Consider the following 72,089-nt stretch of genomic DNA (forward strand, 5'->3'; position numbering starts at 1 on the left):
ATTGTGATCTCATCACCATTTATGTAGATGATCTTATTATTGGGGGTGACAACTTGGAAGAGATTGAGCATGTGAAAAGTCTTCTCAAACGAAAGTTTGAGAGATGAAGGATTGGGAGATCTGCGCTATTTTTTGGGAGATCTGCGCTATTTTTTGGGAATTGAGATCATTCGCACACATGAGGGTATTTGGCTCACAGAGATAGTATGCATTGAACATGTTGTCCAAGTATGGGATGGGTGATTGTAAGCCAATCTTAGTGCCATTAGATCAAAATGGCAATCTTAGTGCGGATGCAGGTTATGTATTGGAGGATCCCACTATGTACAAGAAGATTGTGGGGAGTTTGATCTATGTACAAGAAGATTGTGGGGAGTTTGATCTATGTCACGATCAGCAGGCTAGATTTGAGCTACACTGTTGGCTTAGAGAGAAAGTTTATGAAGGTTCCGCGAAAACCACATCTTGACAGTGTGTGATGCACACTTCGGTATTTGAGGGCCACTATTGATTATTCATTGTTTTATGTAGACGGTGTACCATTTGGAGCTATATGGGTACATAGATGTAGATTGGGCAGGTAGCAACTCAGATAGGAGATCTACTAGTGGATTTATGTTTTCATTAGGGAGTGTTGCTATGGAGTAGCAAGAAGCAGCCCATAGTTGCTTTGTCGAGTACAGAGACATAGTACAGAGGAGCTACGGTGGCAGCATGTGCAATAGTTTGGTTACGCAAGTTAATTGCTGATTTGGGGTTGCATGTGGAGAGAAAGGTTGTCATATATTGTGATAATCTTAGAATTATACAGTTGGCCAGGAACCTTGTTTTCCATGCGCGGACAAAACACATTGAGGTGCTGCATTACCACTTCGTCAGGGAGAGAATCTTGGTAGGCGACATCGACTTGGCCTACGTCAACACATAGGATCAGGTTGCTAACATTTTCACGAAGGCCTTGGGAGCTCAGATGCTCCGTAGGTTTCGAGATATGCTTGGAGTTCATGAGCTAGAGTTGAGCTTGAGGGGGAGTGTTGAGATGTCAAGCTCAACATGAGCTGACACTCACGAGGCACCTACATGACCATTCGATATTTATATCACTGTCGGGTTTGGTAGTTGGCATTGACATATCTTTGCCAGAGATTCGATAGCTAGACTACATTAACTAGTCCACATCTATCCACTCCTCTTAGCGTGTTCACATTATGGACCACTTGTATATACTCTATTATGTGTGTTAGTCACTTTATCTTCTTTGTAGGCCTCTTTCGTTGTGTGAAGAAGAAGAATTTTCAGCCTCTCATCTTGTGTGCTATTTTCTTGGGTTTGTGTGAGTGTCTATGTGAATGAAAGAGCTCAACCTCTCTTCTCCCTTGCATCTTTTCACACAAGAGAATCACTGGAAGTGGTACAAGCATAAGAGCTTCATCTACTCTCCCCCTTTGTGTTGGCCACTACACCCTTGTCAGGAGCTCTTCAAGAGGCACTGGCACGAACTTTGATTGAGGAGATTTCTTTGTGGAGGAGAGCTACAAGGCAACTGTATTGTCCATTGGACTATATTTTTTGGGCAAAAAACGCGTTTCGGGTGCATCTAGACCTCCAATTTTCAGTTCACAGGCATTCACGGACATTACGGGTAAGTTTTGATTCTCTGCAGAACTTTGTTTTTGGAACTGTAGGAAGGGCAATTGGTTGTGCAAACACTGTGTGTGCTGCAAAGAGGTCTCAAAGTTGCCATTATGTATGCAAAGTAAGGTCATTAGTTGTGACTATCTGGATGCAGTATAGTCCCACTACAGAGAATACAACAGTTTGTGCAGGTCAAACAAGAGTGCTGTTTTTGGTAAATCTGTGTTGCAAAAAGATGTCAAATGATGGAATAAACCAAATTATTACAGAGAAGCTTGACAAGAACAACTTCCATGCTTGGAGGTTTAGATTGATAAATTTTTTGATGGGAAAAGGTTACTAGGACTAAATGGAAGGTGAACATAAGGAGATACCAGAGATACCGAAGATTAATCCAACTGCTGCAGATATAAAAGAGTTCAAGGATTGGAATCAAGGAGCAAGAAAAGTCATGTATTGGCTTTTTATCAGCATGCAGGACACTATGATTGAGCATATACATGATGCCAAGTCACCTAAGGAGGCATGGGACACCTTGGTGAGACTGTATGAAACCAACAACAAGACCCAAAAGATTCACTTGAAGAATGAGCTTCATACTGTGGAGAAGAAGAATATGTCTGTGAATGATTATGCTTTGAAGATCAAGGGCATTGTGGAGTCCCTTGCATCAATTGGTGTTTCTGTTGATGATGATAAGGTGGAATTGTGTCTACGTGGTCTCGGGCCACAATACAATTTGTTCAAGACGTCTATTCAGACTCGGGAGAACATTCCCAACTTCATAGATTTGGTGTCAATGCTGATCATTGAAGAGAAGAATTTGGGTGAACATCAACAGTCTTCACAAAACAAAAACAGAGCAACACGCCTTCTACATAAGTTCAGGTAGAGGTTGTGGATGTAGCCAAGGTGGTGGTTGAGCAGGTAATCAGAATTATGGTCAGTAGCAGAAATAGTTCCAAGATTCACAACAACAACACACAGGTGGAAGAGGCCAGTTTAGAGGTAGGGGAGTCAAAGAAGTGGTAATTGGCGAAAGCAGCATAATGATACACGAGGTTGTTTTTACTGTGGTAAGTCTGGACATGTGTAGGTAGATTGTTATAAGAAGCAGAGTGACATGCAAAATGGACAAGTGTAGCAAAACAACTATGCGTCCTCTAGTAGAAATAATGAGGATAATGAGAGGTTGTTTATTATGCAACATGTGGTTAATGATGTGTCTCGAAATGATGTAGCAGCATGTAAAGATGATGTATTGTATATTGATTCATGTGCTTTGAACCACATGAGAAGTCATGGTGAGTGGTTCAAGGAAATGAAGAGTCTTGAAAGATCAAGTTTTGTTGAAATAGGGGATGACACTGCTCATCTGATCGCCCATGTTGGAGATGTGCCATTGTCTATGCAGGATGGTAAGGTGAAGTACCTTGTAGATGTACTTCATGTTTCAAACATTACAAAGAATTCGGTTTCTGTTGGCCAGATGATTGAGCAGGGCTTGCAAGACTGGTTTAACCTTGATGGATGTTATGTAGAAAACTTTAAAGATAAGTGCAGGTTGGTTGCAAAAGGCAACAGAGTGGGCAGAATGTTTACATTGAATATAAATATGCCTGAAGTGAGAGTTGCAATGTTTGCAAATGGTTCAGGAGTTGTTGCAAATACATACATTTGGCATAAGAGATATGGGCATATAAATGTGTAAAGAATGAAGTCCATGCAGACTAAAGAAATTGTGACAGGGCTACCTAAGTTTAAAGTGAAAGGTATGTAGAAAGTATGTGAAGCATGTCAATTTGGAAAGCAAACAAAGCATGTATTTCCACATGACAGAAATGTGAGCAGGAATGTACTAGAACTTGCAAGAAGAAGTGTATATGGATCAACTACCTAGTTTTAAGGATACAGGTCACCCAGTGTATGTATGTAAGCTCTGTAAGGCTTTGTATGGGCTGAAGCAAGCTCCACAAGCATGGCATGACAAGATTGTTGAGTATCTTGTCACTATTGGTTTTCATATGACAGATGAAGATCACTCTTTGTATCTGTGCAAGAGTGATAAGGGTATTCTGATCATCACCATATATGTAGATGATCTTATTGTTGGGGGTGACAATTTGGATGAGATTGAGCATGTGAAAAGTCTTCTCAAAAGGAAGTTTGAGATGAAGGATTTGGGAGATCTGCGCTACTTTTTGGAAATTGAGGTCATTCACATGCCTGATGGTATTTGGATGTCACAGAGACAGTATGTATTGGACATGTTGTGCAAGTATGGGATGGCTGATTGTAAGTCAATCTCGGTGCTATTAGATCAAAATGGCAAGCTTAATGCGGATGCATGTTATGTGTTGGAAGAAGATTGTGGGGAGTTTGATCTATGTCACGATCAACAGGCCAGATTTGAGTTACACTAGTGTTGGCTTAGAGAGCCAGTTTATGCAGATTCCGTGCAAACCACATCTTGACAATGTGCAATGCACACTTCGGGGCCACTATTGATTATACATTGTTTTATGTAGCAGGTGTACCATTGGAGCTATATGGATACATAGATGCAGATTGGGCAAGTAGCATCTCAGACAGGAGATCTACTAGTGGATTTATGTGTTCATTGGGTAGTGCTGCTGACATGGAGCAGCAACAAGAAGCAGCCCATAGTTGCCTTGTCAAGTACAGAGGTAGAGTATAGAGGAGTTGCGGTGGTAGCATGTGAGGTAGCTTGGTTACACAAGCTACTCATGCTGATTTGGGGTTGCATGTGAAGAGAAAGGTTGTCATATATTGTGACAATCTTAGCAGTATACAGTTGCCCAGGTACCTAGTTTTCCATGCACGGACGAAGCACATTGAGGTACATTACCACTTCATTAGGGAGAGAGTCTTGGTAGGCGACATTTGACTTGGCCTACGTCAGCACACAACATTAGGTCGCTAACATCTTCATGAAGGCCTTGGGAGCTGAGAAGCTATGCAGATTTTGAGATATGCTTGGAGTTCATGAGCTGGAGTGAAGCTTGAGGAGAGTGTTGAGATGTCAAGCTCAACATAGGCCCCGAGTTGAGATCCAAACATTGTCTTTGAAAAACAAGAAATCCAGAGATATTTTGTTACAATATATCTTGAGCATCCCTCTTTTGATGCACTTTTCAATGGATCTTGGATTCTTCCATGCATCAGCACCCCCTCCTTGGCCTCAAGTTGTTCAACCATTGAACCAACAATTTCTTTAGTAGAGGAATGGCTCATGTTGATTCGTCTCACTTGAAAGTTTTTGGATGTATTGCATATGTGCATTTGTCAGATGAGTTGCGTAGTAAGCTGGATCCAAAAGCAAAAAAATATGTTTTTATTGGGTCTTCCATTGAGCAAAAGGAATATAGATGTTATAATCCTGCTACACGTGAATTGAGGGTAAGTAGGGATGTTTTATTTGATGAGATAAGTAGCTGGTATGCTATTGAAAAAGATGTTGTTGGGACTGATGTAAGTGGAAATGTGGTTGCACAAAATGTAAGTCAGCAATCACAGTCATTGAGTGGACCAATAGAGTCCTCATCCACAGCGGTTCTGTTGATATACCATGGAGTGGCAGGCTGCATCATAATTCTAGTCCTGAATATGTAGTTGGTACACCACATAAAGGCAAAGAGAAAGCGGTTGAACCCCTTGGTATGCCTAATATTTTTGTAGGATATTCTCTTGTTGATGGAGATTCTAGTGGCTCGGAGATGAGCCTTGATGATGAGGAGCTTGAGATTCTAGCAATGAGGACACTTGGTGTGAAGAAGGCTATGGAATCCATGTATACAAAGTTACGAAGAGCTGGAAGAGTCAAAAACCCTGTGCAGAGGTTAACTTATGATGGTTATGTGGCACATGTGACTATGCTTATATGGCAAAAGTTGTGCAGGTTGTAGAATCCACATGTTTTGATGAGGGTATTGGAAATGTGTGTTTGTTGGGAGAAAGCTATGAAGAATAAGGAGATGGATGCATTGTATGGAAATGAGACTTGGGATTAGGTGCCATTTCCTGAAGGCAAGAAAGCTATTAGCTGTAACTGGGTGTATAAGGTGAAACATAACAATGATGGTAGCATAAGCAGGTACAAGGCTAGATTGGTAGCCAAAGGATATGCGCAGACACATGGGATTGATTATGAGGAGACATTTTTCCCAGTTGCAAAGATGGCAACTGTGAGAGTTGTGATTGCGGTGGTTGCAGCTAAAGGTTGGCTTTTATATCAGATGGATGTAAAAAATGCGTTCTTGCATCGTGACTTGCAAGAAGAAGTGCATATGGATCAACTACCTAGTTTTAAGGATACAGGTCACCCACCAGTGTATGTATGTAAGCTCTGTAAGGCTTTGTATGGGCTAAAGCAAGCTCCACAAGCATGGCATGACAAGATTGTTGAGTATCTTGTCACTATTGGTTTTCATATGACAGATGAAGATCACTCTTTGTATCTGTGCAAGAGTGATAAGGGTATTCTGATCATCACCATATATGTAGATGATCTTATTGTTGGGGGTGACAATTTGGATGAGATTGAGCATGTGAAAAGTCTTCTCAAAAGGAAGTTTGAGATGAAGGATTTGGGAGATCTGCGCTACTTTTTGGGAATTGAGGTCATTCGCATGCCTGATGGTATTTGGATGTCACAGAGACAGTATGTATTGGACATGTTGTGCAAGTATGGGATGTCTGATTGTAAGTCAATCTCGGTGCTATTAGATCAAAATGGCAAGCTTAATGCGGATGCATGTTATGTGTTGGAAGAAGATTGTGGGGAGTTTGATCTATGTCACGATCAACAGGCCAGATTTGAGTTACACTAGTGTTGGCTTAGAGAGCCAGTTTATGCAGATTCCGTGCAAACCACATCTTGACAATGTGCAATGCACACTTCGGGGCCACTATTGATTATACATTGTTTTATGTAGCAGGTGTACCATTGGAGCTATATGGATACATAGATGCAGATTGGGCAAGTAGCATCTCAGACAGGAGATCTACTAGTGGATTTATGTGTTCATTGGGCAGTGCTGCTGACATGGAGCAGCAACAAGAAGCAGCCCATAGTTGCCTTGTCAAGTACAGAGGTAGAGTATAGAGGAGTTGCGGTGGTAGCATGTGAGGTAGCTTGGTTACACAAGCTACTCATGCTGATTTGGGGTTGCATGTGAAGAGAAAGGTTGTCATATATTGTGACAATCTTAGCAGTATACAGTTGCCCAGGTACCTAGTTTTCCATGCACGGACGAAGCACATTGAGGTACATTACCACTTCATTAGGGAGAGAGTCTTGGTAGGCGACATTCGACTTGGCCTACGTCAGCACACAACATTAGGTCGCTAACATCTTCATGAAGGCCTTGGGAGCTGAGAAGCTATGCAGATTTTGAGATATGCTTGGAGTTCATGAGCTGGAGTGAAGCTTGAGGAGAGTGTTGAGATGTCAAGCTCAACATAGGCCCCGAGTTGAGATCCAAACATTGTCTTTGAAAAACAAGAAATCCAGAGATATTTTGTTACAATATATCTTGAGCATCCCTCTTTTGATGCACTTTTCAATGGATCTTGGATTCTTCCATGCATCAGCACCCCCTCCTTGGCCTCAAGTTGTTCAACCATTGAACCAACAATTTCTTTAGTAGAGGAATGGCTCATGTGGGTTGAGATTTATCTGTTCCAATCATAAAACCCCTAGCTAAGAATATTGAGCTTATGCAACCCCCTAGGTTTTCCAACCATCTTGGTGGGTGTTTAAATGGTCATCAACACTGTGTATACTGAGAACTCAAATTAGGTACATGGTTTGCCAAGTCACTACAACACAATAGGGGTCATCATGTCCAATTTTTGGATCCTTATCGCGTTGTAGTGATTTGCCAAACTTTTGCCAAATCACCACAACACCAAACTTTGCCAAATCACCATAACGTCGACGACAGGGGTCGTCATGTCCAATTGTTGGACCTTTATCGTGTTATAGTGATTTTGAAACTTTGTCAAATCACTACAACATGATAGGGGTTGTCATGTTCGACCCTTATTGCATTGTAGTGATTTGTTTTCCTAGGGCTCTCTTTTTATCGGTCCAAACTCTTTCTCTCTCTAGAGAAAAAAAGGCCCAAAATTGTTGGATCCTTATCGTATTGTAGTGATTTTGTTTTCCTAGTCTTTTGGCAACATTATGCACCTAATGCTTTTGCCAGTGTTGTAGTGATTTGGAAACTTTGGAGTCTAATTGTCCCCTAATGCTTTTGTCAGTGTTGTAGTGATTTGGAAACTTTGCCAAATCACGACAATGTCATAGGGGTCATCATGTCCAATTGTTGGACCCTTATCGCTTTGCTCGAGGGGTTCACTATATGTAAACCCTATGTATCACATCCATTCAAGGCCTACTTTAAAAACCCCTTATCTGTGAATTTTTCATGAATAAAACACACCCTTTTTTTTATTAACATGTGAATACTCCCTTTAAATGGTACCCTTCTGTATATAAAAAATGTGTTAAAAAAAGATTTTAAAAATTCCTCTTGTTGAACCCATGTGGTACGCTTACATATTTATGAGTGACCCCCTGAGTCGCTTTGTAGTGATTTGGTAAACTTTTCCAAATCACTACAATACGATAGGGGTCGTCATGTCCAATTGTTGGACCCTTATCGCATTGTAGTGATTTTATTTTCCTAGTCTTTTGGTAACATTGTACACCAATGCTTATAGTTACTTTATTTTAAATGGATCTGATTGAAATAATTGGTGAAAATAACTCTTGAAATTTTATTATAGATGGAAAGGTTATTCCACAACCTCTAGGATATGTGGTTCAATTCAAACAAAGTAGATTTTGGAAGCTTCACTCCTACTTCCAATTTTCCTATCATCTAACTTAAAATAGAAATCCCTTGGTGCATCACTACACATCAATTGGATATCTTGTCTAAGAAAGGCCAATGGCTAATGGCTTTCTAGATTGACCACTAACGGGTCTCAAACTTATTATTGGATTAAAACATCTATGATGGGGAAGATCCAAGCTTTTCCAGTGCCTCTCCATAGTATTCACCATCTTCTATACCAAAATCACATGCATGATGTTTTCCTCCTAATGAAATACCTAGTCATAGAAATAACTAATGCTAAAAGTTAATGGCAGTCACCTTAAAAGACCATATTAGGAAGTTTGGAAAAATCCCATTACTTTGGGAATTTGCTTCTCAATCTATTTTTTGGTATACCTTAAGCATACCAATTCCAAAGTTGTCAAAGAAAGTGGATTTAGAACCTTCTCTTCTTTCTAACGATATGTCACATGAGGGGGTTTTGACAAAATTTTAAAAGGGTTTACCATGCCCCCTATTTTGGATCTTTTAAAATGGAAATTGGGATTTTTTCCAAACTCCCTAATATTGTCTTTTAATAGAATTTGCTACTAACATAAACAAACATTATATTCTGATTTCACCTGAATGTAACATTTGGCATTGCTATTTTGCATTCAATGGCATCTTCAATAGAGGTTCTCTTTGTATCCCATTCCTCTCCCAAAAATTGGTTCATCCAATCATTATCAAGTGACCTCACTTGATATATTATCTTTGTTTTCTTGACACCCTTACATGATGCAAATATATATGTAAAGGTGCTAAATGGTATAAACCAACTGAGATGGATGTTGTCCTTAGAACCTATTGTTGATGGTTTCATTATTGCATGTATATCTGTTCTTATCTTATTCTTACATGCTACAATGATGTGTGTGCAAGAACAAACACATTCTTGGCTAGACAATGATAGACTCTAGTCTACCAACATTATTGTTTACATTAGCCAAAACAATATACATGAAATGTTCCTAAATGGATGGGTGGGTTGTCATATAGCAATGTGTCTATCTCTATGTGGAAGACATTGATTCTTTCCAGTGATGTACTCTGCCACTCTTGCATATTCAATGGATATAAAGCTGTAAGAAAATTTTAATGCTTAGCTATAGAGCACAAAGCAATTAGCTATTGAACACAAAAAACAAAGATTACTTTTACTGAGTCTTATTGTTTGTCTTAGATATTATACTTTGATCATTGGTGATGTAGCATTATGTCCTTGTGCATATAAAGATGCTACACAAGGACCTCTATTGCACCATTTGGCCACCTTGTAGAACCCCAGGATCCTACCTTTTCAATGCTTGTTAGGATCACCAATGTCTTTTCGTTTTGCCTTGAATGCTTCTCGAGTGCTAGGTCTCTCCTGATCCAGTATAACTTCTTGAACCACCGAGGGATCTAGCTACCATTAGCATCATTCCTATTGAAAAGCTTCACACTTTCAATGTTGTAGATGTGTTTTCTCCTAGAGCTCATCTACAAGGGGAGAACATAAAATTACTACCATTTCGATGGGCTTACAATCTTAATAAACTAAAATAAAACTTTAAAAAATTGTTGTGAATCATACCTTGCACTCAGTTTTCTTTGTAGTCGAGTTGACAAATAACCCTATAAGTTTTCCACAAATGACATCATGGTCAGTAAGTTTCCATAGCAAACAAACATAACAAACCAAATAAAATCACCAAGAAATCTTGATTAGCAAACTTAGATCAAAGAAGTTTACTAGAATATTAAGATGGAAGAAAAAGAGGTTGAGAGAAAGAAACATACTGTAAATTTATGCAAGAGAAGAAGAAGAGATGAAGTAGCTATGATAAAAATGAGTGACGTGCAGGAGAGGTAGGAAAACGAAAAGAACAAAGTTCAAATTGTGGAGAAAGTGAAAATTTTTTAAATTTTTCTCAAACACAACTAAAACTCAAGTTCTTCTAGTATCTAGACTAGTTTTCAATCAGTCTGGCCTCTTTTCTTGAGATTCCTACTGACATATGTTGTTTTTAAAGTTTGGTCACCATAACATCAGTATCCTCACCATCGATAACATTAGTATACCATATAAGTAAGTAGGTGCTTGCACCATTCAAGCACATGCATTAAGCATCCTCACCATCGACAACATTAGTATACCATATAAGTAAGTAGGTGCTTGCACCATTCAAGCACATGCATTAAGCATCCTTACTTGTTTCCACCTAGGCATATGCATTTGCACAAACATCAGTACCCTCGCCTTTGACAACCTCCAACAAAAATCCCTCTAATATTCTTTAATCTCGCCTTATTGACACGTCCATTGCCTACACCTGAGGACGGACCTAGAATTGAGAGGGGGAAATATTAACTCAAGGTTAACTGCTTAACTGTTGGGTGTGCCCAACATTACTTCCACACACTTGGACCATATCAACGTTAAGTGAAGGGAGTAAAAAGAGCCATCATCAAGCAACAACGAAGCCAAACAAGCCTAAGCAATCAAGGTCATGCAGGCTTTGGAGTAGCTATGAACTTAATGCGACATACCCCATGTGTGCATGCTTGGCTAAGCAAGATAGGATTAACTCTATTGTGTTGTAATCTTGCATAAAACACACTTCAAGTTATAATATGAGGGATGGCCATGCCTTACATGAAGCTGGCATCCCATGCACCCAGAGTAAAGTCTATTTGGGCACCCCAAAGTCAATGAAGTCTAATGAGTATAAGTGAACTTTTCTAATGAGAACGGGAAATTCCCTTGGGTTGGATTGAGAACTAAGCTCTTACCTCTTATGCTCTTGCTCTCTAGCTCTATCATGTTTGTATCTCTTCTTCTCTCCCATATGCCTTGCCATTGATTCTAGTGAGAGTGTGAGGGTGTGTGCGAGGAGAGGGCTATCGTCTTGAAGTTATCTTGGAGCTCTTCAAGCTATAGGAGTTAGACAAGTCACGTGGTGACAATGAGAGACAGTTTTCTCAGGTGCTAGCTTGCTACAACACGGTTGCCTCTGCTCCACCAAGATGGTAGGTAAGTATCCAAGTTTCCAATGATATGAGAAAGGTGAGTCCAATCCACTTGGTTAGTCTTATGCTAGTGAATTGGACTTTCCAAATGTATGTATGTAGCTTAAAGTAGTGGACCGACCCTGATGCAGGATGAACACGTGTTTGCATTACAACAAGGTTTGGAAGCTCTCTTTGAAAGGGTGCATAAAGAAGGGTAGATTATTATTTATGGAGACCCTGCTTGGAAAGCATGGCAAGTAAGTCCTAAATCTATATCCTCTTTGTTTTTATATTAACAATGTTTCACTTGTGTTACTTTTTTTGTTTTAGGATCATGTTACGATGAACTGTGGCCATGTCTCGAGGGGTGCACTACTTAGAAACCCTATATATCACGTGTGTTTAAGAGGAATTTAAAAAACCCATTACCTATGAATTTTTTATGAATAAAAGGATCCCTTTTTCTTTATGGACTTATGTTTTTTTTAAAAATTGATTAAAAATCCCCTTCTGTAAATGTATTTCTATAAATTTACCTTAAAATTTTGAATTAAAAAATCCCTTCATTTGAACTCACGTGGTATACCTACATATTTTTAGGTGAATCCCCCGAGGACCATGTGTAACTAGAAAGTAATGGAAATGACTAGTCTCAAAACAATAGAAATGTGAGGGTTGAGGATGAAACTATAAGGAGCAACAATAGTGTGAGAGGAGAGAAAATTAGAAGATAATGATTAGTAGTGTTAATATTATTCTCTCTCACTTTGTAACAACTTGTCATTTGCTAACCCCATAAATCACAATCACGGTTAGGTAAGTAGAACTCATGGTTAGGTAAGTAGAACTCATGGTTGAGGATATGATTCCCTTTTTTCCATATGTTATATATCATTAATTAAATTTAATTAAAAAACTTTTATACCTTGAATTTTTAATATATGTCATATCTTTCTATGCTCTTAAATGTTATGAGATCTTCATCTTCTTAATGTGCTCTTAATAAATTAAATTTAATTAAAAAAAATTTGTACCTTGAATTTTTAATATTTTTTTTTTTGGTTTTGCGGCTTTAAACGTTGTTACAAACATTACTAAAATGTGATTAAAACATGGTTAAAACGTGGTTGGAACGTAGCCCGCGAACACGGTAGTCATGTTGCCAACCATGTTTCTAACCATGAAGGGTGATTTTTCAATCTCTTGATTTCTACGCAGGGACTATAAGGCCCTATTATTGTAGTGGCAATAAAGCAAAACAAACACCAACTTTAAAGCTACTTATGTTGTAAACACAAGAGCTTCAACTTAATTAGTTTGGATTAAGCCATTAGGATGATTGTATCCCCCAAATCAAAGAAGGGAACATTGCTATAGGATTAAGCCATTTAAATGATTGAAATAATTTTATTAATACGGATTAAGCCATTAAATGATCGTATCCCCATAATAATCGGATTAAGCCATTAAAATGATCGTATCCCCATAATAATCGGAATTGCTAAATGACCGTTGGATGGGCAGGAGATCCAACGGCTGCATGTGCGTTTTTTTTTGGTTTGCTTTTCATGGGTGAATACATGCTTTCCTTGACGTTGTTGTTTTTTTTTTTTTTTTTTTTTGAACAGGATAAAAAGGTCGACGCTAATTGTATTCTCCGTTAAGCACACCCGACACTCACGGAGTGAGAGAGAGCGAGCTATCACAATGGCACGGCAGCGCCGTTCGACCTTCTTGATAGCGGTCGTAGCGTTCATAATAGTGGCGTTCCGCTGCAGCACGACGGCGTCCGGCGGCGGCGCTGGTGGTGACGTGAGGAGCGTGACTTACGACGAGCGAGCCATCGTGATAGATGGACAGCGCAAACTGCTCATCTCTGCTTCCATCCACTACCCTCGCAGCACCCCTGAGGTATGAATCATTTGCTTTCATTACAGGAGCTTTTTATGGCGATCTTATCCTGCAACACGGCATCATGAATATGATGATGATGATGATCTCTGGCTCTCTGTTTGCAGATGTGGGGTGACCTCATTGCTAAAGCCAAGCATGGTGGAGTGGACGTTATTGAGAGCTACGTGTTTTGGAACATGCACGAACCTCAGCGGGGGAAGGTACGTCCCTACGCGGGCGCCTCTAGCGCTAGGGGTTGCAGGATTTCTCTTTTTCTTAATTAGCAGTTAACTAGTTGATGATTATGGCAGATATATGCTGATATTGATGGTGATACTGGCACCATGTTTTTGCAGTTTGTGTTCGATGGGAGGCTAGACCTGGTGCGCTTCATAAGGGAGGCTCAAACGGCTGGTCTCTACTTCCATCTCCGCATTGGACCGTACGCATGCGCGGAATGGAACTATGGGTAATTCTTTAGCCGCCACATTAGTTACATCAAAATTCCCAGAGTGTCACGTGAACATTGCCACGATGGTAGCAGCTTGTGGGTGGTGCCCGGGGACCATGCAGATGATTATGACTGAATGCTGGCCTAGCCTTTTATAGGCTCCCTTGATGTCCTGTACCCTGGCCGACTGTCGGCCAGCCCTTATGGTAGCCACACCACAGCATCTGCTATCAGCCAGTTTCCTGAAGCCTGATCCTGGTGGACTTGCTGCTTCTTCCATGCCTGAGCCTGCTAGTGCCCTAAATCTACCCTAAAATTGCTACCTAAATCGGGGATTAGATCTGAGGTTAGCCATGTTCACGGCTATGCACATGACATGTGCCCCCATCACAGGAGACACCACTCAGCCACCCCAAAAGAGCTCTCTCATGGACCTCTCTCAAACGAACATGGCCTTTTTTCTGCTTCAATCTGCACACTTCAACATGTCGCTAGCTATCGCATATCGGTCGATTATGCTAGCATGTCGATCCCAGCTTCCATGATGGGCTAGAATGGCTATAATCTAGCCTGTCATGGATTCTAGCACCATTCTAGTCCATCATGGGGATGCCAGCTCTGATAGCCATTATAGAGTCCATGATCACGAGCAAGAATGACCAGCATCGTGTCATTCACCTACTGCATGCTGCCAAGCCTAGTTTACTGCATGCTAACATGTAGTTCCCACTGGCTAGACTGGCCATCGGTGTACTGGCCGTTCTGCAGGTGGATGGCTACTAGCTGCAGCCTCCACTTGCAGAATGACCCTGGGAGGGCCATTCTGTAATCCATATTCAAACTTTGAATGACTCAACTCATCAATCCTAATGTGCCTTTCTCTTTTGCTGTGTCGCAGAGGATTTCCAGTGTGGCTTCACTTCCTTCCAGGAATAAAATTCAGAACTGATAACGCAGTATTCAAGGTCAGCTTAATATTCCCAGCATGTACCTGTGTCATTATGTGTAGTCTCTTCTTAAGTAAACAAAAACAGCATTGAAGTTTGAACAAATCTGTTGCCAACTGGATGGTGACCAGGGTGAAATGGAGCGAATTACAAGGAAGATTGTGAGCATGCTAAAAGAGGAAAAACTCTTCTATTGGCAAGGGGGGCCGGTAATCTTAACTCAGGTGATGCCTCTTTCTTCTCCAAGGTCTGAAAAGAAACTCAAATGCAAAGATACACCTCTCCATTATTAACTGCAGAAGGGTCTCCCGGCTACCATTCCTGTCTCCATTATTAACGTCCACTGCTTTGTCCACCACATGCATGACAAGAAGCAGGATGAATGTGGTGTAGATATCATGCTTTTAATGACGTTTCACCTTTTTACTCAGATTGAGAACGAGTATGGTAATATTCACAAGCCATATGGATCGGCTGGCAAGAGATACATACATTGGGCTGCACAAATGGCTGTAGGACTCGACACGAAAGTACCTTGGGTGATGTGCCAACAGAAAGATGCTCCTGATCCAATTGTAAGTACTGACAGGGTTGAAGTTATTTGCCACAAATATTCTTGTTAATGGGGTGTAAACAGTGCTTTTGATACACATTGTCATGACTTCTTTTGATATTTCTTGCAGATCAACACATGCAATGGATTTTACTGCGATAATTTCAAGCCAAACTCTGTCAACAAGCCTAAAATATGGACAGAAAATTGGACTGGATGGTAAGATGATTTTACAACATCTTATTTTGCGTTGGGTTGTCTGTGCGCATAAGCGCGCTCTAAATTTGGTTTATTATACCTTGAATGTTCAATTCCTTCTACCTGATCAGTTTTCATTTCCCTCTCTATTAATTGTTGACAGGTTCCTTGCTTTTGGAGGCTTACAGCCTCATCGACCTGTTGAAGACATTGCTTTCGCTGTTGCACGGTTCTTTCAGAACGGGGGCACTTTTCAAAATTATTACATGGTAAGATTACACTTCATGATTTTGCCAATCGTTTTAAGTCTGAAAGATTACAAGGCTAAGAGTCTAATTGCTGAAGCTTTCTTGAATTCAGTACCATGGAGGAACCAACTTTGGACGCACAGCTGGTGGACCGTTTATAGCAACAAGCTATGATTATGATGCTCCAATAGATGAATATGGTGTGTACTAAACATCCCTTCTTCTTCTGTCTACACAATGTCTACACAATGGACATATTCTTAGTGGGGATAAAGCATATTCAAACCCCTAGAATAGAAAATTATAATCCACTGATAGCTCTTAAATAGTCTGTTGTATTCTGCACATAGTTTTCCGTATGTACATTGTATATGCATAGAGCATGGGATCAGATTTACACCGTCTTTAAAATTATCCCAACAAGAGAAAAGATACTCTAGGCATTGTAGTATGGCATTTGAATTTTGTATTGACATGTTTACTCTAACAATTCAAATAATTCTTTTAGTTTTGACATGTATGAAATTACCTCAAAAAGGAGAAGAGATGCTATAGGCATTCATTTGCATGTTGTATTGACAAGCACAAATATATAACAACACTTGAAAGAATTCGCCATCCACACTTTTGTGTCATGACCACCTTGTAACTACACTCGAGACTACAACAGCTAAGCTTGTTGTATATACCTATGCTTGTTCATGATGTGGGATGATGGCTTGGTGTATTGAATTTCTATTGAATTGTATTCGGGGGATTACTCAGTGATGTACTGGTAACTATGATTGTGCAGGCTTGCTGAGACAGCCAAAGTGGGGTCACTTGAAGGATCTACACCAGGCACTTCGGCTTTGTGAGAAACCTCTTCTTTATGGTGAAGCTACAAACATATCTTTGGGTCCAGGAAAAGAGGTAAACATTGATTTCCCAAAACTCACGGATATTGCTAAGTTTTCCATGCAATCTGTTACATATATTTATGTGAATGGGCATAAAGAAATGTTTAATTTTTCATGGCTAACAGGGAACCGTGTACAAAACCAAAGACAATGAGTGTTGTGCCTTCCTTGCCAACAAAGCTCATAGGAGAGATGCAAAGGTTCAATTCAAGGGTCAATTCTATGAGCTTCCAGCTTGGTCAGTCAGTATATTACCTGATTGCAAGAATGTCATGTTCAACACTGCAAAGGTCAAGCATCAGACTATTGTGATGAACATGGAAGCTGTAGACCAGACTCATGTTGTGCCATCCTATAACATGCAACAATCACAGAACTCATCATTTGTGTGGAAATCTTACAAAGAACCCATTGGGGCCTGGGGGAGCAATGCTTTTACGTATATCGGATTCAAAGACCATATCAACACTACAAGAGATACCACCGACTATCTGTGGTACACACAAAGGTACTAAACTTTTCTGTTTTCAAAACCTGGATTGTTATATAAACTTCAATCTCTTTAGGGGTGTACTAGCTTAATAAGAGTTAATGCCTTCATTTTTTTAAAAAAAACAGCCTCTACATCAAGAACAAAAGCACTGCAAGACAACGCTTATCAATAAAGTCACTTGGACATAATATGCTTATATTTTTGAATGGGGAGCTTTTAGGTAAGGGAGATTTTCCATCTAACGCTCTTTTTTTCATATAAAAAAAAAGCAGAGGTATCAAAATGAGCAGAGGTGAGACAATTATCTGACGGGGTGAAAAAAATGTATTGGCCAGGGAATGGATATGGAAGTTATGATCTTCCAAACTTTCAGCTTCAACTTCCTTTGGACTTGAAAGAAGGAAAAAATGAGCTCTCCCTTTTGAGCACAACTGTTGGCCTCAAGGTAACCCTCTAATTAACATCTGGATCTTTTGTCACTAGATGGCTTTCAACTACCAATGAAACCTTAGGGATGACATCAATGTGAATTTCTTACTTTGTTGCAGAACTATGGGTCCTTTTTCGACAAAGCCGGTGCTGGAATCGATGGACCTGTCTCACTCATAGAAGTGATAGGAAGTGAAAGAGTAGATCTTTCATCACAAGAATGGACATATCAGGTACAGATCAACTTTATATTGAGCTCCAAACTTACAAACCTTCTAGTGTTGCAATATCTATGAAAAACTATTTTACAAAGAATATGAAGTCCACACTGTTGTTGCAAATGCACCCCCTATCACCGGTTTTAATCAAATTAGGTCTGCTTATAGCTAAAACCAAATCAGCGCCTACATGAGTTGTACTGATGCTTTGGAAACAGATTGGGCTGCAGGGTGAAGAATTAGAGCTTTATGCTGAAAATGAAAACTCTTATGCTGACTTTGCTTCAACGCCAAAGCTGCCTGCATATCAACCAATGACATGGTACAAGGTAAGGCTGCTTTCCGTCCACATCTATTAAAAATGCTGTCTCGAGCAGCAATGTAGGAAACAATGCTCTCATTTGCACGTGCTCTATATTTCACATGATTCATGCACTTCAAATGCTAGGATGATTGATCAATGAGAAGAAAACACACACACACACACACACACACACACACACACACACACACACACACAAAAGAAGCTTCTGCAGGCATAACAATCTTCTTTATTTTTACAGACAACTTTCAATTCTCCACCTGGAAGTGACCCAGTTGCTTTGGACCTCATGAGTATGGGTAAGGGTCAAGCTTGGGTGAATGGGAAAGGTCTTGGCCGGTATTGGTCTAGCTTCCTGTCTTCAAACCTCGGGTGCTATGGTGAATGTGATTATCGAGGTGTATATGACCCGACTAAGTGCGATCAAAACTGTGGTCAGCCTTCACAAAGATGGCAAGTCTCTCTGTCTCTCTCCCTCTCACGGTCTTCATGTTGTCTATTTGTTGGTCTCATTCGTCATTTTGGCCTGTCTGATCTGACTCTCTCACAACAATCAAATCTTTCAACTGCAAATCAATATAATTGGGTAATATTTACAGGTTCCATATTCCAAGGTCATGGCTAAAACCTTCTGGAAACCTACTGGTAATACTTGAGGAGGTTGGTGGTGATCCCTCCAAAATTACTTTTGCTACGAGAGTCCCTGGAACAGTCTGTGCCCGTGTGTCAGAAACACACCCTATGCTGATGATCAACACGAGTTCAACCGAAACACTCAAGCCTGCAATGAGGCTTGAGTGTGGGCAGAATCAAAGGATCTCATCTATCGAGTTTGCTAGCTATGGAAACCCTCAAGGATCATGCCAATTCTTCAGGCAAGGAAGCTGCCATGCCGAGAAGTCTGTCAACATTGTTAAAGAGGTATGCAAAAGCTGCATGTTCTGCTGCTCATCGATTTGGGCTGTGATTTCTCAATAGGGCTAAATGTTTTTCTTGCAATGCAACCTTCCTGCATAAGTTTGGAACAGTATCACTGATGTCAACAAATGTATTGCAGGCCTGCATTGGGAAACAGGCATGCTCTCTGGAACTGTCCACAACAAGCACCCTTGTAGAAGATGATCCTTGCCCAGGTGTGCTCAAAAGCCTGGCTGCTGAAGCAATTTGCTCGAGCAGTATATAGAGTATATGCCAACATCCCAGTTTACTTACAACAAAGCTACTGTGTACACTAAAAAGGTTGTTGAGATATCATGTTGCAGCACCCAACTGCACTGTACTTTACCATAATTAAAGATTGTTTCATCCTCTTTTTAATGTATTTTTCTTTTCTCGACTATACATTTGGCTCAAGACCCACAAGGTCTTTTAGTTATGTATTGGGGCTCTCAGGTCATTTGGCCTTCAATATCACCTTCTTTCTTACTTTTCTGTGACATGAGGTGCAAGCTTGCTCTTCGTAATTGCTCTTCGTAATTCCTTGTGGTGCTCTAGTTTTTTGAAAAGATGCAAGGACGAAGAGAGCTTGAGCTCTTGCATGCACACACACTTTACACAAACCCTAGAAGAGAACACACAAGATGAGATGCTAAAAATTTGCTCTTCTTCTTTTTCACAACAAAAGGGTTTTACATAAATATTTGGGAAATACAACATAACTACTAAAGTACTATGTACATACGGTCCATAATGTGAACACGCTAAGTGAGTGAGTTGGCAAGATAAGTATGCCATAACTTAGTGGTGGACTAGTAGCTGGTGTAGTCCAACTGTAGAATCAATGGCGAAGATCTATCATATCAGCATCCTACCAAACAAGCCAGTGATGTAAGTGACGGAAACGGTCACCCATAAGTGTTAGGCATATCATAACTGTTAGCTCGTGTTGAGCTTGACATCTCAACACTCCCCCCTTAGCTCAACTCCATCTCTAGGACTCCAATCATAGTCCGAAATCTGCGAAGCTTCTTTGCTCCCAGGGCTTTCGTGAAAATGTCAGCTACCCGCTCCTCTGTGCTAACATACATGAGGTCAATGTCTCCTGCTAAGACTCTCTCTCTGATGAAATGATAATGGACCTCTATGTGTTTGGTCCGTGCATGAGGAATCAGGTTCCTTGCCAACTGTATACTGCTAAGGTTGTCGCAATATGACAACCTGTCTGTTAACCTGCAGCCCTAAATCACCAAGTAGCTTGCGCAACCAAGCTTAACTCACATGTTGCCATTGCAGCACCCCTATACTCTGCCTCTGTACTTGACAAGGCAATTGTTGGCTGCTTCTTGTTGTTCCATGTCATTGTACCACTCCCAAAGGAAAACATAAATCCACTAGTAGATCTCCTATCTACGATACTATCAAGCCCAATCTGCATCGGTGTATCCAAACACCTGCAACTTTGTACCAGCCTCATAAAACAGTCGATAGTCTACTGTAGACTTCACATAGCACAATGTGCGCTTCACACCATCCAATTGTGGCTTCCGAGGAACCTACATAAACTGACTCTGCAATCCAACTGTATAGTTCAAATCTGGCATGCTGTGATCATCATATAGATCAAGCTACCCACTATCTTCCTATACATAGTGGGGTTCTCCAAAAACTCACCCGCAAACTGCACTCAACTTGCCATTTGAATATAATGGCATAGAAATTGGCTTATAACTAGCTATACCATATTTGGATAACATGTCCAATGTATACTGCCTCTGTGACAACCATATGCCCTTGGCTATCCTAATAACCTCAATGCCACTCAGCTCACCCAAATCCTTTGTCAAATTTCTGCTTGAGGAGACATTTCACACTCTCAACTTTCTCTCCACTATCACCCCCAATAATCAAGTCATCCACGTAGATTGTGATGACCACAAGGCCCTTATCACTCTTCCGCACATAGAGTGAATGATCAGCATCTGCCACATGAAAGCCAATGGTGATAAGATATTGTGCTTTCTTATCATGCCATGCTCTCGGTGCATGTTTCAAGCCATATAAAGCTTTACGCAACTTGTATACAAAATCAAGGTGACCCACATCTTCATAATCTGGTGGCTAATCCATATACACTTCTTCTTGCAAATCACCATGCAAGAACACATTCTTAACATCCATTTGATGTAAAACCCATTCAGTTTGAGCATAACCTTTGGCAAACAATCTTGCTTTATACCTGCTAATACTTCCATCTGAGTTGTGCTTTATTTTGTACATCCACTTGTATCCAATAGTCTTCTTGTACTCATGCAATGGCACTAAGTCCCAAGTCTCATTTGCACTCAATGCAACCATTTCTTCATCCATGGCTTTCTCCTAATCTACATTCCAAATAAATTCTTCAAAACATGTGGGTTCGACATCTTGCACAACTTTAGCCATATATGCATAATGATGAGCCACATAACCATCATATGTTAACATGTCAACGGGTTTTCTAAATCTCCTTGACCCATGTTCTCCATGATCACTACCTGACATTTTTGCAACTTCTCTTGTCTTTCTTACACCAGGTGTTCTAATAGCTAGAATCCCAAACTTATCATCAAGGCTCTGCTTCTAGACTCACCATCAACATAAGAATGCTCTACATAAATGTCGGGCATACCAAGAGGCTTACCAAACTTCTCTTTGTTTTTTCGTGATGTGCCAGTTGCATTTTCAAGAATGGTATTTGACGCAGCATGCCATTCCATGGTCTATCAATAGACCCAACACAAGAGGACTCTCCAGGTCCACTCAATGACTGTGATTGCTGACTTACATTCTGTGCAATCACATTTCTAGTTACATCAACCCCAACAATGACATCTTTTTCAGCAGCATACCACTACTCATTTCATCAAACACAACATCTCTGCTTACCCTCAACTCATGTGTAGTAGGGTTATCGCATCTATATCCCTTTTGCTCAAGGGAATATCTAATAAACACACATTTTTCTATGTTTGGATCTAGCTTCGTACGCAACTCATATCTGGTACATGCACCTAGGCAATACATCCAAAGACTTTTGAGTGAGACAAATCAAGTTTATTGCCTGAATTTCTCCTCTAGTATTACATCACGTATGGCTGTAGTAGGGGTCATGTTCATGATATAAATTGTTGTAGAAACAACTTCAAGCCAATAGCTATGCGGTATATTCTTCTGTGTCATCAATGCTTGTGCTATCTCTGTAATGTGCCTCTTTTTTCGCTCAGTAACTCCATTTTGCTAACGGAGTGTATCTACATGTAAACTAACTGTCTTTGAATATTATTCTTCTGTAGAAAATCAGAGAACCCATTGGAGAAGTACTCTCCCCCTCCATCTGACCTTAGGCACTTCACATGCTTTCATGTCTGCTTCTTAGCCACCATCACTTTGAAATTCTGAAAATGAGTGAAAACTTCACTCCTCCTTTTCATGAAATACACCCACACTTTCCTCATGTGATGATCAAATGAATGTTACATAATACATGCAGCCACCCGTAAATGTAGTTTTTGCAGGACCCCATACATCTGAATACACAACATCTAGTACATTCATGCAAACCCTACTCAATCATCTGGCCAACAGAAACCAAATTCTTTGTAATATTTAGAACGTGAAGTATATCTGCAAGATACTTCACCTTACTATCTTGCTGCCTTTGCCAATTTCCACCATTAGAAGAATTCGGAGCTCATTTTGGGACCCTGTAAGAAATTCACTATTTTCTTATTTATCTTGCTCTTAAACTATGTAAAATAGTCACAACAGGTCCAAAACCGTCAGTTTGAGGCAATAAATATACTGTTGCTCACAAACAACGAGGTCTTATCTCATTAAAAGCTTTGAGAATATACCTTTTTCATAGGTTTGGCTCACACGTATGAACGATTCTTCGGTCAGTATTACATAACTAATCCCTCTCATTTCGAATTTAAAAATGTTTAGCGCCTTCTTCAACTCTCAAACAAAATAATATATAGTAAGAAAGAATACATCGCATTGTTGCGAAACATGGCAGAAGGAGAAACCAGTAGGAAATGACTTCATCATTTCCATGTCGACTTGGAACAACAGTATGCACCGATATTGAAGCGCCAAAAGAGTTTGCATCTATGCACTGAGCAAAGAGACATGCTGCGAAAAGGAGGTTTGCAGCATATAGACTTGTGGTGTGACGGAGGCATCTATCCAACATGCATCATTAGAAATTCAACACCTCCATTCTCTAATCCAATAACTCTATTGAAGTTTGTAGGCAATGGAGTAAATGGATTGTATGGATACGTCTCAGCTCAATGTGCTAATGCAAATATGTACAAGAATTTATATCTACGAGAGGAGGAAAACAGAAGGCAAGATAAGATAGAGTGTGTGGCATTGAAGCAACTTCTAGAAAATGAGAAGGAAGAACATAAAAAGACAAAGGCAATGCTACTGAAAGCGAGGAGAAAAGGCACTGTATTAGGAGAGAGACTACGGAATAAAAAAATCCGGAACATTGCAGAGTTGAAGGCTGGCTTTGGAGGATGTAAGCGCAGAATTCAAAAAGCAAGGTATGACGATATCTCATTGTTAAGTTCCATTAATGAGCATCCAAATTGTTTAAACGAATGGTGAGTTATAATTGTCTCATTGTATAATTGTAGATGTGTTTCTTTCTTGTTGTAGGAAAATTTTAAGGCTTGGTAAAGTAAATGAAAATTCCAATCTTGTTCCAGTGAAGCAAATAAAAGGTTTAGTCTCTAAAGTTGTCGTTCAGAGCTTGATAGATGAAAAAAAGTTCAAAAGGGTGAAACGTGATGCTGTCGAAAAGTTTATATCAGAAAGTAGAGTTGATGTCGAAAAAATTCAAGAAGCCCTAGATATGAGTGGGGTGAGTAGAAAAGGATATGCTTCAATCTTTAACATCGTTTCTTCTACTCTCAAAGATCATCGGATAAAACGTGTATTGTTATCCACCCCAGTAGAGCAGTGTGGCGTCAAAGAGGTCTTCTAAATCAGGAAATAGATGACTTCATTGGACAATATTTACATATCAAAAATGTATATGAAGGGGCCAAAGGAAGGACTGTATATGATCCTTTGAATAATATTTTTGTGGAGCTGCAACAATTACAGAGAAGAATGGTGGAGTTTTATAACATCACATTTGAGGAATGTAGGGATTTTTAAAGTTTGTTGTTAAGCTTGATGAATGTGAAATTGTGAGGAAATTGTAAAGGAAAAGAAGATAGAAAGAGTGACTATTACCTTGATGAATCGGGCACTTGATCCATCAATCACACAAACACCAGTTCAAAGTACTTTAGCGTTCAATCAGAAAAACATGTATGGTGGTTGGGATCATTTAAGGTATGGATTTTCTTATTTTGGTGTTAGTATTTGTTGAATATACATGTATATTTTTTCATAAACTTCTACCATATATCATTCTATTGTAATGGCAGGTGAATACAGAGGACCATGAAACACTTAACTGGGTTTTTCAACAGACAGATATACCCTCAACTGTAAGGAGTCAAATTTTAGGGGGTCATCTTCATGTTCCAGGCAAAGGTGATTTTCAAGTAGAATGGCATATGGCAGGTGATCTTAAGACATTGAAGTGTATGTACAATATCAGTAAAGGGGGTAACTCCAAATCTCCTTGCTTGTATTGTAAACAACCAGCCCATGTCTTGGATTTCAAATGGTGGAGAAGAGCACCCAATAGGGACAAGGAAGATCCAAATTTTAAAGCAGTTCTTGATATTCCATTATGCAATGTTCACATTTGCACATTGCATGCATTGTGTAGAATTATTGAGAAACTTGTTTTTCTATATATTAGATTTGCCTGGAAACTTTGGCCTGAGGTGAAAAGAAAAGAGGTAATACAATCATTGAAAGCGGTATTATCAAAAATTGGTCTAAAAGGTGGAGATGTTCATATAACAAAAGATCTAAATCTACAAATGGTAAAGAGGTACCTATCAAGCCATCCATTGGTGGAGTAAAGGCCCGAAGGTTTTTATCAAGTCCACAAAATACAACAAGAAAAGGGGGTAGACAATCACAATATATATCCAGAATAAAATATAGTCCACAATGCAGTAAAAGATCATCAGGTAGATGGGATGGCACGAGATGTCAAGGCTGAGGTGTGGAAATCGTTGGACAAGCTATTTGTTTATTGTGACAAAGTTTCTTGGAACAAAAATGATCAACAAGCATTTCAGAAAGAGGCTAAGAATTTCGGAAAGGCAATGAAGGAAGCATGGACAACCTGCAACATAACCCATTACATGGTGACAACATTAACTTCCACCCAATTGTTCAATTTTGAGAGCAAAATGATTTGTATTTTCTGTGTTTTCTAATGCTAGACTCTTTCTATGTCCAAACAACATATTATCTACAACCACCTTCCATTCTTTGTTGTAAAAAAGTATGGATGCCCTGCAATTTGGTGAGAATCTGGTCTACACAAGGAATGGAAAAATCATACTACATGGCCCGTAATGCTTTCTTTAGACATACACAACATTTTGGAGGAAAACAGAAGGCAACAATTTAAAGGAAGTTTTTCAATGGTTTTATCGAGGCGTACTTCAAAAGATCAAAACAAAGAGAAAGGTCAATGCATCTCAAGTCAAGATAGCCTTTCAAGTAGCTCAGAAGCAGAGAAGATAGAAAATTTTAGAGAGTTCAAATTTAGCAGAGAGACATGCTGAATGGAGAAAATCAAAGGTCTTTGTAGATCACAAATGGGTGGATAGAATACAAGTGTAAATGTTGTGTATCTCATAATCTCATAATTGAAAACACTTCTCAAATTTTGATGCATAGAAATACAGAATGTGTGTTTACAATTCCTTTGTGGTGGATGCAAAAGAATACAAGTGTAAAAATTGTGTACCGCATAATTGAAAACAGTTCTCAAATTTTGATGCATAGAAAATACAGAATACAAAAGATACAGCAGAAATAAATTGTTGTTCTATGCTAAATATACAATGACAATCATCTTATGGCTAATGGCCTTAGGGTTTCTCCCAAGGTCAACCAATGGGAACCCTCCCTTTCACTTTACTTGGAGACTTCTTTTTCTTCATCAATGACACCACAGTGCTCTGAGATCTTCCTTGTTCTGGTGAGGTTGGTTCTCGAGCACTTTCTCCTTCCTCCAATTTCTTTGGTGATCCCAATAGTGCTGGCTCTCAGTTCTGTATAAGTTTGTGCTTGCCACATAAGGCTCAAGACTGAGAGGATTCTTTACACCAACAGCGAGCGCATAGGTAGTATATCGGATAAAAAATATCCTGCTCTAGAGCACTGTTTTCCGGAATAATAACCAAAGATATGTAAGGCAGACCTCTTCTCTATCAATATCACTTTGTCTGCAGACCATGAAAGGGAATGGCCACCCAGGGCCTCTGACATACACTTTAAAAAAAGAATTATTGCTTCCCCATTGTTGCTCATTGTCCCATGGTATATTAACAATTTGGCATTACATAAGTCTGCAAGGAAATGGGAAAGACTTGACAGTTTACCCAAGCCAGCAACTCTGCTTCCTTTGGACCTCAAGAGGAAGGTATCATCTTCAATATCTAACTGCATGTAGACAATATTGTCAGATTACCTAAATGGTCACTGGAACTCAAAAGTAGGGATTGAAATATCACAAAAGTACACAAATAGGATGCCATTACCTTCATATTCTCATCCTGCTCAAGCAAGTTCTCTTTCTACAATGAGATACTATGTTCTGATGCCTGCTTGGGATGATGTGCCAGAGCTGAGCTTCCAGTGAGATTCATATAGGCTTGTACCTCTTTAAAGACTTCTTCATCCACCTCTTGAAAATTACTTGCCTCCTTAAAACACGTAGAAAGTTCCAATGTAGGATTGAACTTGTCTTCTAGGTCCAGCAAGGGATCATCATCTATCCTCTATCTTCTATCTTGAATGATGGAAGGATGGGAACAGCATAACTGGAACTATCAAGCTCAATTTTATCAACTGTAGCTGCATCTCTTAAAGTCTCTGATTTCAGAGATATAAGATCAAGTGCTGCAATAGCAGACTTCTCCTCTTCTAGATTAATGATTTGCTCCTCATATTGAAGCTCTTCACTCTGCTCACTTGCCAACTCCTCCTCTCTTCCTCATATTCTTCCAAGTCATGTTCTTGAGTAGACTTTTCAGAAACACCAAACTTAACATAATGTAAATAAATGGCAAATGCAAAGCTCTCCTCCAATATCCTACAGCCCCTCTTGTGGAGATTGCAGATACCCTTGAAGCAGCAAGGTAGAACATCAAATCTCCTGTTCAATTGATACCTCAGTTTATCACTTTGGCATAAGTCCTTGATATTGCACAAAAGCTTCATCATTATTCACAATCCTTCCATCAGATGTCATCTGTCTAAACACCTCAAACTGTTCCTCCAAAAAGTGCTTGTGTTGAGCAATAATGTCAGTCAATTTGAAAGGAGTGTTGAACACCCTGTGAAATGTTGGATACTCCTTTTGGGCATTGGACTTTTGGAGAAACTCAAAAAGCTGTAGGTCTGGTGACTTTTGCTCTTCCAAAAGCTTCTTTGGCTCACTAGATTTGATTACTCCTTTGCTACTGGTACTCTGCTTCTTAGCTGTAATGCAAAATACAATAGCAGAAATAAAAAATAATTCATATTTTCTCAAATAGAGGAGTAAATTCAAATATTGCTCACCTGGACTTTCCTCATCTTTGATAGAGTATTTTGACAAGTCCAATGTTCTCTTGGCTGGAGCATTATCCAAAACTGTACACATAAAGGTACACGGAGAGAAGAGAGAAAACCATTACAAAATACATCGGTATCGGCCAGACAAATACATAATACTTTGTTCACAAAACGCGATTTGGACATGTCTTTGCAGCCAGAACATCGAAATCGCGTTTCATTGCGAAAATTCTTTGTATGCCTTACTCTGCTAGAAAACGCGATATTATGTCCCCCTAAAGCAAAACCATCCTATATCGTATTCTCCCTCAAAACAACCTTTCCATATTGGAAGTACTACGACTCCGGTTACGACAAGACAAAAGTTACAGAATAAAACACTATAAGATATAATTGAGAGCAATTAAAACAGTACCTCTTTTTCCTCTGTCCATGCCCTCCAAAGAAAAGTGTATGCAGGTGTGACCTTGATAGGTGTGGTTTAGGGTTGTAGCAGAATCTCTGTGTCTGTTTCGTATTGCAGCAGTGCAGGGTAAGAGGCTAACGCTTGAAGAGGACAGCTTTGGATGGGTGCTTGAGTGAAAGGGATGGTGAAATTGGTCAGTAGATGGTTGTGTGGAGGAGAACGCAAAAGGACACGAAAAATTGGTCTGCACAAAAATCAAGGACAAATCATAATGACGCACGTGGCAAGTATCGTTGATACACGTGTGACATTTATGGTGGTACATGCCATGCGGGCGTGAATTCCGAGGCATAAAGTATACACTGTGCTAGTATACTTGACCTCCTCGCATGTCTGTTCAGTACAACATCTCCTCCACAGAAAGGCGTTCTCTGAATGAAGGATCACATTCAGCATCTCCTTCTCCGACTGAAAGATACCGTCATCATATCCCCAGCTCATCAGTAGTAGTCAAGTACAGAGCATTTTGAGAGGATTACACCATCTGAGAGGTATCACTCCGGCAAACTGAATTCCTGTATTTTATTCCTTATATATATATTCGATGAATAGTCAAGTCTAAAAAAAATCCTTCAGAAAATTAAGTGCATGTAGATTTCTTTGTCAATCCATTTCTTTCGGGAAACGCAATTTCCATTGGTATTTGCTTCGAAAACCTTGAAAATCCATTTCTATCGGGAAACACAATTTCCATGGGTATTTGCTTCGAAAACCCTGAAAATCCATTTTTGTCGAGAAACGCGATTCCCATGGGTATTTGCTTCGAAAACCTTGAAAATCGCGTTTTATTGCAGAATCTTAGGCTATTCCGTTCTTTCATAATCCATCACCATAACTAAGATGGAATTATTTGTGATGAGAACCTTTTTTCCATCAAATGGGTTAGTGGGTAAACGCGATATGAACCTTTTTTCCATCAAAAGTTCCGAAATCGCGTTTTCTGGCAAACTCTTCCTTGACATGCTATCTTGTGGATTAGGCGGATTCCGGTCTATTCTAATGACATATTGAATTTCCTGTTCTCCTCTTTCATTTTTTGTTCCATGATAGTTCCTATTATTGTACCTATTAATGAGTGGAAGCTTACCTTATGGATGTCATCTTTAAAGTTAATTAAATATTTTGCTTATTACTCTTTCAGTTCTGATGGCAAGAACAAAGGAAACTGCAAGGAAAAAGGGAAGTGGGCCTAACCTGGCAGTGGGCTGGAGGTCAAAGTCCTTCAAAGGGGAGGTCAAAGTCCTCCAAGAAGGGCAAGCCCATGCACATGCTCCAGATAATCCAGAAGAAGAGAATCAATCAGGGAGCAAAGGTTCTCAGGGAGATCAGGAAGGCACAAAAGGCTGTTGGCTTCGCAATGCCCATGGCTCCTTTCCAGAGACTTGTGAGGCAAGTATGTGACAATTGGGGTGTCAGATTCAGGTGGTGTAGGACAGGCCTTCTCACCCTACAGGAGGCACCAGAGGATTTTCTCATAGAGTTCTTCCAGGATACCATGCTAGTTGCTGCCCATGCACATAGGGTGACAATAATGAAAAAGGATATTAACACGTTAGTGAGAGTAAGGTACAGATATGATAACATTCTGAATGCAGAAGACTGGGATGATATTAAGATGAGATACATCTTATTAATACCACCAATCAGGAAGCAATCTAAGGATGTGGTGAAGATAGAAGAGGTCACACACAACTATGAGACTAGAGGGAAGTCAGCCTATGAGGATTTAATGAAACAACAAGTGAAGGATTCATCTTCGGACCTAGAGTCAGAAACACTTGTTAAGGAGTTGAAGATACAGGAGAGGCTTCTGGAATTGGGGCCCAAAATTAAAATAAAATTAGAGACCACTGATTTTGATATGGCTGATTTGGAGTTCAAGCTCATGGAGACTGTATAAAAGCTCTTTCCCAGAGGAATTCATACCTGACAGATACCCTCATCCTGGCTACTCTCTAGTACGTGTTTTCCAAGATTAATTTTTCTACAAAAGTATCAATCCTTTTCAATCTCAAACTGAGTCTTTGAGTCTTTCCTTGTGTAGCATGTTCAAGAGCAAATTGCATCCTGGGGTTATGCACAGGATCTTCATCACTGATCCATGAATCTCTTTCAAGCTCAGAGATCACACAGAGAGCAGTGCAGACATTGCAAAATGGTTCAATTACTGCAATTTTGAAGTAGTTGATGTCATCCTCCTACCATACCACTCCAAGTAAGTACACATAGATTTTAGATTTGACAGTACTTTGCTTTTTTGGTTCCTTTATCTTTCTGGTCCTTATATTATTCTTCTTTTTGTAGCTCTCATATCCATTGACCTTGAACAAAAGAGATGTTATACATTTAACTCTCTTCAGGGTACCCACCAGGAGCTAGGCCTGTAAGTCTTATCCTTAATGTATTCTCATGAAACTTTGGAGTATGGAGGATGCCAATATCAAAGAAATTTGATAGTTCTCACATTTCCTTTGGTACTGTAGTGGCTTGAAAAGACTTTTTGATGCCCTAGACTTATGTCCTCCAAATACAAATTTACTCAACCTGATTGAACCAGTTGCACTGCAGGTTTGTGGAAGAACACCAATCTTATTTTATCTTCTGTATTGAGAATTGTTTATCTTTATTTATATTCTCATAATTTATTTACAGACACCACAACAAAAAGACCCATATTCTTGTGGATGGAGATTACTTATAGCAGCTAAATACATGTTGGACTCCTACTTTGTTGGGGAGAAGCAGCCTGAGTTTGTAAGTCAAAAGATTTACAATCATCAATTTTTTTAACATAAATGCAGTCAGTTTTTGAAAATAATATTTTCTTTATTGGCAGATGCAAGAAGATAGTTTTGGCTCTAACTATGTCTTTAGTTTCAGACCCAATACAATTTTGAGGTTGCTAGGACTTGCTTCTCCTATTCCTGCATCTCCTCCAATTCTAAACCAGCCAATATCCCCTTCCAATATTGATGTAGACATGATTACTGAGCAGAAAGATGATTTGAAATCTTTCAATCTAAATGATAACATTCTTGATGGGTTTCAGAAAGTTCAGGAGCAGCCTTCCAAAGTGCCTGAGGAGATGAAAATGAAAGATGAGCCTCTCCCACGAAATATGAAGTCTTCGGATGTAACTGAGGAGCAAAAGGAGAAGCCGAGGGAGAGCCATATCGACAAGGAGCCTTTATCTGAGTCCTTGGACCAAAGCCAGGCTCAGCCTGAGCTAGAAACCCACATATAGGATTATTTGTACATTTGAGAAGAGAACAACAGTAAATGCAAAGATAAATGCAATTACTTTTTCTCAATGGATCACTTCTTGGTTTGAAAATGTTAAGAATTCTATAATGCTTTTACTGTCTGCTAAAAGTATATATGAATTGTCTATTATACCTGAGTTCAAGATGATTGAACTATCTGAATTGTTCTGCTTGCAATATCTCTGCATTGTATCTTGCTTTCTCTTCTTTGCAGTATCTGAAACAAAATCACAGTTTGAAAATGAGATGTCTACATTTTTTGAATTAAAATTTTGATAAAACAAATTTGCCAATCTTGAATGAGTACTTTAGAAAACTCAGTTTACCTTTTTGTTGTTTAAAATGAATGAAAATCCCATGCAGACACTCCCTTCAGTCTCGTTTATAATGTCATTCCGTAATCGAGAGAGTGTGCAGTATCTTCCAAGTGTGATGGATGCTATTAAAATGCCATTCTCGACAACATCTATATCAATAATATCATTTTCTAGATATGAAGAGCTCTCATCTTGTTCCATTGGTACTAGTTGTGTACCTATCATCCTGCTTCGTTTATAGTAAAATGAAAAAATAAAATTCTGGGAGGCAAACATGTACTTGAGATTGATTGTGTCATGGACAACCTCACAAATACATAGTGTTGGCCATAATTTTATCCCAACCATCATCCAAAAATTTTGGAATGTCATCACAACCTTTTGCTTTAAAAGAAAACATAGTCTTACAAACTCTGATTGAATATTCTTGAAAAATATCAATGAAAACATTGACAGGCATAAAAACTGTGATTTTGACTATTCCTGTTGCAATATTTGGTTTCAATGAATGCTGCACTTCTGCATATAGTTTGGCTCTATATGTCTCTATTATACTTCCATCGGGAACAGGCCAGTCTATTATATTCCATTCCAAAAAATCTTACCTTTGCAATATGCCATAAGAATGAGCATGGTCCAATAGTTGGTAGAAGTGATCATAGAAAAAAATACCCGCTTTAGCCAAGTCTCTTACAGATCTACCTTTGTACTGTAGCTCTCCTATCGCGCCATGTACGACATTGAAGAATCCTAAAATGCATTCCACTGGTTGCCACTCCTCGTATGATGAAGGATATAGATCTGAAACATTCAGAAAGATCATCTTAGTTATAAAGAGAGAAACAATTTTGCCTTGAAAATAATTTAAGTTATATTATGTGTTTACAATTTGGTCTATGATGTGGAAGATAAGCTGGATATTCTCGCAATTGAAGTTCTCGATGCATATAAACATGCTGCACCAGAATCTCTTTTACACATCTTCTGCCTTCTTTCACTCTAAAACCTTTTACTCTGCCTTTCCAGGATGTCAAGAAAGTACTCGTTGATTGTTGCTTTTTACTCTTCTTCCTGATCCTCTTGGGTTGCATTAGTACCCAAGCTCCTTTTCCCACTTCAAACATTTTCCAACTAGCGTTTGCTGTTACAATATTGGAAACCTCTATGCTTGAAATCTGTGTGATAGGCCTTCGTGGCAAAGATATGTTTCGTACATCAACAGAGTCTTCACCATCTAAACCCACCGAACATTTTCTAATGCTGCGTCCATTGTTTCTGGGTGCCATCTTAGGCTACGAATCTAACACATCCCTAATAGAAACCAACACAAAAGAAAGCTAGTATGATGTTAGATTTCAATTAATCTAACATTCTAAGTAATGCAGATCGACTTAAAAGAAAGAACAAAAAGATATCCACAATAGGTTAAATGTTGAAGAGAGTAAATTACAACAAAGCTATGGCAAGGAGAGATGCTTGTTGAAGATGGAATAGTCCCTTGAAAATCTGAGAAGAAAGGAAATTGGATTGTTGCGAGTAGGAAGTTTCAAACAGACTCTTACGCTCAAAGATGGACTAAAATCTCATGATAGAGACATGCTGGAGAAGAGAATAAAAAACAAATCTCCCTATTCATCTCGCACGCTTCTGCCACCATAAAGTACTGTTCTATTTTTTATTTTTCACTCTTTTTTTGTGGATTTTCTACGTTACGTTGGCCTTCTCCTGATTGGTTGCGAGACATTTTCTCCAAACCCTAAAAGGCCCCAAAATGAGCTCCGAATTCTTCTAATGCAACCTCTTTGATTCCCCCTACCTCTGAACTGGCCTCTTCCACCTGTGTGTTGTTGTTGTGATTCATGGGACTGTTGTTGCTGGACCATAATTTTGATTACCTTTTCGGCCACCTCCTTGGCCCACGGCCTTGACCTCTACCTTGTTCTCTACCTGCACTTGTGTAGAAGGCCCGTTGCTTATATGAACTGCCTTTGTTTTGTGAAGACTGGTCTTCACCTAAACTGTTTTCTTCAATGATTAGCATTAACACCAAATTTGTAAAGTTTGGAATGTTCTCCCGAGTCTGAATAGACGTCTTGAATGCCTTGTAAATATTGTGGCCCAAGACCACGTAGACATACTTCCACCTTATCATCATCATCAAACAGAAACACTAATAAATGCAAGGGATTCCACAATCCCCTTGAAGGCATAATCAGTCACACAAACATGTTTTTCTTCTTCACAGTATGAAGCTCATTCTTCAACTAAATCTTTTGTGCCTTGGTGTTAGTTTCATACAACTTCACCAAGGTGTCCCACTCCTCCTTGGGTGACTTGGCATCATATATATGCCCTCATTTTGATGTATATTTTGATGCCATCAAATCAATTGAAAAGTTTCATGGTGAGACCATAGATTCAAGAACTGAATGCTCAATATTTAAGGAACTAAAGTTTGTGGTTTTTGGCTTTTACATTTTCTTTCAGATAGGGGAGGGGGTATTGAAAGGACCACATCTAAATCACAAAATATTTTTGACAATAGCAAAAAGCAAAATGAAAATCATGGAGAGGCTCTGATGAAATTATATAGTCATCCAATGAGGTGATAGCTCAAGTGATGAAGCTATTTGCCTAGGACCAAGAGTTCTTGGGTTCAAAATCCCCCTTGGTTCTTCCTTGGCGGCATTGCCTATGGGCGGATAATTAAGCGCCTACTATAGGCAGGCGGGCGATGGAAAATTAGTAATTACGAGAGGATCTTTGGCCTAAGAAATGTCAGAAAAAAAAGAAATTGTATAGCCATCATTTCAATCTTGTTGATAAGAAATATACTAAGTGTTAATAATGCTGAAGTGGGAATTTATAGACTCTTCCAAACTTCTAATAGAGCAAGCCGTATGCCTTAGGCAAAGGTTGATAGATTCCTAATTTTTGTTATCCAGACTTTGTTAGAGAACCCCACCTAGGTCAAGATTTATTGGTGATTAAACAATAGTTACAGAGCTTGATCTTTGTATGGTGGACAGCATGCATCCATATGCACTTGCAGTGTCTCGCATGCTCAATTAATTTCTTGTGATGAGAAGCCATAACCCTCCATATGGAGGAATCTCTAAGCTACATACATACATACATTATGTACCTTTTGTGCATGCACACATCTAAACTTTATGATTAGGAAGACTAAATCCCCCTAGGCTTGATTTTTGATGCATCATGCACGTTTTTTTTTGGGTGGTTCGAATATTAAAAATTTGTAAAAATGATTATAAGCTATCAAAAAATACACGTAAACTGTGAAAAACTTATAGTTTCCCATCTCGTGATGTTAAATTTGACAAACAAGGGTGCTCGTCATCATCTAGATGCAATAAGGCTAAGAAAATAAGTTTAGTTAGGTTTTTTTTTGCCCTAAAAAAAACTATTAATAGTTCCTTCTCTCACTTCATTTTCATTTCACTTTTTTAGAGAGCTTGAGCTCAAGATCTACGTAGGCACCCACGTAAGGACACCAGCACATCACCATGTTAGCACAATAGGCATAGTCATACATGGATATGGCACGCACCAAGAACACCACACGTGTTACCATGCCTTCACAAAACACAGTGCAAGGCACCCAATGACTACATATACTGGCGACACCACGGAAGAGAGTGACCCCTTGGATTCTAGGACATGCCCAATGGGATCACCAGAGTCTAACCCTCCTCCCCACAGCAACACCAACGCACACACATGCAGGCCCTTCTAGTGGGAGCAAGCGGGTGAAGAAGACCCCACAATGCAGCAACCCCAGAGATCAAGACAGAGAGGCCGATGATGAGTAGTTCAACTGGGTTGGTGAAAACATTCCTACATTGCGCAGCACCACAGGTGGAAAGACCCTACTACGAGGACAGGGTCCCCTACCTACCCGGGAGGAACTTGACAGGTACCACAGCAGCAAGAGGAGAAGGATTTAGACTATGAGAGACCAAGGGGAGGTTCCTGCAAGTGCGCACAAGCGTAGAAAGGTCAAGCTCTTCAAGCTAAGGAAGTCCCAACCTCGCCAATGCACCAACACAACACAGAGAGCTCCAAGGAGAAGGATGCGCCAAGGGCATAGGGCTGTACAAGAAATCAAGTTTTATCAGAGAAACATTGAGTTGTTGATAAGAAGAGTCGCCAGAACAGTGCGAATTTGGCCTATGCAACGGCGATGTAGGCTAAAAATTCGCATTGTTTTGGCACTTCTTTCCTAGCCACTTAGGATCGTTTTTGATGTATTTATAATGAAGTTGGGTGGTACACTAATTGTGAGAAACAATAGTTCACAAGATAAAAACACCTTTAATCATGTGTAAAATACATTGTTTGTGTCATCTAATGCATCAGAATTGCTCATGGAGGACTGGGGAAGCTATGCCAAAACAGTGCGAATTTAGGCTCTGCAGCGGCGGTGCAGGCTCAAAATTCGCACTATTCTGGCACTTCTCCCCCAGCCACCACTCAGGATTATTTTTGATGTATTTACAGTGAAGAGTACACTAATTGTAAGAAACAGTAGTTTATAAGATAAAAACACCTTTAATCATGTGTAAAAATACATTGTTTGTCATCCAATGTATCAGAATTACTCCTGGAGGACTCGGAAAGCTATGCCAAAACAATGTGAATTTAGACTCTGCAACGGCAGTGCAGGCTCAAAATTCGCATAATTATTTTTGATTTATAATGTAGTTGAGTACATTGATTATGAAAAAATATAATTTACAAGATAAAAACACCTTTAATCATGTGTAAAAATACACTGTTTGTCATCCAATGCATTAGAATTGCTCTTGGAGGATGGGGAAGCTATGCCAGAACAGGCGAATTCAGGCTCTACAGTGGCAGTGCTACAGGCTCAAAATTTGTTTACAAGATAAAAATACCTTTAATCATGTGTAAAAATATATTATTTATCATTTAATGCATTAGAATTGCTCCTGAAGGGCTGGGGAAGCTGTGCCAAAATAGTGCGAATTTGGGCTCTACAACAGCGGTGCAGGCTCAAAATTTGCACTGTTCTGGCTGCTCCCCCAAGCCCCCAGGGTCATTTCTGATGCATTTACAAAAAAAATGATGGTACAAACTAAAAAAAACAATGATATACTTGATGAAAATAAGTTTGCAAAAACTGTATTGTATTCATAAGAAGAAGTGATACATCATCTTTACAAAAGCTTTCTTACAATATTGAGCTTCCTTCTCTTGTTATTGCGCAGAGTGTGCTCAAGGAGTGATTAGGCTATTTCTTGAGGATCCTCTATGCCTATGCTTTTGGCTATACCTATACGAGCAAGAAGCTTACCCCTAAATCCAGAACCAAAAACATCGAAGGCAAGGGATTTTTTTAATCAGAATTATACATTTGGTGCTCTGCGCCATAGAGGCTACACATAGCACCTCAGAGAGGGCTTTCAAAAAGAAGAGAGTGAAGGCAGATTGAGGGGTGTAGTCCCTATGGATAATGGTGATGCCATCCACAGGAAGCTGACCAAGATAGTGCGCCAACGCAGCATCATGTCCATGGACCTTAGCTTGGTCTCTGCTGCCGCCGTCTCTCCTAGCAAATGCGTCAATTTCAACCACCCTCTGCAATCAAAGGAAAAATCAAAATATTTTCCTATACATAATTACAAATGTTTCTAAGTTGTAAAAGGTCGATTATTACCTCTTGCTCAATGTCTTCTTTTGCCAAAGTGCTGGTGGGGGGCGGAGAGGTCAATCGAGGACTTAGCCTCATCCTTTTTAGGTGCTTTAGTCTCCTCCATCGCTCCAGCGGAGCAAGGGTATTCTTTTCAGCCTCTAGCTTGTCAAGGTTGTGAATTCCTCCTCTGGAACTAGGACTTGCTCCGCGGTCTTAACCACAGTTTCCTTGACCAAAGCAACTGTCTCTGCGATAGATTCTCTAAGGGGCAATATGACACTATCTAGGTGAGGATCGAGGTTGGACGTATCAAGGTCCACCTCACATCGCGTGCATATAATGCCCAAGCATTCATCCATTCTCAAGCCAGCTGCCTTTTCAAGGTCATGAAGAAATAAGTATTCTTCACCTTCCACCACAATGGTGCTCAAGAGATTGATCTCAAGCTCTGGCAGCACCTTGCTCACCTCGTGTGGGGAAGAAATAAGTATTCTTCACCTTCCACCACAATGGTGCTCAAGAGATTGATCTCAAGCTCTGGCAGCACCTTGCTCACCTCGTGTGGGGAAGATGGCCCCGTATCTTCTACTATAGCGGGCTGTTCAGCTACAGATTGTGCACCCTATGGAAAGTGCTCTGATGCAAGCTGCTCTTCCACACCAGCATTTGTACCTAGTGCCTTCAATACCTTGTCATCCCTCAAATACCCTGCCAACTGCAATGCAGGCATCTCTACCTCCTCATCTGAATCCTCATTCGCTGATGAGGAACGCAAAAGTGGCGAGCCACGAGAGGAACCTAGTTCCTAAATTGCCCTTCCCCAAACTCTTCACCTCCTGCTTATTGAAGGTACAGTAAGCTCCTGCAGGGATGCAGATGTCGATGAAGCATTCAAGGCGCTGGATGTAGGGGCGGGCATATTGTTGAATGTACTTAAGCAACTCAACATGCACCCATCAATCATTGGGGCAATGGGGAAAGGAGATGGAGTGGGGAGTGGGGAGCCAAGTATTGCTCCATGTATGCAATCTACGTCTCATAATGTTGGGACGTAAGGGCGAGTGACTTTTCAAAGTCGACTTCATGAGCAAACATGGCAAAGAGCTCGCTCTTGCCCGCCCACGGGGTGGTGGAGAGGAACTTATAGAAGTTGTCAAAGTGGGTAGCCATGTGAATGCAAAGAGATAGTGTGAGATCGTGCTTGGTTTCTATTGCGTGAAAATGAGAAAGAAGGCACCTTTGGCTATTTATAGTTAAAATTTAAAGTTTAGCCTTTTCACACTAGACCGCTAGATAAAAAAATTCACAGTTTGCAAAAATATTAAGATTTCAATTAAATAAAGATTGGTTAAAAAAGAGCCTGCTACAAAATTACAAGCATGTCATCTAATCTAAAATTGTTATAATGTCTTCATTTTTTGCCTCTTGTGACATTTACTTCATGTTGATCTCCATCTCCTTGTTGACTTGAAAGCTCGTCATTGCCTTCACCTCGATCTTGAAACTCTTGCCCCTCACGTGCATCAGAACAGAGGCTATTTTCCCATATACCCAGTTCATCTTCAAGCTCTTCCACATGCCTACTATGTGTTGCTAGAGGTATGCACCTTGCTGCTGAAAATTCAAGGTCCCCCATTTGCCATGATTCTGAGACCATGGTTGTCCCCTCCTTACGCTTCCTAATCTGTAAAAATATAGAAAGTGCGACAATAACCAGAAAGTGTAAGGGTTAATTCTAGACATGTAGTGGAATTAGATATACCTTACTTCTCATCAACTTGAAACTTGACTCTTCCACATTGTCAAAGCCCATGATGCTAAAGTGTTGACGCAGGTATGCTAGGCTCCAATGCTTGCTTGCTGCCACTCGCTCAATCCATCCATTTTGCATCATCACAGCTACCTCAATAGGCACAATTTCTTCTTCTGAGGCTTGAAGTGGGATCTATGTCCCGTGCTTTTGCATCCATCTTTGGTAGTGCAGTCGCATGTACAAAATAGAACATGCCTTCAAGAACCTGAAAGACACTGTAGAATCTACTACATTGCACTTGTACACATCACCTTGATGTGACCCCTCATTAACCTCCCAACCCTCTCCTAATAATCCTTGAATGAGGTTAGATCGTACCTCCTTACAAATATACATTGTTTTTGTTTGGTGCATTGGCATGGAATTGAACATGTGCACAAAAACATGTAAAGGACAAAACCAATTTAGCCCTACTGACATAGATGCCTTTGAAAACTTGAGTGATATCTTGATATCACTTACCATCTTAAACTTTAAGCATAAGATGGTCCAAGCATCAGGTTTGGGCCATTCGGGATTGTTAAGAGGGGGTTGGGGATCTCTTCTAGCTTGCCAAATAAACCTAGTTTTTTATCTACAAAATATGAGTGAGAAAAGATAAAGATATTGTTCTGTACAAGATCACTTGGGCTTTGAGATACAAACATTGCCTCTCCAATGGATGCATGTATAGCATAGAAAACTCCATGAGGCTTTGGAGTGGTTGTTCCTCAACATAATTAGAGGGAAAAATATCTGCAGATAGAGACATAAGAAAATTTGAAACAAAAAATCCAATATTAGCATATTGTTAAAGCTGTGTTTATATTACACTGACAATTTGAAGGAAACCTTGGTCGTTGGCCTTGAATGTACAGGTCTCCAAGGCTATACACATGTTGCACTATGGCAACCATTCCTTCCTTCTTAGTATGCTTGAAGCCTTGTAGCTGCCCCTTCCAATGATGTAGAATATTCCCCAATTGATGCACTTGATGTGGTCCCTTAGAGCTTGGCTGCATGTAGACCCAAGCCCCAACCCTGAATCTTGTTGGAGCCTAAACTCCATTCTCATCTCTTGTGTTATGCAGCACAAGCTCTTCCACCTTCTCCCTAGGTCTTCTCACATTACTGGAAGAGGTCATGGTGGTAAGAAAAGAGAAGAAGGGAAAAGAAAATCTTGTTTTACAATAGAGGAGTGGAGAGGAGAGAAAGTTTAGGGTTTTCAGTGCAGCAATGGAAAGCTTAAAAGAGGGTTAGAGCTTGATAATAGGCTTCCTGAACCTAGAATAGACTAAAGAGGGATAGAGTTTCTGCAGCAATGGAGAGGGAGGGAGCTTGAGAGAGAGAGAGAGGGAGGTAGCTTGAGAAGGAGGGAAAATTGAGAGGGATGGAGTTTCTGTGCAGCAATAGAGAGCTTAGAAAAGGAAGAAAGAGGAAGAGGGAGCTTGAGACTGAGAAAGCTTAAGAAGGAGGGAGAGCTTGAGAGGAATGGAGTTTCTGCAGCAATGGAGAGCTTAGAAGAGGAAGAAAGAGGTTCAATTTATGAGCTTTCAAAACCTAGAGTATGTTGGGGGGAAGTTTAAGAGGGAAAACACACTTTTGGGAAAAAATTAAAAATTTTCAATTTTTAGGGTTTTTAATCTGCGCGATTCTAGGTGGGGGGACCTCTAAGTTTGGGCCCAGGAGGTAGGGGGATAAGAGTAGTAATTAGGCCCCATTAGCAAACCAAAGCTTAAGCCCCCTACGGTCAAAGAAGTCAAAAATGTGTACCCATCCCTCTTCCTATTGGTCCATTCCTAATCAAAAGTTAATCCAAGAGGCCCTCTTTGGGTCCAAAAAATTCCTAATGGGAATCTCCCAAATTTGGCCGCTATTGCTCGATTTTTCACCTTCAAAGCCACCGCTGGTCTTTTGAATGGTTCTCCTCGTGTGTTGCACATTGGATAAAATCCTTTTCGAACTATCTTGTCTATGACCCAAGGAGCCTACAATTTGAATATCAGCCTATTTGATCAATTGTGTGTGAAGAACAAAGAAGAAAACCAATCGCTAAAAATCATATGTTTGCATCAATTTGAGCTACTATTGGAGTGCTTGTTGGGTTTGGGGACTTTCACTCAACCAAGAACAACATAGCTATGCAAAAATCCCCATCAAAATCACTTTCATAAGCTCATTTGCTTCCTCCAAGTTTTAGTCAAGTTAATCATTGTATTAAGCTCTTAATCACTAATATTAGCAATCAATTGGCAAAAGTTGGGCTTATAACTCATCAATTGGGCTTGTTCTACTTTTGGAAAATCATTATTGCACCGAAATTCATTTACATCTTACTACACTGCATGATTTTCACAACACCTTGTCTTTTCCACTAGTTTGGTTTTTTTGAACTAAGCTTGAGTTCATCATTGCACTGTCACTTGTAAAAGGGATAGATATTGCCTGAGCACTAAAATCAAGGCTCAAGGTAAGACCCCCTTCTCATCATTGCACTGTCACTTGTAAAAGGGATAGATATTGCCTGAGCACTAAAATCAAGGCTTAAGGTAAGACCCCCTTCTCATCATGGAGCATGTAGAAATCATCTCAATAGGTTTCTCACATGGCAAAGCAAAAATTGGGCCTTATTTCATAAAATCTTGGTGATTATGTGATTAGTTACATTGCAAGAATCAAAGATGAAAAATTGGCATGGCAAGTACTTAACAAAGTTTTTGGTACTAAGTCAAAGAGCTCCAAGATCAACCTTCTCATGCAGTTTTACAAGTTCGACAAGGACACCGAGACCATGGCGCAACACATCAGCAAGTTCAAAGAAGAAAATTTCTATCACAAAAAGAAGCAAGAAAACTACATCGAGGTTAAAGATACCCCAAGAGGAAACACACTCTTCTAGAGAAAGAACCATTGTATTCTTCACCCCTCTTGTCTCTACAAAAAGTGTGACTCTAATCAGCCTCTAAGGCACCATATGATGCAATGAAGCTGAAACTCATAGCCAAAGTAGCTATAGTGCCAAAGCATCCTAACACAAGGGGAGAGAGAGGAGAGCGAAAGCCTAACACAAGGGCCAAAGTAATCTAACACAAGGGGAGAGAGGGGAAGAGTGAAAGCCTAAAAATTGTACCCAATCTAGCACCAAGGGGGGGTGTTGAAATGAGTGATGCTAGAGTGCCAAGTCACCTAGTCAAAGGTATCCCACATGAGCTATCAAAGCCTTGTTGTACCTACCTCATATAAAAGGGGCCACTTTCAAGTAACGGAATCAAGCAAGCTATCAAGCCTCTTTATTACGAGTACAAGTCTTAATCTTGTAACCTAATTGTGCTTGAGTCTAAATCTTAATTAGTTTAGTTTTTTCATCATGATTGCGTTTATGTATCATCCACCCTATCTCAGCTTAGCACTAATCATATTTTTAATTAGTATAGGATTAAGTCACCCTCATCCATCACACTAGGGAAATTATGAGCTCATCTTAGGGCCCTCTAGGGAGTTTCATGCTCTTTATCTCTCTAAAAAATGGGGCCATGGTGAGCCCTATCAATCTTATGTCAAAACCCCTCCATGTGACATATCATTAAGAAGCTTATGATGAGTAGATTTAAATATAAAATCTCCGACAACTTTCAAGTAGTAATGCTCAAGATACATCACAAACAAAATTTAAGATGCCAAAATGTAACGTTACATGCCACATCGTCACTTTTGAAACCATTTTTGGGGAGCTTCACTATCCTATGTTAGAACCCCATCATGTTATATACCATTGGAAAGATCTTGAAGAGTACATTCTAAATTTACCAACTTCGAAAATTTTGGGAATGATGTGCTCAAATTTCACTGTGGCCCCATTTTTTAGAGAGAAAGATTATGAAACTCCTTAGGGGGCCCCAAAATGAGCTCATAATTTTCCTAATGCATCTCCAGCTTGGATCCTCAAGTTTCAACATTTATTTACACATGTATGCTCTCACACTAATATAGTTACGAACATGTGCTAGAGGACTCTCCTCAACTATATTTGTGCACATACATATACATACATATGCATGTGTGTGTGTGTGCATATATGTTTTTTTATATTTATTTATTTATTTACACACTAATGTAGATACAAACCTATACATGTGTGTGTGTGTGTGTGTGTGTGTGTGCATATGTGTGTGTTATATTTATTTATTTATTTACACACATGATCACATACTAATGTAGATACAAACATAAACATATGTGTGTGTTATATTTATTTATTTATTTACACACATGCTCACACACTAATGTATGTACAAACATATGTGTATGTATGATTGGTATGTCAAGGAATGCTGCACAACACATGAGCGTCTCTCCTATGTGAGCTTATAAACTGGCCAAATCCAAGAGTGAGATGCTCAAAGAATAAACCAATACATAAGAAACGAGCACATGCTAAGGGCCAATACAAGGACTTATATCAATCTCTCAAAGGTGTGAATTGAATTGAGGGCTAGAAGAAAATTCGGTCTCTATCCATATGGCACACATATGCACAATCCATGTAACAGATCAACCCCCCATCCCACCACCATCACATTCACATTCACATCCCATCACATCCACCTTCTTCACACCTACCATGGTAGCCCAATTTAGAGACTAAAAAACGATAGATCACAGGACCACATGAGGGATCTTGGGCAGAGCACATTTTCCATGTGGGGGAAACTCTGGAACCCCTCCTGGCCCCCCACCAATGTTTAACTGGGGTCTTTCGGAAGGCTTCCTGCCCACCTGGACATTCCATATCATCACACCCATCCATAAAGCCATCCATAAAGCCGAAGACCCCCATGGACCCCAACAATTACATGACTATTATGATTGTCCACACACTGGGGCTAAACTTTATGGGTCAGTACTTGAGATTTAGCTCAACACACTAGCAGAGAAATATGGGTATAGAGTATCAAGGCAGGAAGGCTTCTGTAGGTCATTCTCCACTTTGGATCACATCTTCACTCTCTGAGCCATCATAGAAGAGGCCAAAGCATGACACCAAGCAAAGCATTTGATACAATGCCTCAAGCTAAACTACTACAGAGACTCTAGGATTTGGGGTACCATTAGACATGATTTGGGGGTTCATGGCATTATATGAGTCGGTCATAGGGTGGGTGAGATGCCCATGAGGATTATTAGAGGAGATCTCCAGTACCAATGGAGTGAGGCAAGGATCCCACTGTCTCCCACTCTCTTTTTCCTCTACATCGATGAGATTTTGGCCTTCATTGATAGAGGAGGGGGAGGATGCGTATCACTAGTAGGCATCCTTGTTACTACTTTATATGGATGACATTGTGCTTATCAGAGATTCTCCAAAGGCATCTTGAAACATTACAGGAGTTTTGTGCATAGCGGGATCTCAGTAAACCTTGGGAAAACCAAGGTTATGGTCTTCAACACATACCCTCTTTTCACATCTCGAGATTAAGTTTCACCTATAGCCCAGTGGAGATTGCACACTTGGGAGTCACTTTTACAGGACCGGTGTTCTCAATGAGCCATGCTATAGATGTTAAAATGATGCGAGGGTATACTAATCTTGCTCTCATGGAGAGATAGTGCTTCCAGTCCCATTTCCAAGAGCCAGGACCAAGATGTGGCTATTTGACACCTTGTAGCGGCCAAATGGCCAAAGATAGAGAGACCTCTAGTCATGATGCTCTGCCACAAGATACATGGTAAACCATCGGTTCCACATGATATTATTCTGGTAGATTTTGTTGTAGCACACATGGTGCACTCTTCGAGATAGTGCTTCCAGTCCCATTTCCAAGAGCCAGGACCAAGATGTGGCTATTTGACACCTTGTAGCGTACATGGTAAACCATCGGTTCCACATGGTAAACCATTGGTTCCACATGATATTATCCTGGTAGATTTTGTTGTAGCACACATGGTGCACTCTTCGAGATAGTCACATACATTCATAGAGCATTGGTCTCACCTAGGAGCTCATTCCAACCAGAGGAATTAGACAAATTTGGTCGCTTGCTGCTTGGAAAATGTGAATCTGTGCTGACTGGTCTTTTGATCCATATGCCGCATGTGCACAGAATTAGGGCAGTCCATACTAGCTATGTGTTCTATATACCTTGAGGTATATACAACTCAAATCTTGTGCAAAATGCTTGGGTATGTTGGCTACAATGAGTGGAAAACCAGTCACCTGTTTTTCAGTTTAATTCATTTTGGAGTTGTTGAGCTGGTTTTTTCTACTCAAACCTTCACATCTCATCAAGCCTAAGAATCCTATACAAAAAGCCCTATCAAATCCTTCTTCCATAAGCTCAATTGAAGGCTTCAAGTTGCAACCCTGTATGATTAACACTTAATCACTATCATTAACATTCATTTAGCAAAAATTGAGCTTAATCAAAGTCAAAATTAAAAAATTAGAGTGTTATTCCATTGTGGGAAACTGTCTGTTGCATCAAAATCCATCTTAACCACTTGCATTGCTCAACCTAAGTGCTTTTTTCACTGCACTGAGTTTATCTCTAGCATATAATTTGTAAAAGGGTTAGACACTGCTTGAGCACTAAAATCAAGGCTCAAGGTAAGACCCCCTTCTCATCATGGAGCAAGTAACACTTGTCTCAATGGTGATGTGTTTTACACATGGCAAAGCAAGACCACGTACTTGCTTATTTGTAAGGGGCTTTGGCACCTAATTGAGGATGAACAAGTGGAGGTTGAGCCACTTCAAAATAACAAAGTATTGGGTCTTATCGACCAAAATTTTGATGGATGATGTGATTAGTCACATTGCTAGCATCAAGGATGCCAAGTTGGCATGGAAGGAACTTAATAAGATTTTTGGCACCGACTCAAAGAGCTCAAAGATCAACCTTCTCATGTAGTTTTACAAGCTTGACAAGAAGGAGACCGAGACCATGGCACAACACATCAGTAAATTTAAAGGTATCAAGTAACAACTTAGTGCATTAAAGAAAGTCATTGAGGAAGATGAATCTATTGCCGTATTATTAAAAAGTGTTGACAAAGAACCTTATGAATCACTTGTTGCTACACTAAAAAATGTGCCCAATACTAAACTTCAAGATGTAGAATCATCTCTACTTGAACAAGAATTAAAATTCAAGGATAAAGAACCATTCAAATCACATTCAAGTGGGCAAGCACTGTTTTCAAAGGATGGGAGATTTCAAAGAACAAATCAATCAACATCTCAAAGATGTAATCACTGTGGCAAGCTTGGTCACATCTTTGTAAAATTTTTTTTAATCCATGTGGAAGGATTGGGTACTTGGAAGAACATTGCTACTTTAAACAGAATCAAGAAAACAACTATGTAGAAGATGGTCACTTTGTGGCAGAAAATGATTCCTCTAGCTCTAATCATCTTTTCTAAAACTTTGTATGTCCTACCCTCTGGCACCGCGATGATGTAGCCAAGGTAGAAGAAATAGCCAAAATTTGTAACCCTACTCTTAGAAGAGACTTCTAGACCTCAAAGATAGGTCAAGTCTCACCTCACTCTTAGAGATGACCTCACTCTTAGAGATGACCCCTAGGCCTCAAAGATAGGTCAAGTCTCTATCAAGGGGGGACCTCACTCTTAGAGATGACCTCTAGGCCTCAAAGATAGGTCAAGTCACCCCATCAAAGGGGGGGTGAGGTGACATGTAAGCTAGAGAGAAGAGTGGAGATTTATCCCACATTGATGTACAAGCTCAAGAGTGTACATCCTCATATAAAAGGAGACCATTTCAAGCAATGAAAAATGAAGCAAGCCTCTCTATGAGTACAAGTCTCAATCTTGTAACCTGATTGTGCTTGAGTCTTAAGCTTAATTAGCTTAGTTCATTCATCATGTTTGTTATTAGGTATCACCCGCCCCTAGCTTAGCTTAGCACTAATCACATGTTAATTAGAGTAGGATTAGAATCTAATTAGATAGTTGATTATCATTAGGGAGCTTGATCCATGAATCTCAGTCACATACATTCACAGGATTAGTGCCATGGCCCCTTGGACACTCCTATGGCTCGCCCTACAGTCCTCCCAGTAAGCAGTATAGATGGGCAGCACGAGTTATGGTATAGCTGAGTATGCACCTAGTTCAGGAGGCATGGACTCAGGATGGATTGCCTCACCTCACTCCAGTATGACCCAGACTCAACATTAATTAGTCTCTCTCAGGAAGACAAGATTAGGACTATACATATAGGATACCGAACCACAACACATGAGCCACTCTCACACAAATGGTAGTACTACATGGATACTTTCATGAGGCTTTTAGAGGATGGTTTCATACTGAGGGTTAGATATCTTGACATATATGTGTCACATTGTAAGGTTCCCCCCTTCCAAAATAGGGGAAACACTTAAGATAGTCTACTAAGTCTTAACTTGGAGAAAAATTTCCTATTCATTCGCGACACCTTGACCATGCAGAGATTCAAGGATACGATTCATAGGTAAGACCTAGTCCTATCCCACAGGGGGAGCGTGATCTTCTAAAAATCAAATCACCCATAGGGTAATTGATCATAAATTAGGCAACTACTAGACTTGATTTCTAGAGGCAACGCTTTTTTCCTCATCCATGCAAGGCACAGCCGTTGACCTAGTCTTCTAGAATAGAATTTTCAAAGAACCTATTTATCTAGCATAGGGCTTTCACTTAATTTGTTGGAAAGCTACCCGACTAATTGGGTCCACCCGTTCGTAAGATGGTTCCGTTGGGCATTCCATCCTCCCACTTTCCACCCTACTCACACGTCAATTTGTTTTCTAATTAATCATAAATAAACATATTCGTTAATTAAGGCCCTTTTCACAAGGTTCGTGAAAATAGCATTTTCCACAGTACAATAATGCCAAAGACAAGATTTATAAAAAAATTTATACATGAATCAATTCCATACAAGCAAAACTGGCTCTCTTATTCTTTTTCTTTGTACTGCCGATGATCTAGAATTCGGCCTCTACATGCTGGGCAAAATCCTATGGGACCATACACCTCATCGCTGCCGCCGCTGGCGAGGACTCAAGCCGGCCTATCGCCCTCTCAGGCTCCGTCGCTCGATCCTCCCGCCCCTCATAGAGGGATGTCTGCACACTAGGGTGGGCTTATTCACCGCACTAGCCTGGGCCCTCAGAACTAGACAATATCATAATCTCTCGCCTCAATCGACGAACCTTATTCTCCCAATGGTATGAGGGATACCTTGGGCCATTCTTGGGCTTTGCTAACGACGCCGCCCGGCTACACAACACGGAACGGAGTTAGCGTCGAAGCCAGGAAAAACTTGCACTCTTTAAAGATAACAATTTCAATACAATTCATTGAATACAACATCACTTCAAATCGTAGCTTCATACAATTTTATTTCATTATTTTAAAAGGAAAAGATACATATTTATTAAAACTAATATTTAAAAAAAACTCTTCTTTAAAAGATAACCAAGCTAACCTGGCCACCATTTTCTTGAGGAGCTTGTAACGGGAGGTTGGGGCCGCATTAGGAGCATCTTCTCTAATCTCATTGTTGCGCACTCCTCCTCCCGAGGTAATATTTTGACGTTTCCGGGATGGGGCCATCTTGGACGTTTCCTTGTAGGGCTCGCTGCCCGCGGTCGAAACGCTCCAGTCACATCTCAATTCTGAGATCATTTGCTCACCGTACGAGGAAAAGACCACAGCACATGAACCCTCTCTAAGGCCAAAACCTCTTGCTAAAGTCCATACATGAACCCTCTCTAAGGCCAAAACCTCTTGCTAAAGTCCACGCAAATGGGGGGGCGGGGATTGTCCTTAACACAAAAACGTTTTTGCTGGAAGGGGAGAAGGGTGCTGCTGTAAGTCTCTTCACACGGGGGGGAGGGGGGGGAGGGGTGGGGGGGGGAGAAGAGTTAAGGACACTGCCTTCTAACAAGGGGAGAGTAGAGGAAAGTTGCCTTATCTGAAAAGTGGCAAATGAGGGGGTGTGGAGAGGGGCGACAACAAGGGCGGTTGCATTGTAGCAAGTACATTGTACAGGGACAGATGGCGGTACGGACGGCAACACGACAGAGTATAGGCTATGCAGAAATGCGTGCTGCCCATGGAGCACCCCAGGGGTTTATGTAGCTGTGGGGTATGGGTGTGGGTGCTGTGCAAAGCAAGGTCGAAAGGACGGTGTGCCGACAAAGGCTGTAGATCAGTGGCCTGCATGGCTCTGGGAGAAAGATACGATGGTGGTTAACAAGGAAAGGAGTGGTACGCATGTACCTTATCTGCTCAAAGGCAGCATGGGTGTCCATGTAGCGGTGCGTGTGGACCACACAGTGGTCGGCCGACCTTTGGTTCTCGTGCGGCCATCGTACGATGTCGTGACGTGTGCGGTCTAGCCGGGAACACACTGGGTGTCTGGCTGTGAGAGTTACGTTGATTTGCATTCACTTGATTTGATTATTCAGAGAAAATAAATCCCGCAAAACCTCCTCCCTCCTCTCTCAGAGACGCATGTACAAGGGGGAAAAGGTATCTCTCTTGGCTAAACACCAAACCATCATGATCATCAAGTCTTCAATTAAAGCAAGAGCATGGCCCAAACACCGTCAGCACCCATTACACATAGCTTCAAGAGCAATAAGACACCAAAATTTCAACAACAACACGATCATATAATGATAATACCTCAGACATACCAGCAGCATGCCCACACTGTCAACAAGCTGCACTGTAAGGCTATCGCCATCAACTCCAGCAACAAGAATCATCAAGGAGTTTGCCACCTCCACAAGCTTAAGCTTCCAGCGCTGAGATCACCAGTCTCTCTCTCTCTCTAGCGCCTCCGCCCTCTGCTCATCAACCCCCCCCTCGATGCTGGCTCTCTACGCCCACCCCAGCTGCCTTCAGAGCCCCGTCGTCCTCTTCTCAACGAACCGGCACTCCGTGTATACCTGCAGCTGCGCACGGCTTCAGCTGCTCCAAGGGTAGCCTTCACCTCTCTGCTCCTCTTCTGTACAAATACCCAGCCCTCTCATCGTCGCCAGTAGCTGTGCCAGTCGCCACCTCCCTCTCCCTTTGCTTACATCAGAGACTGCGTGCTACCAGCTCCCTTGCTTCGCTACCAACTTCCCTGCAGCAAAACAGCGTGCTTTTTCCTTCTCTTCCACAATCAGCCTTCCTTCTCTATTTACAGGCGCCTTACTCCACACGTCGGCACCGCTTGTCTCCGTCACCACTAGCCTTTTCTCGCGTCAAGGCTTCTTGCCCTCCACTTTTTTGCTACCAGCTTTTCCCGACTCGTCATCTCTATCTGTCACTGCTTCACCAACCCACCTGCTCACCGGCTTTTCTCCACTCTGTCGCCAGCCACCACAGCGCCCACCTGGCTCCTTGCTTGCTTCCTTTTCTTTTTGGTTGCCAGAGGTGGCTCTCTAGCCTAGCCACAGTCTGCAATCGACTACAGCACCTCTCAGGCCCGCTTCCCAGCAAGTCGCCTCCTTCCTTTTTTACCCCTCGGGTCCTCTGTTTTCCTAGAAGCATCGCCCACGCCAACCTTCTGGAGGCCCTTTGCTGGCTATCGCGCAAACAGCCATGTGGCCCCTTTATAGGTTAGCCACCTTATATATATATATATATATATATATATATATATTATTTGGCTACACAATGCTTTCACACCAAATCTTTTGGCCATTACCTTCCTAATTGCCCATGCCTCAGAATACTGACTCATGAGTGCCCATTGTATTTAGACGCGCCCACAAATTGAGACGACCAAGCAGCTGATCTCACCTCCAGTGAACCTTACTCCAGACAGGCTTGTAACAAGCTCAACACCAAACCATTTCACCTGTACACCTGGCGACGCCCTCAAAAGCAAAACCCTCCACACGCCATACATCCCATATGTACACAGGCACTTAATCCCATGCATCTGGATTTGGATTTTATGGCCTCACATGCATGGTTTCACACCATAGACGTGCCGTGGCACGACATCCACCCCCTCTAAACCTGCACATCCTCTGGTATGTGCCACACAGGTCCTGGAATTCAGTGTCCATGCATTATTTGCACACCAACATTGGTATATGTACAAGCACCCAACTAGGCATCTTAAACCCTGTCAAACCTGACCTAGTTGGTATCACCCTAGTAAACATGAAACAGTAGAAGAATATGCATAGTGCCACTCACAAGGGGTTATCCTTTGTTGAAACATAGCATGACATCTTAGCCTACCCCCCTAGCCTGCAAGATATTTATATCTTAGCAATCACATCTGAATGGTTCTGCTTTCCCACGTGGATCAAATACCAATCGCTTTTGGCATATGTGCCATATCCTTTGCTCATATGAAGCCCTATCCTCACTTAGATTCCCTGCATATGCATAATTACCCTCATCATTCAAAGTGGGATGCTCTTCAAAATGATTTGCTTCAAAATTTTCCTCAGGCCATGTTTGAAGCCTTTGCACCACATATTGTATGGCCACACCAAGCAACAACTGCATTAACAGCATAGAATACACACTTGGTAACATCTCATCCAAATCTACCTTGCCTGGATCCAGCTCACCCACTGACAAACATTCATTCTTCTCATCCAAAGACGGAAAAGCATCAACACATACAAAGTCCAACAAGGCATCATCGAGAATAGCCTCCAGATCTGAATCAATCTCATCACAATCATTTGGCTTACATAACACCTGCACATCCTCGCTTGCAACCAACAATTGACTAGCATCAAACATAGAAGAGCCCAAAGCTGATGGGGATCTATTATATACCATGAAATCATCCAATGCATCATCTAAGATAGCATCCAATCCAGGATCAATCGCATTGAAGCCATTATTATCTTGCAATCCCACATGTTGATTATCATGAACATTCATACCCCCATAGCTATATCCATTTGGTTGCTCATATGCAGCCTCTTGAGGCTCTGTGACCACACTTTGCATATCATGCATGTTATCTCCCAGTATTTCTTGATACCTGTCTGCAGATGGGCTTAGATTTATGGGTCCCTCACCCGAGTACCCTTGAATCTGTATGTCATTGAACCCTGTATGATTCAAAAAGACAGATTCAATTTCCCTCTCCAAATCATCATCATAAACAGCTTCCAAGCTCGAGATTGTTGCTCACAAATGTGGTTGCAAGGTAACCCTGACACTGATGACATAGCATCACCCTGTTTATTGTTGGAACACCCTGTTAGCATTCCAAAATAACCCAAATCCAAAGAACCTTGGCAACCAGCTTCAGAAGCAACATCACTGTTGGAATCACCCATATCACTCACCCCCTCTAAATCAATCACACATACTTGTGGCCCGTCTGCATATTCATGTACATCATCCTGCTTATAAGCATCATAACCAGATAAGAATGCAGTAATGATAGCATCTTCTTCTTGTCTTAGATCTTCAAACTCTGCAATCATGCTTTCAGCAAGAAGCATTGGTTCCTGCTGTTCTTCACACATATGATACAACACCTGAGGAATACCCTTCAAATGAGCACTTTCATCATGAGAATCCTCAAGTTTACACAACTTACATGCTTCACAGCCCAAGAGGAAACTATTTGCGATGTCCTCTTCCTCGTGTACTGGGTCTTGAGCACCTGTCCTGAAGCTCTCTGAATCAAGTGTCTCTTCAAGCATAGGCATACACACATCATTTGGTATGATCATAGGACCCTGTATGTCTGCACCCTCAAACAAGGAAGACAAATTATACTTGCAGAGTTCACCCATTGCATCTTTATGAGGCTGTAGCAAAGCATCCCTTTTTGCACTGTGAAGGCCTTGTTGCTCACTAATGGCTTTTTGCAGTCCCAATTTAGCATAAACAGCCTCCACAATCTCTGTATCAGCCTTGAATAGCAATTGATTGTCCTCCATAAGACATGCATCAACAACCGCTTCTAAATTTGCTCGGATTGTTGCTGGAACACTATCACAGCTCACATTATACCTGGAACTCGCATAAATAAGTGCATCTGCAAAATCACTCCATCGTTTGGAGTGATACTCTGCTAGTTCCAGCACTTCATCTTTTAAATCAGGACTCACAAGGTATGCAAAAGATGCAATCATCATATTTTTTGGAACCCCTTGATTCTTCATCTCTGTCTCGTAACACCTTAGATAGCTTTCTGGATCGTAACCATCAAATATATTGACCCTGTCATACACCAATTGCACTGCAATTTCCACCGCTTCCTGAATTCGCTTTTCTTCTTCAATCTTCCTGAACCGCTCTTCAAGCTCTTTCATCTCTGCATATAAATGCTCCATTTTGCTAGCCATCTCTACGTACTCTCACCCCAGCGGTTTCACGTCGGGTTCACCAAAGCTGTCGTGACGTGTGTGGTCTAGCCGGGAACACACTGGGTGTCTGGCTGTGAGAGTTACGTTGATTTGCATTCACTTGATTTGATTATTCAGAGAAAATAAATCCCGCAAAACCTCCTCCCTCCTCTCTCAGAGATGCATGTACAAGGGGGAAAAGGTATCTCTCTTGGCTAAACACCAAACCATCATGATCATCAAGTCTTCAATTAAAGCAAGAGCATGGCCCAAACACCGTCAGCACCCATTACACATAGCTTCAAGAGCAATAAGACACCAAAATTTCAACAACAACACGATCATATAATGATAATACCTCAGACATACCAGCAGCATGCCCACACTGTCAACAAGCTGCACTGTAAGGCTATCGCCATCAACTCCAGCAACAAGAATCATCAAGGAGTTTGCCACCTCCACAAGCTTAAGCTTCCAGCGCTGAGATCACCAGTCTCTCTCTCTCTCTAGCGCCTCCACCCTCTGCTCATCAACCCCCCCCTCGATGCTGGCTCTCTACGCCCACCCCAGCTGCCTTCAGAGCCCCGTCGTCCTCTTCTCAATGAACCGGCACTCCGTGTATACCTGCAGCTGCGCACGGCTTCAGCTGCTCCAAGGGTAGCCTTCACCTCTCTGCTCCTCTTCTGTACAAATACCCAGCCCTCTCATCGTCGCCAGCAGCTGTGCCAGTCGCCACCTCCCTCTCCCTTTGCTTACATCAGAGACTGCGTGCTACCAGCTCCCTTGCTTCGCTACCAACTTCCCTGCAGCAAAACAGCGTGCTTTTTCCTTCTCTTCCACAATCAGCCTTCCTTCTCTATTTACAGGCGCCTTACTCCACACGTCGGCACCGCTTGTCTCCGTCACCACTAGCCTTTTCTGGCGTCAAGGCTTCTTGCCCTCCACTTTTTTGCTACCAGCTTTTCCCGACTCGTCATCTCTATCTGTCATTGCTTCACCAACCCACCTGCTCACCGGCTTTTCTCCACTCTGTCGCCAGCCACCACAGCGACCACCTGGCTCCTTGCTTGCTTCCTTTTCTTTTTGGTTGCCAGAGGTGGCTCTCTAGCCTAGCCACAGTCTACAATCGACTAGAGCACCTCTCAGGCCCGCTTCCCAGCAAGTCGCCTCCTTCCTTTTTTACCCCTCGGGTCCTCTGTTTTCCCAGAAGCATCGCCCACGCCAACCTTCTGGAGGCCCTTTGCTGGCTATCGCGCAAACAGCCATGTGGCCCCTTTATAGGTTAGCCACCTTATATATATATATATATATATATATATATTATTTGGCTACACAATGCTTTCACACCAAATCTTTTGGCCATTACCTTCCTAATTGCCCATGCCTCAGAATACTGACTCACGAGTGCCCATTGTATTTAGACGCGCCCACAAATTGAGACGACCAAGCAGCTGATCTCACCTCCAGTGAACCTTACTCCAGACAGGCTTGTAACAAGCTCAACACCAAACCATTTCACCTGTACACCTGGCGACGCCCTCAAAAGCAAAACCCTTCACACGCCATACATCCCATATGTACACAGGCACTTAATCCCATGCATCTGGATTTGGATTTTATGGCCTCACATGCATGGTTTCACACCATAGACGTGCCGTGGCACGACAACGAGCACCCTGGTAAGTGTGTACAGTCTCTTTTTTGGGGCGGGGTCTCCAAATTTGGGGCACCGACCTCGATTTATGTGCCAGAGGGGGGAGGCATTTTTTTTTGGTCCGGGATGTTCCCCTGATCGTTGGGGTGCAGACCGTTCGTCCATCGGACGCCCGGTCGTGCATTTATTAAGGTTTAAAGGTCGTCGCTTTTTAACTAAAAATAACTAAAATTTACGTATAAGCTTGATCCGGTGTCCGTTTTGGATGCTGTACAATCCTATATTACGGTAAAATCACGCTTAGATTCCAAATTTGGGCTCAGATTTTGAAGATTCTAAGTAGAAATGGCCCATTTAATGAAATCATTGATTTTTATACCATAAAAACTCATAAATTCATCTATTACATGGACATTTCTTTATTAGTGAAGATGGGTATGTTACACACATGCCATGCGGATTGTAGTGGGCCAATTGGGGGTGTCATTGCACTATTTTAGGATAGAGACATGGAGAGCCATGTAGATACCTCGTGACGAGAGGATATGCACTATGTGCCAGCAAGAGGTCAAGTCAGAGGAGCACTTCATATGCAGGTGCAGTATATTATGAGATTTGAGGGAGGTTCCATTGTCTCTTTAGAGAGGGGTTTGGACCCTTATCCAGGATCATGGATTCCCCAAACTAGCGGGCAGTGCTTGGGCCTTTTCTTCCTACTAGAGCTTCATCACTATACTAAGACTCATTGATTAGGGATTCAAGACCCCATGGGAGACATCCACCCCAGCCCTAGGCAAGACCATCATGTAGTTCTTCCAACCACAGGAGAGGATGCCCCACCAGCCATGGATGACATACACATAGCCTCATTGACGAGTGCCTGACTCCCTGCCAGACCCCACTCTCATGTGTCTCTAGACTGGGCCATGCCACTATAGTGAGCCCAACACATGCCATCTTCCCATGCCCAGTGGATCTGCAGAGCCTTCTATAGGCTAACCCCATGCTCGATATCCTTGATGGGCCCCTCCCCCTACCAAGGGATTAGCTTCATAGGTTGTATGATGATGATGGTTCCACTTTGTATCATATTGCTCTGGATTTGACATTCTCGACTCATAGCTCTAGTCTTTGTTTTTATTTGTACCATGATGAGATTACATGGACACTATTGTATCACTTTTGGTATCATAGACCCACTGGGCCTTTTGAAGATGTTTAATATTACTCTGCTCTCTCTCTCTCTCTCTCTCTCTCTCTCTCTCTCTCTCCAAACCCCTTACTTAGGGTCTTTTTTCTTTTTTCATGTTCTTATTTTAGTGCTACTACTTGGTTTCAAGGCTTACCATTACAAAAAACCCTTCTCATCTTTGTGTGTGTATAGAATAGAAACAACAATTCTTTGAACGAAAGCAAGTCTTTAGGAAGTAGTCAAAATTTTTTGCTAATGGTTTATCTACTTAGAATAAAATTTGCTTGCCTTAGCTATCCTTGACAACGACCCTATCCATGGGCTCATCCATATCACCAAGTAGCTTATGAACCTCACAAGTTGCCATAGTAACTCTGTCTTTGTACACAACAAGGCACAACTTTTGTGGCTATTTCTTGCTGCTCCAAATCACAATAGCACTTCCAAAACAAGACATAAAGTTGTAGGTAGATATCTTGTATGAGACACTACTAGCCTAATTAGTAGAGCATCTTTGTATACCTATGTAGATGTAACTCTCTGACAGGCTCATAGTATAGTTCATAATCAACAATGGATTTTATGTATCTGAGAATCTATCTAGCCTTCTTCTTACATATCACCATGCAAGAACGTATTCTTTACATCCATCTGATGTAAATAACAACCCTTCACTATAGCCATAGCAATGACATCTCTCACGGTTGCCATTGAAGCGAGCTAAATGTCTCTTCATAGTCAATGCCATATGTTTGTGTATAACCCTAAGTTGGAAAAACCAGTCTTTCCTTATACATGTTCACATATCCATCTGAGTTATGCTTGACCTTGTACATCCACTTATATCTAGTTGCCTTCTTATCCTTAAAGGAAAGGCACTAATTCCCATGTCGCATTTGTATCCAATGGTACCGTCTCCTCATCCATCGCATCTTCCCATTTCTAATTTTTAAGTGTTTGCCCAAAACAAGTGGGATATATCTCCTATGTTGCTTTAACCATGTAAGCATAGTGATGGGTTGTATATCTATAAAATATTAACCAGTCAACAAGGTATTTAACTTCATGTCTTTTGTACACTTGGATCAGTGCTGGGTGACCTCAAAACAACCCTGGTTCTTTGTGCACCAAGACTAACCCACTAATGGAATGCCAAGCTCCTCATCAAGGCTTTGCGAAGCCACTGGAGTCACCATCCACATAAGAGTTACTTGCTGATAGATCAGGCACAAAATATTAATCTACTTTTTTTATCCCTTTACGTGATGCATGTGTATCATCACCTATACTAACCATGAGATGATGTATCTACATCCTTGCACCTTTGTAACATGAGATGATGTATCTACATCCTTGCATCTTTCCTCGACCTTCCTAACCATGGACTAACACTAGATCCACTACTTGAGGACTGTCTAGGTTCACTAAACACCTATGATTGTTCTTCTACATGTGGGACTAGTTTATTACTTCTTACATATGTATCTTTAGTTGCCTTCACAGGTGCATACCAGTTACTCTACTCATCTCATCAAAGACAACATCTTTGCTTACTCGTATCTCAAGAGTGGTAGGGTTATAGCATCTAATCGAGGGGTTCACCCAAAAATATGTAAGTATACTACGCAAGTTCAAATGAAGGGGTTTTTTAATTCAAAATTTTGATGCAAGTTTATAGAAATACATTTACAAAGGGGTTTTTTTAAAAAATCAAATTCGAAAAAAAAACCGTAAGCCCTTAAAGAAAAATGCGTAATTTATTCATGAAAATTTCATAGGAAAGGGTTTTTTTTTAATACCCCTTGAACGCATGTGATACATAGGGTTTCTTAGTAGTGCACTCCCTGAGAGCATCTATAACCTTTTTCCTTCAAATTTTAATCAATGAAGATGCATTTTTCTACCTTTGAATCTAACTTGGTTCTCACTTCATCAGGAATATGCACATATGTAATACTCCAAATACTTTCAAGTGAGACACATCTCGTTTTATGCCTATAAAATTCTTTTCAGGCATCATGCCATGAACAACTATGTTCCTATTCATAATGTAAACAACAATTTATTTCATCTGGCTTTATGCCTATAAATTCTTTTTAGGCATCATGCCATGAACAACTATAGTGGGATTCCTATTCATAATGTAAACAATAATTTATTTCATCCCAAAAATAATCTGTCGTATTCTTTTAAACATCAAGGCACAAGCAACTTCTATAATGTACCTCTTTCTTTCCTTTTTGTAACACCATTATGTTGTGGAGTGTAGCCTCTTGATTCCCTATTTTCTTAATAAATCGTTGAAGTCATTAGAGAAATATTCTCCCCCACCATCCAATCTTAGGCATTTGATTTGTATACATTTTTCCTTCTCAACAAAGGCTTTAAATCTTCGAAAGTGACCAAATACCTCACTTTTCTCCTTCATGAAGTAGACCCATACTCTCTTAGTGTGATCATTATCACAATGAATGTAACATATTACCTGCAGTCTTGGTCAGTCCCCATACATCAAAATGTATAACATCCAATGGACTTGGATTGACGTGCTTTTCATGTGAGAAAGTATGTTTGGCCTGCTTACCAAGCTAACATGCTTGACATACTTTTTGCATACCATCAACCTTAATCTTCGACAAACTTGTAAACAATATTTTGGGCCTACATAGACCACAGTCCATGGTGTGTATTTGTATAACCAATGTGCTTGTGCGTACGTTAATATCTACGATGATACCTGCCCTATGCACAAACATGGCTACCTTCATCTCATGCATCTCACATGGTTACCTTCATCTCATGCACCTTTAACATCCAAAGTAATATCCTGCCATTTCTGTTACCCTTTACAACCAAGCGGCACTGACTTTTAAAGTCTTCCACAAAGCACCCTTACGGATTAAACCTCACTTGTAGACCCTGCGCAACCATATGTAATAGACAAAAGATTTTTTATAATATTATGAACATGAAGTACATCTACAACAGGTACTTCATTTTGCCATCCTGCACATAGACAATGGCACATTACTAACATGTGTAATGGGGTACAAAGTATGATCACTTGCTTTCACATACCCTAGTTTTTTCATTTTTTGCATATCTCTAAACCATTCCCCATGACTGGTTATGTGGTTGGAGATACTAGAATCCATATACCAAATATATGGTGATCCTAACACGTCTCTTATCATGGAATTGAGCATGTGTTGCATCATAAATAGTTTCTCACTTTTGTCATCACCTTGTTTACTTGTTGATAATGCATAGTTTCCTTCTTGTAACTTCCCACTTTTGATATCATTCATCTTTTTAGAGTAGTCCTTTGCAATGTGTCTTGGCTTGCCATAGTAATAGCACTCCATGCTATTTGCATTTTTACTTCTTTGTCATCCACCTTGGCTTCTCTAGTTCTCCCTACCTCTAGAGTAGCCTCTTCCTCCTGTTTGTATATTAGATTCATGTTGTTGTTCCCATGATTTTTATTTCTAAAATGGCTTACACATCAGCCTTCTAGATGATTCACCTCTACCTATGTTTGAGTAGTGGGCATGCTCATGTTGAGCCTTCCCCAATGTTTATCTCCTCACACATGAGAAGAGCAATCAGTTCCAAAAAATTAGAAAAATTCTCTTGAACTCCAATGATGGTGTAAACTTGAATGTATTCCTTGCCAAGACTATTTAAGGTCATCGATACCATATCATCATCATTTACTGGTGATCTAATAGAAGAAAGAGCACCCCTTTAACCTTTACCGAGTATTCATTTATACTCATCTTCCCTCTAGTTACATTATGTAGATCTTGCTTTAGTTATATCTTACAAGCTTGAGTGCTTGTATTATACATATTTCCCAAGGTGTCTCAAGCCTTCTTAGGCATTTGTGCATCCTTTATAATCATAGAGTTTGTCACACTGGACAGATAGCTAATACAATAGCTTTATGGTTCTTTCATGCTATGCTTTATATGCATACACCCACTATGGGGTGAGATTTTCTTCTAAAAAATATTTGGCTCCTTTTTTTAATCCCCTGTGATGAACTCCCAATATTCTTTTCCCATAATAAAATTAGTCATCTTAAATTTTCAAGCCTAGAAATTATTCTTGTCCAACTTTCACATTTTATGACAAGTCGTGATATTTTTACCTACATCAACTTAGTAAATAGTGTTTGTAAAAGCTTATGCACTTATAGTAGACTTGTAATTTCTAATACAGTGGTACTGTAAACTTGTTATACTATAATTTTATATGAAACAATCACACAAACATACATCCACCAATAGCTTACAAATATCAAATTCTCTACACAGACTATCCTACAATCACATTTTTGTCGTATCTTTGCACCAAACCAGAAATCGGGCATACACGATCAAAATTTACACTTTGACAGAGTGCTAGTGGAAAATTTGAAGAACCAAAAACGAGACTCAAAATGGCCTCAAATTCAAATTATGTAATCACTAAGATTCTATAAACCTTGCCCGTATAATAAAATACCCCTTTTCTTCACCGCGTCATGAAGGGCACCTCAAGATGTGACAGTGCACCTCACTATTGTGCCTGCCTATTACTCTTACCTAAAGTAGCAGCTACTTGCAGAGATTTGCTTCCAAATCAAAGGGAAAGAAATGAAGTTACCCTTACTTATGTACCACTTTCTTTTCTTGCCTCTTTCTTACCTCTTGAGCTCTTCACACAAACTGTCTCTTTGATACCATGAGAAGAATATAGAGGAGAGGATGAACTTGAGCTCTTTGCAAGCAAAAACACACACAAGAGAGATAGATGGTTGAATTTTATTCAATTCTCTTCTCTTCTCTATAACCATAACATAAATAGATAAGAGTACATACGATAAGGTAAAGTACTCTCTTACTATAATAACATACAAAGGTCGGTCCATAGTGTGAAAATCAACTACATGAGCTAGTGCTATAACTATATGTCATAACTCTAGTATACTAAAGTTGGCTCACATAGCCTGTAAACCACTAGCAGTGTATTACCCATAATATCACCAACCATGTTAGTGACATAAGTGCAAAATTTATTACCCAAGCACGTCATCAATGTTCGCAGCATTAGTTGAGCTCGATACCTCAACACTTATGTGGGAACTGTGATCACACATACCATGATTTTTCATCGCCTCCCTATTTTTGAAGATATTATTGTGATTACCTTTAGCACTAGCCTATTCTTGAGGCTTCATGTGATTACCCCTTGCTATCTTTATTACATACCACTAGATCCAAACCATTATAGCATAGAAATAGCTTTTGCCATATGTATACATCGAGAAGCATTTGGACAATACCCACTTTAGCCTATGAGAAGGTTGTGCAAGGAGCCAACTTAATCTTTTCTATTATACATTTAATGCATGGTCTTCCCAAAGGATGGAGTGAACAAGTGTGGATTTTTCATCCTTAATGCATGTCTAACACAGTTTCTATTAAAAGTCAAGTGATGAAGGGTGTAACCATTTGTGCATCAATGAGGAGCATGGCGCCATAGTAGATGGAGAGAACAATTACCCAAAAGTATTGAATTGGTATTTATGAGGGCTATAATAATAGAGGTGGTGGCTAGATTAAAGGAAGCTAATTTGGGGCTTATATACAAGTAGCTAATTTTGACACTAGGTCAGCCAAATTAAAATGGTCCAACCACTATTACTACTCTTAAAGCAAGTATGTACATGAAGTTCTTAAACTTTCCCTATTTGACATTAAGCTTAAGATAAGGTTTCTTTATATGTTCCGACATTATTTTACAAAAAAGATAGGTATGCTCATTAGAGCGGGTAATATGGTAAAGAGCCTTACAGTAGTTTGGGTAGGTGAAACCACGTTAACCTATGAAGTGGTTAATTACCCCTTCCTAATGGTGACCTTATTCTTTCATTCTGTCCGGGGATGAAGCTCAGTGATGAAGTTGAGCTGTTGGAGTAGAAAGGTGTAGATAATCCATGATATGCTATGAAGTTGGCATTTGAGGATAAGTGGTATGTTTCGGGACCAATCCACATGTAAGGCGCATTGTGATAATCTTTGGATAGCCCTAGTGCATAGCTTTTGAAGGAAGCATGATGGAGAGTAGATGTGTAGTAGAAGTTATTCATGTGAGGCCTCCTATTGTTGTGGAAATTATGTTATGGGAATATCCAAGGCCTCCTTCTATTATGAAAGTTATGTTGTGGGAATATCCTAGGACAAGGTTTAATATTTTGGTTAGGTGTGTAGAGTCAAGAGCCAATAGGAAGATGCCATTTGCACACAAATATGAAATTGGTGGTCCCTTCTACTTTTGGAGTTAGATGTTTCCCCTTAAAAGTTATCTCACTTTTTAGTGTGGTCCCTATTTAAAAAGGTGGTCCCATCCTATATGGTACCTACCTATAAATGTGTGCCATCTCCCCTCCCACTTATGAAATTTGTAATTTAGAGGGACCCAAAATTTAAAATTTGCGTTTTCTCCCCAAATTCTAGATTTTCATGCAAAAAGGTACCTTTTATGTATACATTCAAAATTTGGGTTTTCCTCCCAAATTTTAGATTTTCATGCAAAAAGGTACCTTTTTATGTATACATTAAAAATTTGAGTTTTTTTAAAACTATTTTGAGCTCTCTTTGAGTCTCTCTCTCTCTCTCTCTCTCTCTCTCTCTCTCTCTCTCTCTCTCTCATCTTCCTCACCAATTGCTTGAGCTCTTCTAGCCTATGGATATGGTACACTACTCCTCTCTCTCTCTCTCTCTCTCTCTCTCTCTCTCTCTCTCTCTTAGAGCTTACAACATATAGTTATTTCTCCCTTTCTTAATAATAGGAGCTACATCTAAATGGCAAGCTTAAGCTCTAGAAGGACCCCTAATGCCATATCTTCATTCATCCTACATAATGTAAGAGAACAAGATGTGTGGACGCCTTTAAACTTCAAGCTTCGTTGTTGTTGGGTGTGATTGTGCAACCCTCATGTAGAGACCCTCATAGGGTGAAGAAACAAAGAAGAGGCTTGATAAAATACTTATTGAAAGAATGCATTCTCAAGTTCAAAATAGGACGTGATGGTGGGTGGTTGGACATGGTGAAACATGTTTACATGGCTAGGGACATGAACTTGGATCCATTTACCCCAATAGCAACACTCCAAGCTCATCATTGTTAGGTTTCTCCTCATTGATGTTCACTATTATAGTTTTTAAGTTTTATGTCTATTTTGGTTATATTTTCCTTCTCGTGTGGTGTTGACATGATTTCATATGTGTACACATCATCAAAAGCATTGAGTGGCACCGGGACATTCGAAGCCATGCATGTTGAGTTTGGGAAGTTCTTGTTAACCCTCTTTATTTTTAAAAACCAAAGCTTTATTTTTGTATAATGCTAAACACATTATCCCTCCTAATTCACAAGCATATAGTAGACTTGAAAGTATGCCTATTCTAGGACTTTCTTCTCTTACTAATTAGGAATTACAGGACAAGGGTATGTTAGCCTCATTCAAATCCAAGGTAGTATTGGATATTCAAAAATCCATAAGGTGAGTAGGATTTCTAAAATAGGATCAAGCTATCATGGTTTATCCCACTTCATATCTTTGTCATGTTTTAGAGGTGCCAATATGAGCAGGACAAAGATTATGTGTTTATGTAGGAATATGTATGAGAATGGTTTGGATAGTGTTCTTGGAGTGCATAAAGGTGATATCATGAAGTGCAATGCATGCATGCATAGGACAAAGATAATATGGTTATGTAGCAATATGTTTGAGGTGCCAATATGCACAGGACAAAGATAATGTCGTTATGTAGGAATATGTCTAAGAATGATTTGGATAGTGTTCTTGGAGTAAAATGGAAGTTGAAAGAAGGCATGCATAAAGGTGATATCATTAAGTGCAATGCTTACATTAACTTAGATAATGCCATACCACATCTCTCATCAAACCCTATATATGGGTTTGGAGTATAGGCGATGGAACAAGGCGCTAGAGGATGTTGGTTGCCATTAGATTCAGAGGAGAGTTTGATTCAATATGAGTTCAGTATTCAAATGGGTTTTCTTTTCAGCAATCCCAAATGGATGTTGAAGAGTCCATAGAATTATTTTTATATGGCATGCCAAATAACTCTAAATTTGTAGTTGATGGAATTATTGTAAGAAGAAGGTCAAAAAGAACCTTCATTGTATGAAAGGCCATTTCGCGTGGTAAAGGTCTCAGGATAAAGTGCTTATCAGCACGAAATCAGCTTTCCAGCCTACAAGTTTAGAAATCGGTTTATTAAAAATTATATAACTAGTAGTTTTTCCCAAGATAAAATTTTAAAGTATAAAAGAACCAAGGTCACTTGTAATCTCTCATTTCACTCACCTACTCAATGAACCCTCTTTCTAGCTTCATAGCTCTCACATCCTTCATAGAGCCACCACCCACCATCAGTGGATACATGCCACACATTTGACGAGTGAATAAAGGAGAGGGAACGATGTGAAGAATGAGAGGAGAGAGAGAGGGGGGGAGACAAAGAGAAAGAAAGCTATGGTGTTCTGCAACATGGTTGAGTTTGAGAGAGAGATAGCTATGAAGAAAAAGGGGGGAGAGAGAGAGAGAGAGAGAGAGAGAGAGAGAGAGAGAGAGAGAGAGAGAGAGAGAGAGAGAGACATGGTGGTCTCCAGCATGGGTGAGTTCTAGAGAGAGAAAGCTATGAAGAAAGGAGAGAGAGAGAGAGATATATATAGTTCAAATTTCCCCCTAAAAAGGGAGTTTTTGAATAGTCCCATTTTTGAAAAAGTAAAAAAAGTAAAAAATTAGGGGAGACCATCTTTTTATGCACACTACCTTCCAAGTACAGTAGGGCTAGAACAACTTTCATGCACTAACCCCTAATATAGGGGTGATAGTGACACTTTTTAGGTTAGTTACCTTCCTTTCTTTCTTTAATTAATTAACTAAACCACTTTCTAATCCTTTCCTTACATGGCCCATTTTTCCTCATTTTTGGCCCTAATGGTGTGTAATGTGTAACGAGGTTGGTCTCCTCAAGGCAATTGTGACTCCTACGGCTTGTTGTCTACATGAGCTATGGGCTAAAGTTGTGCCCATGTAGAAGCTCCTTTTGATGAAAACTCCAACACACCGCTTTCTTCGACTCTTTTCTTTCTCTTTTCTTCAACTCTTACACATGTTGGGGATAGGAAAATTGTGTGTTGATATGTAACGAGGCTAGTCGTTTAACGCGGTTGTGGGCTCAGGTAAGATTGTCGTGGTAATGAAAGAATTTAGGACACTAGTATGGCATGTAAGTTAGTAAATCACGTGGTGGCTCATGGACATGGTTGAATAGGTTTGGGCAATCTTTGAACTGCTTCTTGAAGCGTTGGTGAGCTAACTCGCCCTCTTGCTTGAAGCATGGGGATGTTGAAGTGAAGCATTATAGAGACCTTGCACGGCTTGGGGGTGAAATTTTGGATTGTTGGAATGCCGGCCTTGGATGTGTGGCTTTGTTTTGATCTTGTGGGCATATCTACCTCACTTGATTATAGCATGGTTGTGGGCAAGTTTTGTGCCTTAGAGGAAGATACAACATTAAGGGAAACATGAACTATAAAAAAGGCCCCTACAAAGATAAGCTTAAGTTGTTGATTTTGTGGGCTCAAGTACTAAACTTGGCTCCATAGTGGGGGACAAGGCTAATAAATACACTACTTTTAGGACCCTACTATTACGCTAGTAAATACTTTCCTCTCCTAGATCCCTCTCTACTCTCGAGTCCACTTTCATTTTTGAAAAAGTTACCACTATTTGTAGAGCTCATTCATCTTTTTGAAATTTTTATGTGTGAGATTCCTTGGGCGACTTACATTTTTAATAATTACCTTTCTCTTTTACATATGTGGTCCCATAATTCTCTCTTTCCCACATTTGAAAAATGTGAATATAAGAGATCATAAGGTTAAGATTTTTAAAGATGATTAAAATTTAGCATTTTTTAATTTAAAAAAGTCCTCCAATCATATGTAGCCCGTAAATGTAGCTTTTCAAGGCCATTTTCAACCAATAACTATCTCATTAAAGCCCCACATCAATTTTCATCATATATCATGCATATCTTCACTTTAGTCACTTACTTTTCAATTTTCTATGCATAAAATCTCTTGGGCCACTAATCACACACTTGTCTATACTCTTCCCTTTTAACATAACCCTCTTTTTACCAAATTTAAAAAATACAGGTATAAGAGACCCTAAAATTAGAAAATTTTTTATTTTAAAATTTAAATACTTTAAAAAGATCTCCCAATCATATGTAATCCCCAAAAGTAGCATTTCAAAGTCCTTTTCATCCAATAACTACTTTATTACAGCACATCTTTTTCCTTCATATCTCATAACTCACAAATAACATCTCTCTTTTAATATAACCTTATAAATGAAATTTGTATAGTGTCTTTTATTAAAAAATTACTCCTGAACCATAGCTAACCGCAAAAAGTAAAATTTGATTACCAATTTTAGCCCATAACTACTTTCTTGTAGCATATGTGAAAAATGTCTCCTAAATTTTTTCTCTTTTTTATATGTCTCTACTTTAATCTTCTTTTATTCTTGACCTTGTCTAAACCATGCCTGTCTTTAGAGGACGTTACCAACATGAAAAAACGTAAGATAGATCTCCATATCATGTAAAAGAGAAATTTGCATCAATCCAATGTCCATACGTAATACAAATGCATCCACTTCTTTACTTAGGGATTAGGGAAAGAAACATATAGAATTATGGTTTGATGGTACACTCTATCCATGAGCCATTGGCATTTAGGTGACCCACCATTCAATGATTTAACTCGTTTAGGTACATCACATTGCTAATGGAAAAAATGGGTTTCTAGGATATTGTAAACATCTAGTGGTCTATGGTGGAGCTTATATGCAACACATACATAAAGAAAATTTGCATCTTCAATTAAATCTTGAAGATTTAACAAATTAAGTGTAAAAATTTAGATAATAAGAACAAAGAGGAGGAGTTACAAATCAAAGAACAAGAGAATGGATTAAATAAGCTTAGAGATAAATTATTTCATTTGAAAAAAATCTTAATCGATGTAAGAGAATGATAAAAACCTCAATCGTTAAGGCAATGATATAAAATTGATAGCCTTGCAATAGGTAGTGGTGCTAGGAAAAGGAGAATCGTGATAATAAAGTAAATAATTGAGTTTCAAACAATTTAGTAAATAATAAAGTAAATAATTGAGTTTCAAACAATTTACATTATTAGAGTTCTAGAACGAAAACATTTATTCAATGGTTGCATTTTACGAATTATTTGTTGGATGCATCAGAGAATGCTCAAACTTATGCCCAAAGTCTTTTTTGAAAGCTTGCATTAGGAAGAAAGACATGTTGGCCATTGTCTGTGATCCCAATTTTACAACGAAATTCGTGATGTTTTCATGAAAGAAATCATGAAGAACTTTTGAGTGAAAAATGATATGATGAAGGAGGTATCAATATCACAAGGGCTATGAGTCAATCCATGTTGTTATAAAGGAGGATCTTCACAAGAGAGGGATTAGAAGACACTTTATTCCACCTCTATACAAAGTTTTATTGGTAAATAAGATAAACAATGCAGATATAAGATCCCTTATCGATGAGTATTCCCATGTAAAGGAAACAAAAGTTTTGAAAGATGTAAGATTCCTTATCAGCACAGCGGTTATTCCCAATGCAAAGGGAACAAATGTTTTGAAAACCAAATAAAAGGGTAAAATCAAAATAGTTTACGATAACTTCAACAACTTTTTGTGGATTGAATTATAGAGGCTTTAACAAGCAATGACCAAAGTTTATAAAGTTTTTCATAAAGCTTAGTATATTTTCAACTTTTCTATTCATCCTCATGAAAAATCAAATAACACATATCTCTAATCATATGTTGCTTCATAATCCTAAAGTCTATGGGAGTGGTCTCTTTCACATTGAAGCTATATGAGTGCCAAATTATCAAAGAACGTAGATTGGAAAGAATGTGCCTTACACTCATTGAACAAGAAAATGATACATGCAAAGGACAAGGGTAAGGTGCCTTCTTTTAGTGTTCAGTCCAAAAAAGACAATTGGTGGTTAGGCGCTTTTGAGGTGCCAGAGGAGAACAATGAAATGTTGGATTGGAAACTTCACAAATGCCCTTGGACAATTGCAGTCATCAAAAGAAAAATAAATGGTGAACAACTTGAAGGTCCAAGCGTGGGTACCAGTCAAATGTATACTTGGTTGTGATATAAGTGCTACGTCCTTACTTCCTTGCCCTCTATGCATGAAGAAATCAAAGCACAAATGCAAGAAGAAAGAAGAAGGGGGGCGCTCTAGGGTGCATGCAAAGGTCTTGAAGGGATGGATAGAGAAGAGGCCTTGTGTGGCACTTAATCAATGTTTGTTGTTTTATTTCTAACAACTTAATCAATATAGCTATTCTAATTAAGATTCTCAACAACTTATTCAATGTAGCTATCCTAATTAAGATATTCAACAACTTTATCACTCTGTTTTTGTACTTATTAGTTCTTGGCTCTTTTATTGTTTAATAATCCCCCTTGAGGCCTTGGTGGGGGAGGGTTTGGAGACCCAACAATGTATATACTAAAACTTGTTTCAGGAGGCAAGAGATAAATTATTTCATTTGAAAAAAATCTTAATCGATGTAAGAGAATGATACATTAGATTTAGTTCATCTTGAATAGAATGTTTAATCTTTTTATTCTTGAATAATCATGACGTGAATCATCTTGAAATTAACAGGTTTGAAATATGTTTTTCAACAAAAAAGAGAAAGAAATGCGATGTTGTTAGCATCAATCAACTTTTATTTGGCCTTGGCATGCACCTATAGCCACCCCCTCCCCGTCCCCCCCCACCCCCCTTGCCCCCTCGTGTGGCCATAAATGGTCCTTGTAGGGGGGGGGGGAATGGAGACCATCACGGGGTGACCTAGGCCCTGTCTCGGCCTAGGTCGCCCCCATGCTACCCTCCCTTTTTTTTGCCCAATAAGGGCCATTTAAGATAGGCGGGGGTGGAGGGGGGGCACTATGGAGTGCATGCTAAGGCCTCAAAGGGACTCATAGAGAAGAGCCCTTAGGACTCCATACATTGTTTATCCCTTGAATATCATTGTCACTTCCAAAACTGCCTAGTCTAAGTCTCAAATGGGTCCGCATTGCACTACATTATCTGAACTACTGTTGGACTGCACTAAAAAATGAAGTTAAATACTACACTAGATCAATTTCTTTGTTTGTTGCCCAATTATATGCAATAAATCCTAAGAAGGATTGTTCCCTTGGAGAACTTAGTGGAACAGATCATCCCACATATCATATCCGAATTCTTTGTCCAGGTATTTGGGGAAAAATATCTACCCCCTTATGGAGCTCTGCTCCTTAATTTCACTATCTATTTTTGGGAGCTCTTTTTGGCTCTTCTGAACTACAATGACATTCTTTGGTGAGTTGGACAATTAATTCTTCCACAGCTTTACCTACTTCCCCATTTGTTCCAGGTGCTTGTGCAGCATTTCCTGGCAATGCTTTGCACCCTACATCTTCTCTAGTTCCTTTTGACTAGTAATCATGGTGGATTTACACACCATATTCATTTCCTACTATATGTTCGAGTGACCTCCAGATTTCTTTCGGGCATTCCGGACCCTCCCTTGTGCTTCCTGCCGCCTAGACACACCGTTGCTCCTCCTGGTTTTGGGGCTTATTCTTTCATCCTTTGCTTCTCTAGAAAAAGCAATCTGTATCTTGCTTTTTCTTCTCTGTTTTTTGAGGTTGAGCTTTCAGTTGCGCTCTGACCTTCGAGAAGCTTCCATCAAACCACCTAAACCACTGATTATGATCCACTAATGCGACTGATCCATACGAATTCTCAAGGTAAAAAAACCTTAGCCGCATAATATCTTCAACCCATAAGCATGTTTGCAGAACAACTAGACCCAAAGAAGTCAGATGATGTGTTGTGCCAAGATCTACATCCATGCCCACAAACAAAGTCGGTTGTGGACCAACTTTTGCATGTTAGTTGTTGATAGCATCATCCGCATGATGCTGGCTAACATCATCATTTGCATGCTGGCTTACATCACCGTCTGTCCAAGAGTCATCATCCCAAAAGTGTTCTGGACCCAGCTCCCATTGTAGGTCATCTACTACTAGTGCAGAATTTCATTGACACTCTTGTTAAGTGTCATGGCATTCCATGTCTATCATTGAAGAACAAGGAACCATTGGGTTGTGGCTTAGAAGTCATTGATGCGCTCCTTTGCCACAAGCAGCAGTTCCTCCATGTCAGATTGGGCATGTGTGTCGGAAAAGTCACATATGAAAGCCACACAAGAGAGACAAAAAAGGGCTTAAACATCCGGTCAATGACACCCAAAGAGAAAGACCTACAGAGCGTGACTATCTCGTAAGGAGGAGAGAGAAACTGAACCAAGTAGATGACGAGAAATTTGCAACTTAACAAGCAAGGAGGAGAGAGAAACTACCCAAGCCAAATCCATATGCTGGGCGACTACATGATTCTCAAAACATCAACCAGAGAGCATATTCGAGTAATCCATCGTAGAAGGATCGCTAAAAGTGTTCGTAGATAAACTAGCCTAGAATTTACTGAGTGTACAAATTTCATTTCATTGTGAAACATTCATTAGACATGCAAGTTTACACAACACAGATTATTGAGCATCATGTTAATCTAAATATGGGACATGTTACTATGCTCAAGAGTAAAAGATGATCGTCCATTAAAAGCTCATTAGAGCACTACATAGAACTTCCCGAATCGAGGAACTAAGCGTTACCTTTGTTTCACATGATTGTTTAGCTCTCATTTCTAAGATACTCCTGAGCTAAGGTCTATATGAATAATAAACTCAGGGTTATTTTTTAATTTAATAGATATCACTAATCATCTTGTGTTTAAAATCATCTACACTCCATTTATCATGGATTGGCCACTGTCCAATAAAGGAAATGGAAGCTTTTCAAGCCTTCCATAGTCCTTAGACCTAGAGAGAACTATGTAAGAGTATGAAAAAATATATATTATATTTCCAAGAAGTGTTCTAGGATTCTTGCTAAGAAACAAAGCCTCACCTATGGTTGCATCGAAAGCACGGAAGGTCCCCATTAGGCTCTTTAATGGTTGTTTGTCTATGTAACTTAATGGGAATAAGTTTGCACAAAGAAAGCCACCAAACAAAAGTAGTGAACAACATGGGTATAACAGAATCCTTCGACACAACCAGATATTGACGAAATGCTTACAATTGCAAGGGAAATCGGTTCTTGCCATTTGGAGAGGAAGGTGAACATATGAATCCATGTACACTTGTTGAACCATTTCCACCACACCTTTATTTCTGGTTTGTTTAAAAGCTAGGAATCTTCCCTTCTAATGGAGGTCCGAAACACCACAAGATTCGACCCTATGTG

The 72,089-nt window shown here is 40.1% G+C and overlaps 1 protein-coding gene across 1 annotated transcript; it reads left to right on the top strand.

The window, feature by feature from the left end:
• The first annotated feature begins 9,522 nt into the window (after positions 1-9,522).
• LOC147633046 (beta-galactosidase 8-like) lies at positions 9,523-31,588 on the top strand. Its single transcript, XM_086805677.1, has 25 exons — positions 9,523-9,625; positions 13,354-13,448; positions 13,556-13,651; positions 13,787-13,899; positions 14,780-14,846; positions 14,960-15,052; positions 15,260-15,403; positions 15,512-15,600; positions 15,743-15,848; positions 15,940-16,027; positions 16,621-16,739; positions 16,852-17,234; positions 17,345-17,439; positions 17,555-17,664; positions 17,768-17,881; positions 18,085-18,195; positions 18,430-18,641; positions 18,788-19,109; positions 19,246-19,363; positions 29,486-29,737; positions 29,940-30,238; positions 30,462-30,559; positions 30,828-30,912; positions 30,997-31,098; positions 31,181-31,588. Exons 1-25 carry the CDS (start codon positions 9,523-9,525, stop codon positions 31,586-31,588), a joined length of 3,822 nt encoding a protein of 1,273 aa, XP_086661803.1.
• The last annotated feature ends 40,501 nt before the right edge of the window (positions 31,589-72,089 follow it).

This window comes from Cibotium barometz, chromosome 12 (assembly GCF_041138505.1).
Source record: "Cibotium barometz isolate CiBa-2024 chromosome 12, ASM4113850v1, whole genome shotgun sequence".
Taxonomy (NCBI): domain Eukaryota; kingdom Viridiplantae; phylum Streptophyta; class Polypodiopsida; order Cyatheales; family Cibotiaceae; genus Cibotium; species Cibotium barometz.

Bases quoted from the DNA above. Each gene is read 5' to 3' on its own strand.
- LOC147633046 (XM_086805677.1), top strand. From the start codon at position 9,523: ATGGGTGGGTTGTCATATAGCAATGTGTCTATCTCTATGTGGAAGACA. The intron at 16,028-16,620 runs GTGTGTACTAAA...ATGATTGTGCAG, and splicing joins TGCTCCAATAGATGAATATG to GCTTGCTGAGACAGCCAAAG. The intron at 18,642-18,787 runs GCAAGTCTCTCT...TAATATTTACAG, and splicing joins GGTCAGCCTTCACAAAGATG to GTTCCATATTCCAAGGTCAT.